Source organism: Haliotis cracherodii, unplaced genomic scaffold (assembly GCF_022045235.1).
Source record: "Haliotis cracherodii isolate W230 unplaced genomic scaffold, xgHalCrac1.p SCAF_17, whole genome shotgun sequence".
Taxonomy (NCBI): Eukaryota; Metazoa; Mollusca; class Gastropoda; order Lepetellida; family Haliotidae; genus Haliotis; species Haliotis cracherodii.
Window position 1 is genome coordinate 3,510,000 of NW_027266272.1, and position 61,886 is coordinate 3,571,885.

The 61,886-nt window shown below is 40.4% G+C and overlaps 2 protein-coding genes across 2 annotated transcripts; both read right to left on the reverse strand.

The window, feature by feature from the left end:
• Nucleotides 1–13,310: 13,310 nt before the first annotated feature.
• On the reverse strand, nucleotides 13,311–25,606 carry LOC139465116 (solute carrier family 28 member 3-like). Its single transcript, XM_071246804.1, has 11 exons — nucleotides 25,389–25,606; nucleotides 23,889–24,053; nucleotides 23,506–23,650; nucleotides 21,698–21,889; nucleotides 20,999–21,160; nucleotides 20,018–20,143; nucleotides 19,386–19,516; nucleotides 17,040–17,208; nucleotides 15,003–15,260; nucleotides 14,051–14,231; nucleotides 13,311–13,342 (listed from the first exon to the last, which is right to left on the reverse strand). The coding sequence occupies exons 1-11, from the start codon at nucleotides 25,604–25,606 to the stop codon at nucleotides 13,311–13,313; spliced, it is 1,779 nt and encodes a 592-aa protein (XP_071102905.1).
• Nucleotides 25,607–30,952: 5,346 nt separating this feature from the next.
• Nucleotides 30,953–43,429, reverse strand: LOC139464241 (solute carrier family 28 member 3-like). The gene is made up of 11 exons (XM_071245764.1): nucleotides 43,179–43,429; nucleotides 41,381–41,548; nucleotides 40,235–40,379; nucleotides 39,456–39,647; nucleotides 38,790–38,951; nucleotides 36,473–36,598; nucleotides 35,402–35,532; nucleotides 33,880–34,048; nucleotides 32,783–33,040; nucleotides 31,641–31,821; nucleotides 30,953–31,158 (listed from the first exon to the last, which is right to left on the reverse strand). Exons 1-11 carry the CDS (start codon nucleotides 43,427–43,429, stop codon nucleotides 31,127–31,129), a joined length of 1,815 nt encoding a protein of 604 aa, XP_071101865.1. The 3' UTR covers nucleotides 30,953–31,126.
• Between the last annotated feature and the right edge of the window lie 18,457 nt (nucleotides 43,430–61,886).

The window sequence follows — 61,886 nt, forward strand, 5'->3', positions numbered from 1 at the left end:
CAATATTTACTCATCGCTCCTGATATCCTCTCGAGGTATAAGTTGGTTGCCCAAATACCCAAAAGAAAGCCTGCCACTGAGGAGTAAACAATGTTCCACGGGGGTCGCTTTCCGATTATAATTCATGTAAACAAGGAATTTGCTGGAATGCCTAAATATTAGGTGATTTGTCAAAACGAGAAGTTGACTATCAAAATGAAGATATACTCCCATAAAAGTAGGCTATGATGTGATATAGATGTTAATACCAAGTATTAGAATAAAGTTAAGTGTTAACGACAAACATCCTATGCAAGGACTTATATGTCTGTGAAACTTAACACCAAAACATATCCGGTAGTTTGCACGTGCCGCAGGCGGTAGCGCCAGACACGTGGATAGGGTGTCATTCCTGGTTTTGACACTTTCGATCGTTAGATACGTTTTGAAGCAACTTGTTGTACGATCAATGGTATCTGACAGACACTCGTGTAGTAATTTCTATATCTTTATGAATGTTGCTCATCCCATTCTGGTGATCTCAGGCAAATTGAATGAAAATGCTGACGATACTATTCTAAAGTCTTCAAGTCCAAATATTCGTAAACCATGGTTTGAAACAGATTGTAAGAATGCTAGAAAGAATACAAATGAGTCAGGAAAATATTATCGTCGACGTCCTACAGTAACATAATCTGATTAGTGTCAAAATAAAACGCCAAGGCCCGGTAGGTACACTGTAACAAACAGAATACCAGTCGTAGAGAAGCTGGGTATCCAAGATCAATTTCCGAACTCGGATTTGAAATGACACAAAAAGTCAAAGGTACGGGTTCAAATCTGCTATTTATGATCTAAAGATAGTGGTCAATTGCTAAGTGACGAAACTGACATTGGAAATAAACTGTGCGAAACCTGGGCTAAGCATTCGTCATTCTCTAATTATGTACCAAACTTCCATAACTACAAACAGCATCAAGGGAAGACAAAAATTGATTATGGTGCAGACTATTTACAATTCAGAGGCTCCATACTGCACTTGGACAAGCCCACGACATATAACATCATTTATCAACTCCTGAAACCCTTGCCTAAATCATGTATGGAAGCATTGCTTCGTATAGTTGATGACATGTGGACATATTCCTTCTGCGTGGCATACTGTCATTGTGGCCCATTCACCAAAGCCTGGCCGGTATCATTCACATCCTTCAAATTGTCGACCTATGTCATTAACTAGCTCTGTCTGAATGCAGATCGCGTAAATCATTGAATCAACTACTTATTTATGTTAAAAGGAGATTAAACAGGGAATGGAATGGAATGTATGGTAAATAATAAGTTCGATTAGCACTTGGAAACTAACAATATAATCACTCTTATTCAGCTAATTTATTGTTACTTCGAAAAAACGTGTGATACCATATGGAAGCACGGTATTTTTAGTTTTTAGAGGCCGTTTGACTCATTTCATATATCAGTCGATAAAAGACAGACAATTTCGGGTTCGTGCGGACTCTTCCCTGTCTGATTATTACAATCAGGATCAGGGTGTCCCACAAGGCAATATTCTGTCTGTCACATTGTTTACTATCAAAATTAACGCATTGTAAAATGTTTTAATGACTCAATCGATTGGTCATTATTTGTAGATGATTTTAGCATTTTGTGTCTTAGCAAACTTATGTGCACAGTTGAAAGACAATAACAGTTAAGCCTAAATATAATTCAGAATTGATCTCTTGAAAATGGTTGTATTCGTTTTCGTCGAAGGTATTTCTTGATGGTACTCTCATTAAAGCTGTATAAAAGTCAAATTATTTTGTTTGGGACCAACATTGTGCCTGAAGAATAAATGCCTGAAGGCTATGGACTTGTTTCAAGAGTCATGTCAAATTCAACGATCATTTATTCGCTCACAGTTAAATAATGGCTCGATTGTTTATGGTGGAGCCTGCATACGTAATTTAGATGAATGAGATACAATACACCACCAACGCCTGACACAATGTCTTGGCGCCTTTAGAACAGTTATTGACAGCCTCTATGTTGGAGCTGATGAACCTTCTCTTCAGCAACGTTGTATAAAATTGTCTCTTCAATACATTGCAATGATAATAAATAAAGCGACAAAATCCTCTCCATATCATATATGAGCATAGAGCAGACTCGATTGTCCAATTCCGACGTTATCATGAGCATGTGTTTATGAATCACTATCAAATGGTAATGACACCAGGTGTTCGCGAAAAGGTGAGCGTATCCTGACCCAACGGTGGCACTCGTCAAGGCAAATTAATTGTTCACCTGAGAAATCACGGAAACAAGTTGGTCAAGTCAAAATAGGTAATTGTATCGGGCATCATTTTGTCACCGATGCATCAGATTTCGAAATTTCCTCCACATGTCTACCATAATACGTTTTGAAAGCTTTACTAATGCCTTGAATCTTTCGGTAGACTTTGATCAAACAACGTTCAGCAAGAGTTGTATAAGGATCTTTGAAATCTTGGTAGAAAAAGCATGCTCGATTGTATCTCAAGAGGCCAATAATGTAAACACCAAAGGCTGGAGCTGCTGGAATATTGGTCGACATGAAGGGAAAGTTAACTATTGGGAAGTTAAAGTTATCCCTCTTGTCAAACAGTCATATGGCGAGTGTTTTGACACTCTTAATCTGTATGCATAGATCTAAATATGAAACAGATGAGACGGTCTCACTGGTCTCCTATATTTCTAGTTCAGGTGGGTAAATCTGTGGAAGGGAATTGGCTATTTGATGGTTATTGAACGATATCTGATCATCGATATACCTGAAACTTAAGTTAAACTTCTTGCCAATCCGAACAGAAATTCGATTGATAAGCAACAGATCCACAAGAAGGGGTGCACAATTGGCGTCCATTTAGGCGACTAACGGGATCGGGTGGTCGGTGTCGCTGACCTTGTGGATCGTATCCCAATTGCGTTGATCGATGCTCGTGATATCAATCACTAGAGTGTCTGGTCCAGACGCGATCATTTAAGCCATCTAGCCCCCACTTTACAATATTTTACCTGGAGACAAAGTCCACATTTGATAGAGTTATTTTTCCCCTATTGCCGAGAGGAACCCTAACAACATCAGATTGGTATTGCTACGTGTCGAATTGTAATTAAAACAATAAGTTAACTTAGAAATCTGTACGCAAACGAATTCAGTTTGAAACCAACAAATAACAAATATGAAATTTTATATAATTAACTAGGTTTACAAACCAATGCAAACTGCTACAAAGTAATACATTACACAAACTGCAATAGCAGTGACAATAGCAATAAAGTCAGCGATTTTAATATATTCACCTAGCAGCAACTGTGGTCAGACTAACAAAATAGGCCTAGGCTTGATATCCAAGGTGAAAACCTGATCTTCACACAACCGCTGGCCTTGATGTAATGTAAGATGATAAGGGCATGCCCTAGGCCACTTCTATAGCCTAAATACCTTCCATACCATGCTGGCTAAGTCTAAAGCTGTTCAAGAAGATTCCTGATTACACTTGACTCCAAAAGATTCAAAATATAGTAATTTCCTCACCACTGCTTACGTAACACAGTACAATTACAGGACAAAACATGGGATTTGCAGTAATTATACGATATTTAAGGATACAAGTATACGTGAGTAAAAAGGTTTTATATGAAATTGATAAACCATTATGACAAATATAATGTTAAACTCACCTCTGCACTCGAGTGGTTACGTGACAACAACAAGCCTGAGTAAGTCCAAAACTAACAATCAGACTGACGTGTTACCACATGTGAGATGTGCTCTATTTCTTGGTCTGTCAACAGTGATAAATCTACCACAACCACAACAATTACAATAGGGCAGCCTACATTTTAAGCCACCTAACCTACATGTAGTCGGTATTGACATAACCCCTGCTTCGTGTCCCCCAGTCACGACTAGTAATACATCGTTGCTGGTACAATCTTCAACGACAGTACAATTACAGAGGCAGTATAGACCGCAAACAAGAAAACATCGGTTTTTTTTTTAAATAGGGGCTTTGGATGAAGTTTTCATTTTCGTCCAAGTGTCGTTATGATTATGCAGGAACGGAGTTCGTCCGTCGGTCCGTTTCTCAAAGGGAACAAATTTTCTCAAAAACTATTTTACTGAAGCAAGTCTAGATTTTGCACAGGTTCTAAATCTCTTTCTCAGCTCCTTTTCAGTTTAAATGTAGTTGATTATTTCCATCTAAATTCTATATTTTCAGAGACTAAACGTTAGACTAAGCATTCAGAAGTGTTCTAACTTCACACATTGGCAATAGACTGAAAGTCAACTTATTCTTTGCGACCAGAATAGTTCAGTCAATCTTCGGTTTGACCTCTAACTAATTGCAACAGTAACAATTTCGGATAAAATTCAGTCAAAAAATATGTAAGTTACACATACATGTACTAGAAGTCTAGAAAAATCTAATGTGGGGAACATCCTGAATTTTCCGATTAAAATGTGCAATGTATGTTGAAAACGTATGGGTCGCCAAACAGGTAAAGGGAGATAAATCCTTACGATGTGAAGCTGACGATATTTGTTTACCTTGTGATTCGGAACTAATGAACAAATGCTGTTTTCAATATGGTGGCAAGTTTTTAATATATCAATTTCAAAGCAAGCAAAAACTAAACATAACATGAAACAAACACGTGTTTGTGAATGTTTCTGTATGTATGATTATGCCACGTGTCACGTGATACGAATCATACGGTAGCTTACTACTGCATACGCTTTTTACAACCTAAATTTGAGTAAATGTATAGCTTAAGAAACTGATATATATACTGAACCAAATTAAAAAACTTCACAATCCTAAAATTTTAACATTTTGACCAATTATCATTGTGGGCCCTTATTGTGTATTTAAACATTAATGGCCACGTATTGTCTTCAGATAACACTCGTTTTTGTGCAGGTAAATCGATCAAAATCATGTGCATAGCACTACAGTGGCAAAAGTGTTTTTTCACGTGTAACTGGTCACGTGGCCATAATACCGCACGTGTTTTCAGCCATACTTGTTAGAAGTCATTAACAAAAAAGAAAAACACAAGAAAACAAAAGTCTTTACGGCCATTTGTCATGTTGCAGACGGGAACATCCGCAGCTGAAGTCGCAAGGACGATGGGTTGTAGTCGACGGACTGTTTATAATTAACAGACGCGTCTACAGCAAACGGGTACCACCGCTGATCGCCCTCGGCCAGGTCGACCATGTGTGACGTCACATAAGGAGGATCGTCAGATTGTCTTAGGTCACCTCCGTAACCGATTTTTGACGGCTACATCAACCAGAAATGAACTGTTTAGGGGTAGACTGTTCGAAACTTTCTGAGAACTGCTCACTTTCAAGCACGACGGCCATACTACGGGCCGATTCTGACTCAATTACACAGACGTCAACGTCAATTGTGGGCACAGCGATGTACTCGATGGAATGCGAATCAAGTCGTCTTCAGTGATGAATCCCGATTTAATCTTCGATTTGCTGATGAACTTTATGCCCAGTGTTGTGTACAGGAAGTTGACAGATTTCGAGGCGGAAGTGTCATGGTGTGGGGTGCTTTCTGTGGCAATGCACGTTCCAGGCTTCTTGTCATCCGTGGCAACCTCAACGCTGCTGCTTACCGCGACCAGGTCCTGGCACCAGAACTTCTGCCTCTTAAGGCAGCACATGGACCCGGTTTGATCTTCCAACACGACAATGCCAGACCCAACACAGTAATTTTGACAAGGAATTACCTTCAGAATGCGGGAGTCAACGTCATGGACTGGCCGCCAAGGTCTCCCGACCACAATCCCATCGAACACGTCTGGGATGCTCTTGGCATAAATCTGCGTACTCTCCACAACCAACCACAGAATTTGCAAGATCTTGGCACCATTTTGCAGTAACAATGGCGTGTCTTCCCAATCATGTGTTCACAAGCATCACAAGGTCCATGCAGAGGCGTTGTGTGGCAGTTGTCAACGTACATGGTGGCCATACACGCTACTGAACTTGTGTGCCATCAGATTCTCGTGCTTGGGATTTATGATTTAAACTGTTGATGTTATTACCGAATACCGTACGTGCTTAGAACAAATTATGGTTACCACCGTTAATTAAAATCCTGGACATTAATGATTAAAAATTACCTTCTCTGATACATTTGTCCGTTTTACATCATATATGGGATTACTTTTAAAAATGTAAAGTTTTTTTAATTTGACAATATATATGTATTATGTTATTGCTTTCCAACCGAGATATTCAATGGAATATCTTATTAATGCATTCGTTAGAATCACTGGGGGTTTGAAAGTGACAATGTATGGATAACTTTACGCCATTAAATATCGTATATAGTGTTTTATCTGGTCGATGTTGGCTGTCGCAGCGGCTAAGATTCGCTGAGCACGAAGCAGTAGTCAACTGACCACTCTCTAGTTTATATCTTTGGTCTAATAAAACAAAAAATGTTGAATTGTTCTTTTTATATCATTATAACTAGCGACCATATATTATGTTTTAAGTGTTGAAATCATTCAGCATGAACAGCTTTGTCAGCAATGTACAATATTTATGGATGTTTTCAGATAATATCATTTTGCGTTTCTTTTTCTTTCTTTTTTTGTCTTTTACTTAAATTATATTTTGAACATATATATGGGTATATACTTTATCCATATTTCAATAACGAACACCTAAAATACAGGGGAACTCCGCTAATCCGGACCCCAGATGACCGGAAACCTCGACCACCGGATATCATTTATGTGAAATGAAATAAATACTACATGCTTCTTTACCCGAAATAATGCTGTAGAAATTCAAAAGTACTGGTATGGTCCTGACAAAGTAACAAGGACAAACGGGGCATGTTCTAGTCATGTTTGTATTCGTATTTATGAAACGAAACAAAATTGAAGAGTAAGTGATTCCGGCAAGCAGTCTTAACAGGAATACAGTGAACTGCGACAGAGGAGGAATAGCCTTCCAAATAACAGTAAAAATCAACCTAAAATACTTGGTATGATAAGGAATGTTGGGGTGAATCGTATTAGGTTGCAAACAGGGAGGCATATGATGCTATATTTGTTAACCCCCAAAGATCAAGACAAACGTGTCAAAAGAGAAATAAGAAGATACAATCGCATTTACAAAATAGATCAGTTACTAAACTAGAATCATTATCTCAGTCTGATCCATGTAAATTTTAGAAAACATTGCAAACACTAAAAAAGACAAAACTGCTAAATCTTGAACAGACACACCAAATGAAACCTTTAATCATTTCAAAACAATATACAACAATACAGATCTTACCCATGTAACCTTAACTAACACCATAAACGCTGATGAAGAAAATATCAGTCCCTTCCTTCATAATCCCATCTCAGCTGAAGAAATTACTGTATATAGCACACAACTACATGACAACAAGAGTACAGGTGACGATGACATCACTAATGAACCCATTAAAGCTTTAGCTTATCCTACAATGGACCACCACGTAAAGCTTTTCAAACCCTTATCCATCCATTACTTGAGAAGGGCGATAAAGCTGACCCCAACAACTATAGAGATATAGCCATAAGCAACTGCTTAGGTAAACCTTTCGTTAAATTCTCAATGAAAGAATAATTAAACACTGTGAAAACAATAAAATACTTGATAATTGCCAATCAGGATTTACAAAGGGATTCAGAACATCTGACAATATCTTTACACACAAAAACATAATTGACAGCTACAAAACCAAGAAAAAGAAACTCCATGCCTGCGCTGTCGTGTATTTGTGACTTGTGTCAAGCCGCTCTATGGGGTGTCTGGGGACACAATTAGCAGGTGGATAAAAACCGGATTGGATCGCTCAAGTATTGATACTACGTTGTATGGGCCCCATTGTATCAGGACCGGAAGTGTCTCTGCAGCCAACGGAGTCCACGTACCTCTTGATTACATTCTTGATAAAGCAGCATGGTCATTTGCCAAGACTGCCGCAAAATATTATCACCATTGACATGATTGAGAAATCCACCTATGCAACACTGTGTTGTCTGTTTGGCAATGAAGGTTATCTTAATTTGTCATTTGATCTTGTACGAGCCCCTTTGCTGCACATTGCTGTACGATTGCGTGAATAATTCAACACACTGAATAACATTGTATGTCTTCTCAGGTACAGTGAATAATGATTTACTCTTATTGTTTGATGATTTGATGATTATGATTATTAAATAGTTCATAATTTCTGTTGTTGAGTTGGGAACGCGAACGCGCTTAACAAGCACGTGTCAAGGGTAAGAGTGGGCAATGTGTGTGCGACGTGTGTTCAAAGTAAACCGGATTTCAGTTTAATTGAACAAATAATTGTGAGTTAGAACCAAACAATGAGATGTGAATCTGAGTCATGAGCGGCCATTGACCTGTGTCCAGTAGACAATAAACAGCTCATTTATGAATAAGAATGGGTCTTCTCCAAAGCAAATAGGAAATAATTCAGGGTTCACTAAATTAGAGGTGTTATTACATAGCCAACATGAGCGTAAACATTGATGTACACCACAATTTCTTTTCTTTCTTTTTTATTACAAGATCCATATTTGAATACGACTCCACACCTGTCGCCTCCGTCTCACTAGTCCCCTGTTGTTACAGAACATAATTGAGTACCAGTAGCCACCCCCACACCCACCAGGCAATCCGGTGATTGATATGAGCGTCGATCTACGCAACTGTGATACGGTGACATGCGTCAACCAAGTCAGATAGCCTGACCACACGATCCCGTTTGTCGCCTCTTACGACAAGCATGGGTTGCTGAAGGCCTATTCTGCCCCGGATCTTCTCGGGTCTATTTGCCATAGTCGCACTTCGAGAGGTAAGTATAACTGTTATCGAACTTCTCTGTTGATAAAAAACACCCATTGTTGGATATGATGTTATACGAATGTTATTCATGAAAACAAAACAAACAAAAAATAAACAAAAAACACAAGTTTGAATTTGTATACGACTTTGTTCTATGACCTCAGAGTGTTAGGGCTGGGGCTGAATGCAAAGGGGACAGTCGGGTACTCCAGTGGTTAAAGCGTTCGCTCGTCACGCCGAAGACCCGGGTTCGAATCCCGACATGGGTACAATGTGTGAAGCCCATTTCTGGTGTCCCCCGCCGTGATATTGCTGAAATATTGCTAAAAGCGGCGTAAAACCAAACTCACTCACTCACTCACTGAATGCAAATGCTTAATCATGGTGCTAGCACGTTTCAGGGCTTTAACGTCCCTCAGGGTGTTCTTTGTAGAGAGTTCCAGCATTACCAAACCACAGGAACTGTTGCATACTCTCACAACTCTGGTCGTGCTTGTTCAGCTTGTCCTCTGTGACAGGCTCCCGACGGCACGCCATTTAATGTATAAGCAGTTTAATGTGACAAACATTCGCATCACCATGGCCACATGGTGGGGTCTTCTAGTCTCCGTCCTCAACGTCAGGTAACGTCTACTGCGTCACAGTCAATTTCGATTGCAATAGTGCCAATATCATTTGTCGTCAGCTCTGTTCACAGATGAGAGCAGATTCACCCTTCAATCCATGATGGCGTAAGCATTTTTACAGTCGGCACCATGAGTGTTAAGGATGCCTTTGTATGATGATAATTTAGGACAGTGTTTTGTCGCTTATACTTGTGTTCACACACAATAATATTTGTGTTGTAACTCAGAAAATCAATACATGTCAATGCTTTCCCCTTCCTTATATTCTTTATTGTGTAGCTGGGGTTAGGTGAGGCGAAGATTGACTACAACAAAATGAAAAATACACTACTGCAGTAATAGCTAGTCTGTCTTACAGCCCCTGATACAAATATATATCAAATACAGCCAATGCAAGTCTATAATGATAGAGAGTCACTGGGCTCCTTCATATTTTTATTAAGATAACTCAACAACTGTTTTTTCTGTACGATATGTTCATTTCAGAGACTAGATGTTAGTCTACAGTAATAGCCAACAGCATGACACAGCATGCAAATACAGGTTGAACATAAAATATAAATATTTCAGCTTATTTACACATAACGAAGCTTACTACTTAATGCTTAATATGACGCAAACATGCATACCATTTGATATGACCACGCGACTTTACATTCTTCTTTGACAGCCCATCTACATTCAAATCTCGGGAGCGCCTCCGTGGTCTAGTGATACAGCGCCCGCCCAGATAGCGTTTGATCCCCGGTCGCGTCATACTAAAAGACGATAAAAGATGGTATTTGTTGTTACCCTGTCTGGAGCTCGGCATTAAAGGGCTAAAACAAGGACTGGTCGGCTCGGAGTCAGTATACTGTGTCTGAGTGGGGTATTCATGTTAAACTGTGACATGGTATCTCAGTGAGCTAGCACTATAAATTAGCATCAGTCCGGACTAGTACAAGCAGCCACAAACAATCATGTGCATGCACGTGGCTATATAAGCGCAATAATCTTGGACGCGATGTTAAACCCCATTTCATCTCACCTCACCTCAAATCTCGGATATGCAGCGTCTTGGATCCCCAAACAATTAGAGTAACCTCCCTTTTTAACAGACACCATCACAGCGCCGTAAAATCATTTAACGGCAAAACACATTCAAACACTGCAGGTTGTAATTGGCCGCTACATTTTGCGATAACTCAGCGATGTAAAGTGCATTTCAACGTCAAAGATATAATATTATTTCAGCTGGGGGAAATATTTGGCGTTAATATCTTTGGCACCTCTATCATCAGTTCCACCCAAATTGGAATACCGAGAAGAAGCCCTGTCAGTTTCGTGGCTATGTGGCCACGCATGACGATACTTGTCATTGGCACGGGAGTGACGTCATACTCGAGGCGACCAATCAAACGCCAATTGGTGGTACAATGAAAGTTAGTGATATATGGGGTGTGTGTTTGCACGTCTGTCTCTATTAAGAACAATAACACATATTATAAATATAAATATGTATTGAGACAAGTAAAATATGTATCAATCTTTATTACAGAAATACTGAAAGGCCATAGGTCTATAGTACAAATATTTGCGGATATTTGGTGGACATATTGATTTCTACTTGTTCAAGTCACTCATCTTATCATTTCTAAAATTAATATGCATGGAATATATACGCAGTCAAAGGCTTCAGTACATAAATAGTTATTTAAGACATTAATTCATTAAACTTAAAGATGTTGCATGCAATTCGTAAATTCTAATAAATGGACAAATGAGAACAAAATGGTACTCATCCTCCATTAACCGTAGATTACACATTCTACATAATCTAATTTCCTTTGGGATTTTGGAATATCTTCCCGTTTCAATATTTAATTCATGTGATGAGCATCTGAATCTAGAAAATGCTATTCTATATATGTATTTTCAAAAGATATTGAGCAGTTAGAAGATGTGTTTTAAACAAACTAAAGTACTGACATTTCAATAGAAAACAACACAAATACGTTTCCAATATGTATCACTGTTATACCATAGGAAGCCTGGCATGCATGGATTGGCACGTTGTTTCAGTGACTTTACACTATAGAATACATTTATAGTTTTGAATACGAGGGGTGGCTGAACATGTCTGAGGCTAACTATGAAGGGTATACAATACATGGACACCTTTAACAGTTTGTGCATAGTCCCGAGTTTCATTTGAACCATAAACTCCAGGAAGAATATTTCTGCAGTGACTCTGTGAAAATGGACACAATTTGCCACCGTGATGTCATCAAGAATCACCGACTGAAAGGACTAAGTCCTACAGCCACCCATGTTGACATGGTGCCAACTTTAGGGGATAGTTCTGTAAAGGAATGGAGAGCGAAGTCCACGAGAAGACATGATCGGAGATGATCGGAGGTGATCGAAGATGATCGAAGATGAGGGAGATGATCGAAGATGAGGAAGATCTTCAACTGTCACATGATGTGGCTACAGCCGATTGAAGAATGCAAAATTTGTTCCAAGGCGATGTCGCCTCCAAGGGAATCCATACTTGTGGACAACATTCTATAAGGTAAGACCATTCATGGAATATTATGCTAATCGTCTCGGGCAACTGCATGACAATATCAAGGCTTAGGGCCCTAGAATACTCTGTCAATGCAGTCCATCTCAGTTAGGCTCAGAACCTTTCAACTACCCCCCGTTGCATTATATAATTAATGTTTATGGCATGCTAACATATATGGACGTTTTGATAGGTTATCTGTTGGGTGCTCGCCGTGATGTTCCAATTAAATATGTTTCCGTAAGTTTTCTAAAACAGTCTTTACCCCATTCACCCATCTAAACTCTTTCCTTAAGGGCACGTATCAGTGGGCAATTAATGAAATGCATCTGGCTTCGGGATAGTCTATTTGTTGTTTGTGGACTCTCACTCTGGCTCTTCGTCACTGTTCTTCGCAATCTTCGTATTTGATTACATCTATTACATATTAGACATGTCAATCAATGAAGGAGCGTACCCAGAATTGTTCTTGTTAAAGTTCACCCTCTTGTCCTCTGATGTACGCGAACAGCTTCATATTATATAATACTATGTTAGAAATGGAATCTTTATCACAGCAGCTTTTCCGAACATTGTAGCTTTATTCTTTGCGGATAATATGACAGGGGTATCTGATACTTTTATACAACTATAGAGGAACATAAACATGCTTGAAACATTTGTCATAACCTCCGAGTGAGAAGAAACATAAATAATCCCTGGTCATTCTCATACATTTCTTAATGTACGCACCAATATAATTCATATAATTCCAAGTTCTTAATATATTTTTACACTGGTGACATGCAATGACATGTCAGCAGCTTTGTTTCATACACCACACCTCCAAATAATGGGGAGGGTATAACCGAGCTTTGGGACATAATTACCCTTTTCGCGAACATCTGGTGTCATCACCTATTTCTGTCATCTATTTATAGAATTGTCACTGGGTGTATGCCGTTTGCGCCCAGTGGAGGTTGTGTGGGTGGATAATCAAGACTGGTTATTCTCTGGCATTGACGTATCATATTTCCTTAACGCCGCAATATTCTAGCTACATGAATGCAGTCTGAAACTAACGGAGTCTGGATCTATCTATGCAGTCGGGTATAATGACATCCATCAACCTCATCAGCGAGTCTGACCACCCGTTTCCGTGAGTCGCTCTTACGACAACATATGTAACCGAGTGTGTGTGAATAGTGAATGAGGAATTCGAAGTGAGCACCAGGAAGCAGGAGGCTGGCGGTCATCTCAACAAAGGTCACTGCAGCATCTGCCCATTGTACAGCAACCCTGTATCCGAAATGATAGTCAGATTTGAAAGAGTGATGGAACGTCTTGTTTAGACATATATGTTTACACAGTACTAAATAAATACTGGAAGAAACACATTTCTATCAGTATCATATTAACAACATAGAAAACAATCTTATTCTTTGGAGGCAACTTTGTGTTTTGACCAAGATATCTCGCACCTGAATTCAAGGCGATGTGAATGGGGTGTAACAGCGCGTTCCATGATTATTGCACTTAAGCAGCCATGTGCATCTACATGTACGTGTGTGTGTTTGTGGCTGCTTGTACTATTCGGGACGAATGGGCCTACAGAGATACCATGCAGCACATGAACAAGATTACTCCATGTTCTCTCCCCTTAATGCAGAGAGCCATTTTGGATTACATAAAGTACCATCTTTTACCCTCTTTTGGTACAGATAGGAACACTCAAGCTGAAATGATATATTCATACCCTCTTTTGGTATAACCCTGCTGGTGATCGAACCTCGGACCTTCCGCTCTCCGGCCAGACTATTCATCCACAACAACATTGAAACGGTCTCCTTGCATTCAAACACAACCTAACAAACCATAGCATTATAATGACACCTTGTCTCTAACTTTTGTAAAATATATGCATCCGATTGAAGAAAATTCTTATGCAAGTTGTATTGATTTATAAAAACGATTCATTAAAGAAGGAGTAACATTTTCCAAACGAACCTGCAATGGAACCGGTCATGAACGTGGCTACGTTTCCCGCAATAAGAGCCCGGATGACGAGTTTGACAATATCCTGTTTCCGTTCAGGTGCCATGGGAACCAGAGTCCCCAGTGTAATACCTATAGAGGTGACAGTGGAGAACCCACAGAGAGCGTAGGTTGCTATAACTTCACTTCTCTCCTGGGTAGAAACAAAACACATGTTCAAAATACTGTATCAAAACTGATAGTTATCAAATAATCACATTATATGCAACCACTGTCGGACTTTTCTTCCATAAACCGTGAGACAGACACTTCCTCCTTTTACAATAATCAAGTATCCTCATACAAGGGGCCCGATTACTACGTTGACACAATGTCCGCATGGATGACTGTAGGAGTAAGTCCTTTCATCCTTTCAGAGATTTTGGATGACATCACGACATTTTGGATGACATGCGAGGTCTTCCTGACCGTGGGAGATCCCGTACAGCATGGGTTTGCCCGCGTTTTCGAACCAGTCTGCTGATTACCGTATAATGATACCATTGACTTCCTAGGCTTCTGTAGGTTATGCCTGTCGAATGCATACCATTAATACGCAATTTTTGCGCCTCTGAAAACCTTCTTCGTGCCATGTTCACAGATAATGCTTCAACAACGCAAGACAATGACGTTAAATACTCACTGGTGTACAGATGCTTCATTTTGGCATGGGTGGCATGCTGCACGGGCATGTAGCACTGCGATATGACGTGACAGTTGCCATTGTACTGTCCCATCATTTCTACGGAACACGAAATTTGCAGTTGTTGCCAATGGGGATATTTCAGTATCAGTTATTTTCCAGGGGTGCCTAACCTTCTTCTTTATGCATAATATATGTTGTTTGTTTCTTTTGTCTTTTGTTCTGAACACACACACACACACACACACACACACACACACACACACGCCATATATCACTTACATCCATGATGCCACCAAGGAGCGTCTGATTGGTCGCCTCGAGTATGACGTCACTACCCTGCCAGTGCCACGTTTCGTTATGCGTGGTCACATAGTCAAGAAGCTGAAAGCGGTTTCTTCTCAGTATCCCCAGCTCGGTGAAACTGATGGTGGAGGTGCCAAAAATCTTAACGCCCAACATTTCCCCCATCTTCCCGCAATCCTGGGTGGCCACGCCCATCATGTACGAGAATGGGTAGAATAGATAGGAACACACAAGCTGAAATGATATCATATTCATACAGCTGAAATGCACTTGACATCGCTGAGTTATATCAAACGATTTGAATTATAAGCGACAGAACTCCTTTCCTTGAAGGGTGGAATCCAAACATGAAAAAACGTGGGTTTCCAATTAGCCTCTGACTGGCTATTTTACTTCTATACTGAGATCATACCTGCCTGCGACAGACAGACAGGGCTGTAACGACTATCAGAGCCAGACAGGGTCAAAGGTGAAGCATGGCATTTACTTCTAAAGTAAACATATGTGATCAATAGTAAATTTCGAAATGTGAACTTGAGACGAAAATCCCATTTAAACTAAAGCATACAGCTTTACTATTTTCGGTAAAAATGAGCCTACAAAAGTTTCTGAAACAGATCATCTTTTTATGAATAATAAAATACATTAGAGATCCTATGCACATATATTACATGAAATACCACCTTTATACCACATCTATATAATGCATCAGAGACTTAATATGAATGTGTGTATATAGTGGATGACCACTCCATACAAATAAAATAATAAAATATTTAATCTTCTATTTCATTAATTAACTGCTGAAAATGTTAGTTATTTTTAATATGGCAATATTCACAATATGAAAATGTGTCTCATGTCCTTATACTGAACATATATTTTCCCTTTTCAAATGAAATACATCAATATAATATCTTGTCTTTGCATGTAATAAGGATCAATAGTTTTTACCTTCCATCACTGAATCCTTTAGCTTGTATTCCATATCAGAAATGAACGTACATTAAACTATATATTCACATGTCACTGTAGAAGTTCACTTTTATCAGATAATTCAGAAACGAGGGAAATGTCGTCCAAGGCCTGTAGTCAATTGAAACCACACTTGATATCAGTAGGTAAAGGAGGGTCTTATCAGTGTCTTACCGTTTAAGAGGTAGGGTCGGAGATACGTGGTACAGCAAGCAGGGTACAGAAAATGGTAATTAGAGTGTGTCGAGAATGAGTAGTGGTGGTACTTGGGGGTTAAAAGAAATATTAACATTAAATTTATTAACAGATAACCCAATGCGAATAACATATACAGTATACTACGGTTATAACGAACTCAAAGAGACCACTAATTGTAGTTCGTGTAACCGTAGTTACAGCATATATATCCTATAATCCTACAACAGCATCCTTACAACTCATGGAGTGTAAACATGTCTACGGCCACCATGACGGAAAGATTGAACCTCTCATCTGTGAGCAGAGCTGACGACAAATGATGTTGATTCAAACGCAGATGACGTCGGCACCCTAGCAAACGAACTTGACTACAACGTGGTAGGCGTTACCCGTCTCCGAGGACGACAACCGCATCTTTTAGTAGTCATGATGATGCGAACGTTTGTCGCATTAAACTGCTTATCCGTTACATGACGTGAAACCTGCTACCGAGGACAAGATGAACAAGCATGACCAGATCTTTGAGCAAAGGCAACAGTTCCCGTGGCTTGGTAATGTTGCCACTGTCGCCGAGTAACACTCTGAGAGACGTTATAGCGTACTACACCATGATAACGCAGGTACCTTCAGTCCCAGCCTTGACACCGAGGTCATTATCAATAGCTTTCTTCCAAAAGGAACAAAAGTCGTGTTCAAATTCAAAATTGTGTTTGTTTTTATAAATACCATTCGCATGACAACACATTCAGCTAAGAACTCGTTTGTTTCAGAGAAGATTAGTATATGTAACTTTCCTCTCTGAATTCGAAGTTCGACTATGGTATACTAGTATATATTCACCCCAAACGAAAGGCCGGCGAATCCCGCCTGGTTCCCAAACCACTCCAGGGTCTTGTCAACAAACTTTATGAGGGCGATGAAGGCGATCATGGTTGCGATGATGTTGGCGATGATTTTAACGGCGGCAACGGCACCGCTTGACAGAGCGGAGAGGATGTTACGATGTTTCCTGGAAGACAACGTTCTCAGTATTCTATTTTAATAAAACAAATGACAAAATCCTTTCCATGATCATAAGCAATATCTGCTAACAGCAGAGTCCATGTATCATAAGCACTTTTATGACACACTATCAAATAGTGATGATGTCAGGAGTGAGTGAGTTGTATTTAACGCCGCTTTTAACAGTATTCCAGTTACATCACGGCGTGTCAGCTTAATGTGGGAGGAAAGCCCGAAGTTATGCAGGTGTCAGACGTTTACAATTTCGGTGAAACCCATGAGCACAGGTATGGTGCTGACAAACCAAGAAACATAATCGGGGCGAACCGGGATTCGAACCCACAATCATGGGTTTCTGGCGTGCCCAAGGGAATCGCGGCGCTTCAGACGACTGGGCCACCCGTGTCCCCGATGATGTCAGGGGAAATACAGAATGTCAACATCAGAAAGTAGGCAGCCTCGATTATCCGCCGCAACATATTCCATTGGGCGTAAAAGGCAACATAGTGATGGAAATTATATGAATGGATCACTGACAATCAGTGATGACACCGGGTGTTCGTGAAAAAGGTCTGTCCCTCCCCACTGGAAGCACCACCAGTCGCCTAAATTGTATAAAATGTTGGGGGCGAATACATAGTTCGGAAGAAATTGTCATTGACGAGTTCGGGGCTCGCCTCACTATCGACTGAACAAGAGTCCTTACTTAGTATCACAATGTAACCTTTCTTGGAAATGTCTACAAGTGTGCGGAAATCGCAAAAGCAATCGGGCATTTCCGAAATTCTTGAGTCACGCTCGTATGTCGTATGCCGTATATCGTATATCGTATGTTGTATGTCGTGTGTCGTGTGTCATCGGTTGTCGCAATGCCGACCTGGCACACAGTAAATCGTGGGCAAGTTAACATATCTTATTTTACAATGGGAGAAAATGTGGAAAGGAAATTGAAAGGATATGACACCAGTGCTCCCATATATAGCATGGATGACACCAGTGCTCCCATATATAGCATGAATGACACCAGTGCTCCCATATATAGCACGGATGACACCGGTGCTCCCATATATAGCATGGATGACACCAGTGCTCCCATATATAGCATGGATGAAACCAGTGCTCCCATATATAGCATGGATGACACCGGTGCTCCCATATATAGCATGAATGACACCAGTGCTTCCATATATAGCAAGGATGACACCACTGCTCCAATATATAGCATGAATGACACCGGTGCTCCCATATACAGCATGAATGACACGAGTGCTCCCATATATAGCATGAATGACACCAGTGCTTCCATATATAGCAAGGATGACACCAGTGCTCCCATATATAGCATGAATGACACCGGTGCTCCCATATATAGCATGAATGACACCGGTGCTCCCATATATAGCATGAATGACACCGGTGCTCCCATATATAGCATGAATGACACCGGTGCTCCCATATATAGCATGAATGACACCAGTGCTCCCATATATAGCATGGATGACACCGGTGCTCCCATATATAGCATGAATGACACCAGTGCTCCAATATATAGCATGTATGACACCAGTGCTCCCATATATAGCATGAATGACACCAGTGCTCCCATATATAGTATGAATGACACGAGTGCTCCCATATACTCATGTGTTTGCTACCAACAACACAATAATGGGTCTCAATGAATGTGAGTATATACCCATATGTCAAGTACCTCTCTGTGTGTTTGTGTAAATCTCACACTTGGATATGATTGTAAACGGGGCCCCAACGCAGAGATGGTTAATGGGGTTGAATGCCCTAGGGAGTGTAAGGCAAATGAAATCAGAAGTGTGTTAAGTACATCAAACATATTAACATCATAGTGAATGGCAAACAAAGGAAACTTCAAGCTATCGTTATCTGCACGAAGGTAAACATTCCCTTGCTATTTGTAGCCCAGTTGATGTCGGCATTAACAAGTTTAACAGCAGGAATTCAACTATCTCAACAGTTCACTACATTCCCAACGAGCACACTCTGTCAACAATCTACTTATAATGTACATTCCTTCCTTCCCCCGATTCACACAGCCACTAAGTCTCATCTATCTTAACCATTCAACCAACTCACCTAAGTCACAACTATCTTAATCACCCAACCAACTCTCTCCCAATTACAAATAGTACATAAAATCCAGTAACTTACTCTAGTCCCATTTCCATCTTTACTCCATCTCTGAAGTACGACTTCTTTGTTTCTGGACACATAAGTTTGGTGATGGCGAGAGCGGCGGGGGCGGACATCACGGCAGCGGATAACAGGTGGTTGGCGGGAACCTGCACGTGCGACATGTGTATGGTAACTTAATAGGTATACTACATGCCCGATCTGGCCTGCACTACCTCAAACTCCAAAGACGTTTTAAAGCAATCATGTAACGTTTTCCTAACGTGGTAACGCTACCCAGCAAATCCAGCCAATAGATCAATATCAGTGTCTGGTAAGATACACACACTACTACAAGCCATTTCCACAATCCTATGACATCCTAAAAGAAGAGTCCAACTATATCATGAGCATGAAAAACTATCCGTTAGTGATGATACCAGGTGTTCGCGTATCCTGACCAACCGGAGGAACCCGTCACAAACACATGCATAGGCAAGTCAGTTGTTCGCCTAAAAAACACACAGGAAACTGATGGGTCAGATTTGAAAACGTCCTCCACGGAAAGGAAACGCCAACTGGGGCATACTATCATTGACAAATTTAGCTGAGTGAAAGTATTTATTGTAAGAAGAACTAGTTTGTTTGTTTATTTGTTGTTTTGTACTCACTCCGAGCTGTATGTACGACCCCATGACGCCGCCACTGACGCTGGCGAAACCACACGTCATGATGGCATGGAGTTCTGATTCCGTCGCACGCTTCAAATACGGTCGGACCAAGAGGGGCACTTCAGTCTATAAGGTATAGTTACACGAGCGTGTGATGTCATACTCAAAGTGAGGTATCTCTTTACAGAATATTGGACAGGCCACTACTTTTTATCCATGATTTCGGTGAAAGAAAGTCCCTTTTACAAGTTTTCATAAAGTAAGTGAGTGAGTGAGTTTGGTTTAACGCCGCTTTTAACAGTATTCCAGTTATATCACGGCGTGACAGCTTAATGTGTGAGGAAAGCCCGAAGTGATGTAGGTGTCAGACGTTTACCACTTCGTTGAAACCCCACGAGCACGGGTATGGTGCTGACAAACCTAGAAACATAATCGATGCGAACCGGGATTTGAACCCACAATCAAAGGTTTCTGGCGTGCCCAAAGGACGCTGCTCTGCACAGCGAATCGCAGCGCCTTAGACGACTGGGCCACCCGTGCCCCCTTTCATAAAAGATGCAAACTTTCAAACAAGACGAGATAATACGTGTGAAATGATACATGCACTTCAGATTCAGTCATATCGGGGGATGAGGTGTGTAAATAAACCCTGTATTGTGGACCTGATAATGTTACCATAAAATAAAAAATATACAATATGAGTGAGTGAGTTGAAAGCTGCTTTGAACAGAACAACGGTTATTTCACAGCTTGTCAGCTTAATGTAATCCAAACGTGATGCTTAGATGTTTACCACATTGATTAAACGTTTGTGTTAAACGACAAATCATAACCAGAGCACATCTGGGATTCGAACCAACTAGCATAGGATCCTTTCACGCATCAGGGAGGTGACTCTTGAAGGCCAATCTGGGTTCATTAAATGCTTGACCATATGTGAACATAAACATAATAAATGTTGCAAATGTTCTTATCCCCTACCAGCCCAACGAAGATGTTAGCCGAGGCTACCACAGACTCGATGGGCCCACAGTCCAGACAGAAGGACAAGAAGGATCCCAGTTTATTCATGATCGCCTGGAGCACACCCATGTGGTACAACACGGATATCGAGGCGTTGAAAAACAACACCCCTGGCATCACCTACAACATGAAGACGATGTCCAGAGTTAAAGAGTAGCAGATAATAAAATGTTAACTCAAGGGGTAAAAACGTTCACTTAAGTATGTGTCTTGTACATGTAGCGTATCATTCACTGGAAACATATTTAATGGTAGTCATGTTAACAAGATATCAAACAAACCTACAGCTTCTCATTGTTTCCTTGCTTGCATATTTCAACTTCAACAGGAAACACTTCTCCAAGCTGTATTGCATCTGACACACATGTAATTGTGAAGCATTAACGTTCGATAACACTTCAACAGAACACAAACAGTCTGACCATCTTTCCAGGCCGTTCTCCAACAGAAGTTTATTGCAAAGCATGTCGACCACCATGTTAAGGGTTTGGTTCTTTGGACCATTGGAAGCAATTAGTAAGCCCCACATTCCTTTAGACACGGGTCGCTTTGGCACTAAATTCTAGATTCTGACACTAAAGTCTAATTCGTTCACTGTTCATCCTGTATGGTATTGAATATAATATATGGAAATAATCATGTGTTTCTTCTACTCACAGCAAAGGCTATCCTGTGATCCCGGTAGGTCTTCCCGAACACAAACTCTGCTCCAGCATTAGCGTGGTTTATGAATTCCTCCACGCGCTGTCCAATCCACTCAAACACCCCATACCCCCAGGGCGTCCGTAGAATAAGCAGGGCGAACACAAACTGAACCGCAATACCCCAGAACACGGGGTGCCAATTCACCTGAAGACGAAAATGTTTCGTACTGAAATGTTAAGAGTCGTGTCGGTAAGATATTACCCCATTTATACACTGCAAGAATGTGTTAAGGTATTAAACTGGTGCTTAGGACTTTTGTTAAAGTCCCAAAAGGAACAGAGAGTCTATTCAGTATTTAAGGCCTCGTGGCCAAGAGTACAATTTCTTTCACAAAACATGAGTACGATAGTGGCATGTGGATGTTTTACGTAATTTCTAAATATAAAAGTATATATCTATAATTAAAACTATATCTTCTTCTAAATCATCTTGTACTTGTAAATCATCAGCATTTTATAACAAGCATGTGGAAGTCGATTTTAATTCATGCGTATCAATCTACACCAATATCTTATACATCGGGTGAAATAAATAACACTTAGATGATAACGGTTAACTTCACCAAGAACCGCATTAGATGATGCTTTATTACTGATTGACAAATATCTCTTTAAAAAGACCTTTGGGCATTTTCTATACTTTCTCTAAATGTATCATCAATGAACAGCATATACGACTATTTAAGGGAATAATAAAAATAATGGCAATATTTACACACTGTCATATGTGTTCATAGTAACTTGAATGCTCTTTTATTTCATGACCAGTTTAATAAATGCACATTTGGCGGCCAAATGGCACGTACATTTCAAACGTTGGTCATACGGGCTACGAATGACACGTAATCAGTGATTTCGAGGTTTTGGAATTTCATAGACAACAACAGACCGTGAATACAGTCAGATATGTCATCATTGAGCATAAAGCCAATTCAAGAGCTACTATTGATATGCAATTAAGTGATTGAGCAGCACTATTACTGCTATGACCAAATACTTTTAAGAATGTAGTCATCAAGCATGAGGCAGTTCCAGGGACAGAAGGAGATGTCCTCACTTCAGATCGCTAGAGCCGTGGAACGTGTTTGTTTGAAAACATGCTCAGAGCTACATGTACGACTATTGTACCACAGCACAGACAGACCTACATTGTGCTAACTCAGTGATGGCATCAGCTGGCATCACCTCCAAGCTATAAGACAGATCGCTGTGAGTGATTTGGATTTGACACCTGCTGTTGTACCCTTCCACATAGGATTGATCCAACCGGGTAACGTCCTCTCTCACACAGATGATGCTTCAAATTTCTGAGGAACGGTAACATCTGGGTACTGCCTTGTCCAATTACGATTCCTTAACTTAACCCCACTGACTGGCGACCTAATCATTGAAGCTCTACAACAGGAGTACCTCTAGAGCCCAAAGGCAACAATAAGGGCCCTGATCAATGCATTTCACATGGTGTCAGGCAGTTGACAGGATCCTAGAGTGTCACACGTGTTCAAAACATTCAACCCTCGTATGACATCCTTAATGATACAGATAGAACATAAGCGGTTAGAGATACACTTCAAAACAATTGTATACAATTCAATTCCTATGTATGTCCATACATATATTACGATCGTTCATGTTAACGCTTAACAAAATAATTGCTTTGTTTATATCATTATCACTCAGTGTTATAAGAAAACATGGCTGGTACCTCACATGTATCACACGAGGTGTTCTGGTCCTATCCACGTTCCTACATGTACTTACCCTGGCCGGACTGGTGGAGAAGACAAACCCAAGAACCACGAACACGCCTACCCCCAGAAGTGCCTGGATATTCTGGGGGTTGTACCTGACCACGTCCAGTCCTATGTACACTGCCACCCCGGCACTCACCAGCAGGTACAGACCCCTGTGAAGACATAGACAGAGGTTTGCTCTGACCAGCGCACTGTTACTTCATGGCAACAGAGAGGGGAGGACGTCCTTCTGTGACTTGACATAATTAGGAATGGTGTTTTTTTACAGATCTGAGAAGGGGATTTTACAGTGGCCAGGGTCTGTCTGTCACACTGACCAGGATATATGGAGTAATTCCATGCATCAATGAATATTTGAGATTCATTCTGATACCCTGCTGATATTTATACCTTCTGATCCATCGTCGCACTTTCAGTGCCTTACTTCCTTCCCAAACTGACGTACATCTTCCAAGGCAGGTGAAAATGCACAGACCTTTGGTTATTTTGTTCACCAGGTACAGAACTCCAAATAGTGTTCCAACCATCAGACGAATGGACCCTTCGTCTCCGAATCTGTGTTTTGTCAACAATCAAAGAAAGTATGTTACGGAAATGTCATTTGGTTAGTTGGAGGGTTTGTTGTTTAACGCCGTACTCAGCAATATTCCAGCTATATGACGGCGGTCAGACAATCCAGTGATTAATATCATGAGCATCGATCAGCACAATTGGGATCGATGTCAAGTGGGTGATTTGTTGGACGTTTTGTTGTGCCAGCAACAACAAAGTAACGCTTTGTGTAACATGATCTATTGCTATATCTCGTTTACAAAAACAGACTCGATCCAGGATATGTTTCGACTTCTAACAAGGGACAAGAGTTCTGTAACAGATTAACCATTTCATTCCATCATCTGGGAACAACAGTTTCATATTCTAGGGAGCATGGACCTTGGACAAAAATTGCTGAAAAAATCTTATACAAAATCCTCTTGCATCAGGTGTTTCTCCAAACATATATTATTCACTGGATGACATGAAACCAATTTCTGTTCTGTTCCTTTTAAAACAAGGATATTTAATGTAAAATGAAGTGAAAAAATGTTTGTATTTTCTTCATAAAAGCAAAGATTATTGTGAATTGCGAAAACTAACATTTCACTGCCATAAATGGAATATTATCACATGTAAAGAACACTTTTTGAAGGTACGATAACGTGTTTGTACGAGTCTCGGGTTATACGACGGGGTTCAATTCAGAGTCGTGAGTGTGTCCACCTTACGCATTGTTACAGGCCTGACACGTGACACTGAACGTTAACGGAAGCCCAGCCAGTGGCATTTCATTCCATGTCTGACGACGAATATGCTGCTAGTTCCTGCAAGGCATTTTGGGCATTTGGTTGGTTGGTTGGTTGTTTAACGCCGCACTCAGCAATATTCAAGCTATATGACGGCTTGGGAATTTTAAGTGAGTGAGCATGGTTTAATGCCGCTTTAAAAAGTAATCCACTTAAATCACAGCCTATCAGTTTTATGTTCAAAGTGATGCAGGTCTCAGACATTTACCACTTTGGCCACACCCACGAGCACGGGTATGGTGCGGATAAACCACCACGGGTATGGTGCGGATAAACCATGAAACATCGACGTAAACCAGGATTCGAACCCGAAATCATAGGCTTCTGGAGTGCCCAAGGCACTTGTTCATAAATAATTTCCCTGGGACAAATCCAAACATTAACGTAAAGGTTTGTAAGTGAAACCAAATCCACATCTCAATAATCTTTGTCTTTGATTACACAAATCACTGGTTGCACTTGTAAAGACTTGATTATTATGGGCCACTTGACTTGAATCTTGCTAAGTGTGGCTTTACACGAGAAACAAAGAAACCAAACAACTTACTTGTAGTACATACAATACCCGAAGTAGGCGAGGTAAAGCAGCAACAGCAGTCCCTTGACAACAGCAACCATTTTACCCTTGTGTCTGTTCGTGAATCTACTGACTGAACTCTGAAGCCGCATGATCGCAGAGCTCCAGCAGTTGTCGTCGAAGTCTAGTTCGTCTCCTGTGTCTATATTAATCCCAACATCCTTCACTGGATCTACTGAGTCCATCATGTTGCAACGTGTGTACCTATGTGAAAATGTGTGTCACTGAGTTTGGTTTGACGCCGCTTTAAACTGTATTTCAGTTGCAAAACATACACCTGACAAAACCCTTTCTAAAATCATGATTATAAGAAACATCTGGTAAAAGTATATTTCGATTATATTTTTAGCTATTTCGACTCTATCATAAGCAGAAGAATCACTATGAGATAGTGACGATGTCAGGTGTTCAGGAAATTGCGTATCCTCCTGTCACCAGTCACAAACAAAGGGACAGGAATATATGGAAGGTAAATAGGGAATTGCTTGAGCATCAGTTTGGTCGCTGCGTCAAATTTTGACATGTTCTCCACATGTCTACCACTTTGCTGCTGCCTTGAAAGATGGAACTGTGGCCAAGTTGATTTTATTGCTATTTTGTAAATATTTAAGTCAAGTCTTTTAATTGTCTTGTTTCTGTTTCAGCCAGCATCTGCTTCACGTTAGATTACTTGAGCAGTATAAAAAATCAATTAGAGTAGTTCGAGCACTTATATAACTACTAACATAACGATAGCCACTTTCACCTATAGTCACCAACAGCAACAGCGTCCTGCTTTGTCTTCCTTTTCCAGCTTCTTATAACGTAAGTAAACTTTTCTTTCTTTCTAGCCGAGTTTGCTAAATCAGTTGGTCAGATACATTTGAAAGAATTAGTTGTTCCAACCGTTGTATTTGAACCAACGGATGGTTTATTTTGTTTTTTTCTGGGATCCAAGTGTAGTGCTCAGGATCTCTAATAGGTTAGTTTGAGTTTGTTTCATATACATGTAAATATGTCTGTGTATTTAGTTTTATGAATTAGATGCATTAAGGTAATGATTCATTGCTTGGTAAATATGATTGGTAACTATATATATATTAGACTGAAAATAGTTTAAAATATAAACTAGTATTCTATAAGTAGTATCACGTATCTTGATATCTCCAGATATTCTACCAACTGTGCAGCTGGTATTCCTTCTCTCTTAATTCGTTAAACCCTTTTGTTGAATCTAAACTAAATCTATTATCAAATTTAACTATTTATCATTGCTTAAATATCATTTAACTACATATGTGTATGCAGGTGTATGTAGATTATGATGGAATGGATACGTAAGAAAAGGTCATTTTACTTGTTTTTGATTTAAGTCGCCTTTTTCTCTTTCTTATGCGGCCTTATTGTTTCAATTTTCTATAATATACCAATCGATCTTATGATGTCCGTGATTTGACCATCATACACATTGTGTATATTATGTTTATATCATGGCAATTTGTAGGGGCGGTACTTATGTAAACGTCTCAAGTATTTTAAGTTGTAATTTGGCCTAAAACCACTCATGTAACTGTAACTACTTCTCTGCATGTTTGATAAATTAATGTATAATTTCCAGTATTAAAAATATTTAAAGTATGCATAACCGTGTCTCAAAAGATAGTTTATGCATCGGTGTATTGACTCCATGTGATATGTTTGTTGTATTTCATCTATTATATATTTTCATTGTATTTTTATGCATATTTGCAGAGTTAGATCCAACTAGCGTATGTACATGAAAGAAAGTCCAGCTGTCAACTCACACCCTAGTAGCTTGTTCTGTGTTTTGCTGCCCTAACCGCAACCTTGCCCGTTACTACATATTTCTGATCAAATCATTTTTCAGAGCAAGAGTCGTATAACGCTCCTAATATCTTCGTAGAAAGAGCAAGGTTAAGTGTACCGAAAAAGTTGTGAAATGTAGACACCAACTGCCTGAATATTGCTCGACACAAAGGGAAAGTTGAAGTCATCCCTCTTGTCATACAGTCCTGTGGAGAGTATTCTGTCACACTGAAAATTTATGCGTATATATGAAGAGGCGGTTTCACTGCTCTCCTTTATTTCGATGTGAGATGGGTACATGAGTGGAGGGAATAGGCTATTTAACCATTATTGAACGCCATGAGATCAGCCATGTACCTGAAGCTTCTTTGCCAAATTGTCTTCTTTTGATCTTGCCTAAACGTCTAAAGTTCACATGGATATTATCAACGATGAAGCCCAGCATGACACATATTTGTTTCTCAGTAAACTTCAGATGACATCACCAGACTCTGCAGATAGAGACGTCAGTATATGGTCACTACGTTAAGTAACAAATGCTCCATGGATCAAGGAATGAAGGTTTTCCTAAGTTCGTCATATGGGTGAGGTGAGGTGAAATTGGGTTTAACGTCGCGTCCAAGATTATTGCACTTATATAGCGACGTGCATGCACGTGTGTGTGTGTGGCTGCTTGTACTAGTCCGGACTGATGCCGATTTATAGTGCTAGCTCAATGAGATACCATGCCGCAGTTTAACATGAATACCCCACTCAGACACAGTATACTGACTCCGAGCCGACCAGTCCTTGTTTTAGCCCCTTAATGTCGAGCGCCAGACAGGGTAACAACAAGTACCATCTTTTAACGTCTTTTGGTATGACGCGGCCGGGGATCAAACCCCGGACCTTCCGCTCTCCGGGCGGACGCTCTACCACAAGACCACGGAGGCGGCCTCGTCATATGGGATAGAGGTGTACAATGTTGAAAAATCAAATGTTTTGACCGAATAGTATCATCGCTGGCCATTCAGCAAGACAGACGGCAAGGTTGACAGCATCGGACATTTCGAGGGTGAAGTCAACTGGGCTAAATAAGACGATTAAACAAGCCGTAGGTAGACTGTTCGTGAAACATTTCCAGGAGTAGATGTGTACTGGCAAGTGTGAGTGAGTGAGTGAGTGAGTATGGTTTTACGCCGCTTTTAGCAATATTCCAGCAATATCACGGCGGGGTACACCAGAAATGGGCTTCACACATTGTACCCATGTCGGGAATCGAACCCGGGTCTTCGGCGTGACGAGCGAACGCTTTAACCACTTGGCTACCCGACCGCCCCTGGCAAGTGTGAAACTTCATCAGACCTGACTGTGTTGACATGTTCAGCAGATGCACTCGGTGACCTCTAATGACAAGTTAGAAGCTAAAGTTGAACTCGCTTTCACTTGCGTTTCGACAGCAAGCCTACTACGCACTTAATGAGTAAAATTAAGGACAGATTTAATTTGTTGAATTAGCGTTTTCTCAGTTACGATAAGGCGTTACTTTATCAAAATAATAAAGCGGGCTTCAATTTGACAACAACATCTCATTTTGTCATTTACATGTTCTGGAGAAGAACTTACCGTGAAACAATATGTCTTGCAACAGACATGACATCACTGACACTTGCTGTTGTTTGGTCAACAAACGCTGTAACCTTGACCTTTATTTCAGATGATATATCGTCGGTTCACTCCTCTATAACTTACACCTTTGATAATACATAGAATGGTATACTCAATTCGATTTGTTATCATGTTTATCTCGCTTGTGAAATAATTTTCATATAACGGTTATGTTGTTTGAGGCCTTGTCACTTTTCATGTAGAACAAACTATATCACTCTGGACAAACAATTGATATTAAATAGATGCTCGTGTAATCAAAACGAAGACATAAAGGCCAATTATACGGAAAGGGTAATTAAGAAGTTGACATCGCTCATGACTCGATATCTGACACACAACAGACCCGTGAAAATCCGGGGAAGAATAGGTCTTCAGTAACCCATGCTTGCCGTTAAAGGCGACTATGCTTGTCGTAAGCGGCGACTAACGGGATCGGGTGGTGAGGCTGGCTGAGTTGGTTGATGCATGTCATCGATCCCAATTGCGTGGATCGATGCATATGATACTAATCACTGGATTGTCTGGTCCAGACTCGATTATTTACAGACCCCCGTCATATAGCTGGAATATTGCTGAGTGCGGCGTTAAACAAACCACACCTACGACACACAACAACACGAACAAGGACGTTGATGTGTTGACAGATTTAGTGTTTAACTATAACCATATGTTCATAGAAGCCTCGGGCACTGGGCTCCGGCTGTTGTACCCTGGACAACTGAACTCAAAGCGTGGACGTACTTGTACGTTAGACCCACGCCGGTGTGTAAAAACCAATAAGTCATTCCAAAAGTTTGAGTATGAGATGAGTGACATTGTACGTATTTGTAATTTGAGAAGAACCTTTAATAAAGAACACAACCTGGACGAAATAAATATTGCTTTAGGAATCAGGGTATACCCAAATGCGTTAAAAGGACATGATTCTGCATCTATGAAAGTGGACAGGTAGCCAGATAGTTGTAACCTTTGGGTAAAGTAAAGTGAGGTTCAAAATTTGTAATATGGATAATCGCATCATCTTCAACAGTTCAGAGTCCAAATATTATTTTCCCAACGCGCCCTATCGCTTTCGTGTGAAGTTGTCACATATTTGGCACTGGAAAGGCAATGGTTAGTAGCTCTAGTTGATATGAATGATATAAATGACGTGAACGTCCATCTATTGTGCAATCTGTGCGATAGTTCCCACGTGGGAGATCGTTGCTGAGACTGAGTTACGAGATGGAGCCAACTACTGAATTCAACCCATTGTGGTACATACTCGTGATTGTGAAAGACACAGACCGCAATATGTATCAAGTGTACCACGAGGATGTGTCCCGAAGTCAGTGGCGTCGACATCAGTACCAGTGTTCAGAATCAGTCTCCATGTTAAACTGATATCTGGAGCTGGTAGAAAAGAAAAACTTCCACACTTGCTGAAGAACTATTCTAACGCGGAATCATAACCGGAAAGTAGACCTGCGTCAAAAGGTTCAATGAAAAGTAAAATGTTAAACTCACCTGTGAACTTTAGGTACGGTATGTTACAACAACAAGCATGAGTAAGGCCAAAACGAACAATCACAATGACTTGTAACAGTCAGTGTTCTAGGAACTCCGGGTGTTTTGGGGTCTGTTATCTTAGCTGTCTTAAACACAATAATCTCAATAGGTCAATCAACATTTTCACCCAACTGACCTAGTTTTCAAGTCGGCAAATACAGTGTTGACATAACGTCTCCTAACTGAGCAGAATGTAGTCTTGTCGGAGTCTTCTGTTTCTTAGCGAGAAAAAAATTAAATTGAGGTCAGCCAAGATATAGGTTGTATCATCTCTAAACCAGTCTATGCGTAGTATAGTATGAAAGATTGATACACAACTCGAAAAATAAAGTTTATTTTTTAACTGAACCTTTACGGTATAGATAGAGGAGCAGAGATTCCTAGTCGTTTCTTTAATTCCTGATGTACTTTAAGAGTTAACATATTGTGACTGAGTGTATTAGAACGTTTCACACAAACGAGTTGTTGTTTTCTAAATAGTGTTTTTTATGCAGAGATTTCTATTGGATATGGAAAGGGTTTTGTCGCTTTATTTCACTATTGACATGCAATGACGTAACAGCATCTTTACTGCATATACCATACCCCTAAAGAATGACAAAGCAGACTTCCAAGCATGACATAACCACGTGAGTGAGTATAGTGCATCAGGTTGAGTGACGAGTAACAGGATTCATCCGATTGGTTGGTCATGGTAACAAAGGTCACTGGAAACTCCGGCCGTTGAAGAGCAACCCTGAAAAATGACAACACAACCTGAAAATGTCGACACTGAAACAATCCTATTTACTGCATGCAAACCCGTGAAGATCTGGGTAAGATTAGGTCTCCAGCAACCTTGCCGTAAGAGACGACTATGCTTGTCGTAAAAGGCGACTAACGGGATCGGGTGGTCAGGCTGACTTGGTTGATGCATATCATCATATCCCAATTGCGTGGATCGATGCTCATGAATTCAAACACTGGACTGTCTGGTCCAGACTCGATTATTTACAGACCGCCGTCGTATACCTGGAATATTGCTGAGTGCGGTGTTAAAAAAACCAACACACAAACAAAGTCTGTATGCAATTCAACTTCATGATGACCAAACGTATGCATCCACTGCATTCAAACAAAAGGTTACACAATAATACTTTTTGGTATCTTTCATAATTTAAATCTTACTTCATAGAAAATTCCTAAAAGAGATTCCTGACATAATAAGTCAATACAAACCTGCAATGGCACCAGTCAGGAACGAGGCTACGTTTCCCGCTACAAGAGCCCGGATGACGAGTCTGACAATATCCTGTTTCCGTTCGGGTGCCATGGGAACCAGTGACCCGAGTGTGACACCTATAGCGGTGACGGTGGAGAAACCACAGAGAGCGTAGGTAGCTATAACTTCGGTCCGTTCCTGATAAGAATAAAAAATAAATGTTTTGGTGCTTGGACCGGTACTACTTCTAGTGTTCATATTCTTGGACTGGTACTATGACTAATATTTGCGCATTTAATGATACAAGACGGGATTGATACTGACCTTATACACTTTTCGTGAGTATTTATAACATTAAACAAAGAAAGTTCATCCTTCACTCCAAAAGATGAGGCACAGGCGCGGATTGGTACGTTAGCGATTATGCAATGTGCTGGAAAGAGGTGTGACTCTTAGCATGACATAATATGCTGGTCGTGGGTTTGAATTCCAATTTATTACCTACTAGGGCAAACATATCGGTGTTCATAAAAATCATATGTGCTCAAGGGTCAAATCACGTCACGAGACAACAGGGTATTGTTTCCGTCATCCGGACGGCATTGTTGACGTCATTCGAATTTTATTGTGATGTGAGGTTGGAATGACGTCACACTAGAAAGAACGTCCGTCATTCGACGGCCTTTTAGGTAAACACTAAAATTCGTCTCTGTATGGAGACATCTTCATCGGTAATAAATAGAACATTATTTTCGTGTTCATGGCATACTATGTTTAAGACACAAGTGCCTAAATTCCGGCTTTCGCTAGGTAAATATCGGATTTTAGAGACTCGTGTCATAAACATAGTATAGCATGAACACTCATATACTATCCTCTATATCTTCCCTATTATGATACTTGATCTATCAGATCGCCCCCATCGTCTAGCACCTGTCCGGAATGCGGAAGGTCTGTGGTTCGATCCCAGGGACGCGTCATACCTAAAGACGCGAAGAGATGGAACTTGTTGTTACCATGCCTGGTGCTCCACATTAAGGCCACAATAAAGGCCACAAGAATGAGCTCCCACATCGTAACTACGTGGATACCGAATCCTGTGACGATTATGAAAGAAGAGATATTATCAGTTAATTCATATTAATACCAGATCGCTTACGTCCATAATGCCACCAAGGAGCGTCTGATTGGTCCCCTCGAGTATGACGTCACTACCCTGCCAGTGCCACGTTTGATTATTCTTGGTCACATAGTCAAGAAGCTGATAGCGGTTTTCCCTCAGCCTGCCGAGTTCGGTGTAGCTAATTATGGGGGTGCCAAAGATCTTAACGCCCAACATTTCCCCCATCTTCCCGCAATCCTGGGTGGCCACGCCCATCGCGTAAGATATCGGGTAGAATAGATAGGAACACACCAGCTGAAATAAAATTAGATTTAAAAAGCGCTCGAGTATACTCTTCAAAGAGCATTATATGATTCGTGTTCAAAGTTTAATAAGGATTACAACATTTAAGGCCGTCGTAAAGCTTTCGAAAGTGGGTTCTAGATAATCTTACGATAAATACTTTCATTTCGATAATCTTTTCTAAATTTTTAATGATAACATGTCCATTTAACGTTTCTTTTCCGTGGAGGAGATTTCTAATTTTAACGCATCAGTGACGCATCAGTGACCAAATTAATGACCGATGCAATTCCCTATTTAACATGTACCATGTGTTCCCCTGTTTTTTTGCAGGTGGACAATTGACTTCCCTTTCATGTGTTTGTGACGGATGCCACCGGTGAGACAGGATATGCTCATCTTTTCGCAAACACCTGGTATCATCACTATGTGATAGTGATTCATAAACGCGTGATATGGTCAAAAGCATACAGTTGACCCTCAGCAGAGGTTTTTTATGATGATGGAAATGGCTTTGTCACTTTTTTTTACATCTATGGTGCTTGATACCACACAATATGGACACTGTAGATGTATTATTCGCCTTCATGTCACCTCTGTATCCCAACCTTGCGTATCATAATTTCCTCATCTTGGTTGTCTGTCTTTGATTAAGTATCAAAGTAACAAAGTGATTGGTGTTCCCCACCGTGATATTGCTGGAATATTGCTGAAAGCGGCGTAAAACCTCACTCACTGACTAATATCCAAAAGGGCAGCCTCTACCTGGACACTGTTGTTTCAACAGTTCAGTCGGTTTAACTGGTATAACTGTCCCCTCCGACGTTCGACTATGGTAAGTACGTATTCACCCCAAACGAAATGCCAGGGACGCCAGCTTGGTCCCCGAACCACTCCAGTGTATGGTCAACAAGCTTGGCCAGGGAAACGAAGGCGATTTGGTTGGCGATAGTGTTGGAGGCGATTTTGATGGCCGCAACGGCTCCGCTTGAAACTGCCGAGAGAATGTTGCGATGCTTCCTGGAAGACAACGTTCAACTGTAACGTTCGGAGGTAGCACATGTAGAACTGAAGGTAGCATTCATCGGATAAAGTAAAGAGTTGTACTAACAGACCAGCAGTTTGTGTTTTGGTCTAAATGCTCTCATTCTAACTAACCCGCTCACATACGTGTACCTAGGTCCTAACGTTCTCAGCCAAGTCAGTCCAGTCCCAACCAACTCACCCAAATCACAAACGCGATCATATTACCAACTCAATACAATAGCAGTATCAAATACATGATGACGGTGGTGAGATCAAAAGGTTCTGTGATATAAACGTATTCACCTAACCGCAACAGTGGTCAAGCTGGTGATAAGTGACTTCACACAAAGGCTGGTCTTGGTTTTTATGTCAGATGAAATGTCAGGTGTAATGTCAGATGAAATGTCAGATGAGATAGGCACGCGACCCCTCCATTTATATAGCCCAACACACTTCCAGCACTTTTCACACAGTGCTAGATCAGTCCAATGTCACTAGAACATCACTGAATATTCAAAATGACATCCATCCATGCTATTCGGGAAGTTTACAGACAATTCGAGCATCTAACTATAATAACTTCTTCACCACTGCTCACATTACATAGTACGACTATATTGAGAAATTTGTCGACACAAGTATATTCCTACGTCCGTACCTTACTTTCATTCTGATCAGTGGACCACAAGCACAACTGGTGACAACGACTTTGAACTGCTCAGAACACGAGGTAGAGCCTCAGATTGTCTCGGACCAGAGTCTTGGATCAGATTCCATCTGCTGTCCTTTAGCTTAGTCAGAACATCACCATATCACATATCATGTCATCGATGTGGAAAGTTATTTGATAAATACATGCAATTGCCCATGGTACATTTACTGAATGTGACCACACCTGCGAACGCAAAGACGTCTTTTGGTCTTCAAAATCAAATATTAGCAGTCTCGATTTCCGTATTTGTCTGCATAACAAATCTGACCTTGACCTCAATAGTAGCTGCTAGTTAGGACAGCACACCGCTATGCAGAGAGGATAATACCCTATTTTCCCCAACAACCATTCCGTTTGTGTGCGCAAGTAGTAGATGTTCCTGTACTGTGGGAACTCCTGAGGACACAACAAGCGACAATAACGGTACTTGGTGTATTATATTTGTTGATTTTTTTGTGTGTGTTTTTTTTTCTTTCTTTCTTCTTTTTTGGCTTTTCTGTCAAGGGTTGTAAATCTTGAATCATTGCAGGAAACAAAGCTATACATAGTTATAGATTCAAGTCACAATTCGCTCACTCATTACCTCAGTCCCATCTAACTCACCAAACTCTCTCCAGTCCAACTCAATAACTTACTCTAGTCCCAGTTCCATCTTTACTCCATCTCTGAAGTACGACTTCTTTGTTTCTGGACACATGAGTTTGGTGACGGCGAGAGCGGCAGGGGCGGACATCACGGCAGCGGACAACAGATGATTGGCGGGAACCTGCACGTGCGACACGTGTACCCCAACTGAATAGTCATATTTCATGCACAACCCTGACTTGTGTATTATTTCGTTCTGATTCAAGCTCTCAAACAATGTTTTTCCTACAAATACAGACCCGACCCTTGCAAGTTGTATTCGTATCATGTTTCATGCTGTTTCGTGGCATATATACTCGCCAAAAGAAACGCGAACTATCGAAACATATAGAGAAGTATGTACGTTAAGCATGTTAAGAAGACATGTTTCCAATGTATACATATTAGAGACAAAACTAACAATCAGAGTGTCTTTATTCTTATCACGATATGCTGCACGTGATTTCCAAACTATACACGCTAATCCGCCACGAGATAAAGGGTGCATTTCGAGTCACATGTGATGCGTTCATGAGCATTTGTGAATCGAACCAATCTAATATCTCTTGAGTATGAGAAATTCTTCATATATTAACCAACACCTATGGTATTCGCGTTTTTGTTGGCGGTAAGAATATTTCTTTCGTTTAGTGATAGCTCTCTCAAAACGTTAAAAGTGCTTGTCTCCCTATCAAATTTGGCATCAGGTTTTTATCACGTGATGCCATCAAAGGTGGAACCTGAGAAAGTGACAGATGGTGATGAAGGTCAGAAGGTGATTGGCAATTATGAACGTGTTTTCAAATCTCGAATGATAATGAATATTGAGGCCCGAGCACATGTATCTCCCCAAACCTGGTTTGATGGCCCGGGGAAGCATCAAATAAAAAGCTCAAGATTTCAAAATGAAGGGACACCTGACATATAGAGTATAAAGGTAGGTTAGAGAGGTTTCAAAAGTAGAAATGTTGGATAGTACGAATATAACAAGCATGCACCCGTACATAACATGTCATACTAAAAATGACATGTACTTCGTTACCTGGGGAGAAAGTGTAATTGTAAGATAAACATGTACTCACTCCGAACTGTATGTAGGTGCCCATGACGGCGCCGCTGACGCTGGCGAAGCCACACGTCATGATGGCGTGAAGTTCTGAGGGTGTCACGTGCTTCAAATATGGCCGAACCAAGAGGGGTGCTTCCGTCTGTAACACATATTAAATAAATGCATTCTATACTGTAAGATTCAAAGATGTCATACAATTGTCTTGTTCTCGTGATATCTCGTTTTAGTTCTAATTTGAGGCCTCTGTCGAGCATTGACTTGCCAAATTAGTTACCCTATTGCTGGAGTGACACAAACTTCAATCTTCATGAAACTATTATAGGGAAGTATATATTGTTGTAGGGGGTGACGATAGTCAGTGGCAGCAAGTTACTGAAGCGCACGTAAAACGCTAGTGTTTCTAGATTATTTTAGTGGCATCTCTAAAGCAAATAATAAGTTAGAGTTATCTCCCTACCTCACTTCCGGGACTTTTTATCTATTTGCCCAGAGCGGACGGGATAAATATCTGAAAACAATGACTACTTACCAGTTCTCAACACCATTCCAGCTTCAAGAACTGAGGACATGCCACATTCAAGACTTTCGACAGTGACAGTTATTAATCATTGGAAAATTATTTGTATTATCATGAATTCCTTCAATGGAAGAGAAAATTTTCTCAAAATAAGACCTCACACAAGAGGTCCAATCGAAATCGCGTAAAAAAATACATGGATTTCAACGTGCAGATTTCGGTCGACTGCATGATTGGCAAAGCATGTGTACCGCCAACTGGGCGTCGACAGGTATTTTACAAATGTTTTTCGTGTTTTTAATCAAGGTGCTCAAGGAATTTGATGCACTTTGCGTAAGACCCCTTTTATTACAATACAGATCTTGATTATCGATCAGATCGTTTTGACTTGGCGCCGCCATTTTGTTTGAAGCAAATACAAGTGATATGAGTAATGGAATCTGATTGGTCAATAGGAGGGGCATAGATGGGCATAGATTTGTAGTCAGTTAACTCCCTTACCTCGGGAAGATGACATTTCCTGTAATTTGAGCCGTGTTCCAAAATGATCTTGTGATGTTGACCTTATATGAAGTCGCCCAATATCATATGATCGAAATCGAGACATAACGGGAAAGTTCACTATTGGAAGTCATCTCTCTTGTCAGCCTATGTATAGACCTAAAATGACACAGATGAAGTGGTTGGTTGGTTTGTTGTTGAACGACCGCACTCAGCAATATTCCAGCTATATGACGGCGGTCTGTAAATAATCGAGTCTGGACCAGACAATTCAGTGATTGATATCATGAGCATCGATCCACGATATTGGGATCGATGACATGCATCAACCAAGTCAGCGAGCCTGACCACCCGATCCCGTTAGTCGCCTTTTACGACAAGCGTAGTCACCTTTTACGGCAAGCATGGGTTGCTGAAGACCTATTCTACCCCGGATCTTCACGGGTCCAGATGAGATGGACTCATATCTAGTTAAGGTGGAAAAATCAGTGGAAGGAAATTGGAATCGACCAATATTGAACCAGATCAGGCCATCAATATACCTGAAGGTCTTGGCAATGTTATCGTGTTTTGATTTTGCCAATCTAAACAAAAAGTCTTACTCGGAAGCGTACCAAAACAGATCAGCAAGGAGGGGAGCAGAGTAAGTGTCCATGGGGATGCCAACTACCTACCTTAATGTCCTATTTCAAAATTTCACACAGATGTTGTCAAATGACATTTGTTTTGATTTTAAACAAATTGTCCTGAACCTTTCAAGTTAGAGATGTAAGTATATATTTATTGTCTCCATATTTAGTGACAAACGCCCCATAGGTCACGAAATGAAGTTTGTCGTGTAGAATAGGCGTAAACAAAGCTGAATTACCCATTTTTTACAAAACTGAAGGTGGCAACTAGAAGCAAATCCTTTGAGCGTCTGACAATAAGTCTGGCTATTTCAGCATTTTTAGGGAGAAATGTTTCCATAGCCAAATAGGCATATATAGACTACTTAATACCGTTATCTAAAAGGTTAAAATTAGAGACATTCCAATAGAAGTCACATGTTAATATTCCCCTGGGGTATACAGGAGGTCTGTACCATGGAGAACACGCATGGTGGTGCTCAGTGTTAAGTACACACAGCGTGCAGCACCACCCCGACCACCTTCCAGAGGGCTGAGGAACATATATAGAATGTGTGAGGTGACAACTGGGACACCAATTACCCCTTGACATATTAAATGTCAATATGTACGTTTGTTTCAGGTGAGCCATAGAGAAATACGTTCAAAATCCACAATTCTCAATCTCAATTCTGAGCACCTACCAGCCCTATGAAGATGTTCGCCGAGGCTACCACAGACTCGATTGGCCCACAGTCCAGGCAGAAGGACAGGAAGGACCCGAGTCTCTTCATAATCACCTGGATGACTCCAATGTGGTACAGCATAAAGATGACGCAGTTGAAGAACAGCATCACTGGCATCACCTTCAAGAGATATGCAATTTGATAGTGCTAGCCCACTGACATACCATGCCACGATTAACACGGACAACAACTGATACTGTATATTGACTCCAAGACGACCAGTCCTAAAGCTGTGCCAAGCAGGGTAACAAGTACCATCTTCTAGCATCTTTTGGTATGAAGCGTCCAGGGGATCGAAACACCAACATTCCGTTCTCCGGGCAGATGCTCTATCAACAAGACCACGGAGAAAATCCCTACAACAGGAAAATGCTGGAACTGAAGAACAGCATCCCTGACATCACCTGCACCAGGAAGGTACCGGAGCCAAATATCAAAATCACTGGCATCTGTCTGTCTGTCTGTCTGTCTGTCTGTGTCTGTGTCTGTCTGTGTCTGTCTCTGTGTGTGTGTGTGTTCTTTAGCGCCAGTTCACCAGGTCTCCCAATCCATTCGGACGTCTCTGACGACCCAATTCTAACCCAGGGAGTGAATGGATGTCATACTCTTGTTTCTTCTACTCACAGCAAAGGCTATCCTGTGATCCCGGTAATTCTTCCCGAATACAAACTGTGCTCCAGCATTACCGTACTTGAGGAAATCTTCGACCCGATGTCCACTCCAGTCAAACATCGTGTACCCCCAGGATGTCCGCAGAATGATGACGGCAAACACAAACTGAACCACGATACCCCAGAACACTGGGTGCCAGTTCACCTGGTGACGAAAGTGTATGGTACGAAATGTTTGAATTGGGTATGTAAACATATACGAAATAATTATACGATCATATAATCTAAACAATACAAGTGCGTATTGTGGAATGTCAGAGCGAACCGCACGAGGAGGGACAAACACTAATTCATAAATAGTTTCATTCGTGACTATTGAGTTCCCAGTAAATCCACGTGATTCCTACTGTTGTCTCCACTCCTTCACTTCATCAATAAATGCTTTATTTATGTCGTTACCAGAGGCAATGCAGAGAGAAAACAAGGCCTATTGCTTTAAAGGTTGGTACCCACGGGCCCCACACACCCTGTTGTGGGTTTGTCCACGTTCCTATATGTACACGGAATCCCAATTTATGCCCTTAGTTATATTTAACTTCTTTTACTTCACAAAAGCATGCAGAATAGTTGCTTCATTCATATCATTACCGCTCAGTGCAATAAGAAAACACGGTTGGTACCCCACACTCCTCACACACGTGCACGTGACATGTAACACACACACACACGCACACACGCACACACGCACACACACACTGTTCTGGTTGTAGCCACGTTCCTACATGTACTTACCCTGGATGGACTGGTTGAGAAGACAAACCCAAGAACCACAAAAACGCCTACACCCAGAAGTGACTGGATATTCTGGGGGTTGTACCTGATCACTTCCAGTCCTATGTACACAGCCACCCCGGCACTCACCAGCAGGTACAGGCTCCTGTGAAGACATAGACAGAGGGTTGCTCTGACCAGCGCACTGTTACTTCATGGCAACAGAGAGGAGAGGACGCTTCTGTGAATGCACACAGTGACTAAGAATGAGTGAGTGAGTGAGTATGGTTTTACGCCGCTTTTAGCAATATTCCAGCAATATCACGGCGCGGGACACCGGAAATGGGCTTCACACAACAGAGACTAGGACCAATGCACTGAAACCTAATGGTAAATGGGAGAGTTACTAGTGGAGGGTTACGCTCTGATCAAGAGACAAATACTCCTTGGAATAGTGTGAGAGAAGGATGACCAACTAAATGAAGTTCGTGGTAACAGGACCGCCTCCGTGGTCTAGTGGATAGGGCGTTTGTCCTGAGAACGAAATGTCGCTGGTTCGATCGCCTGTATCGTCATGCAAATTGTTAAAAGATGGAACTTGTTGCCACTAGTCTGCCTGGCGCTAGATAATTATATAATTATACAAGTTGGGCATTCATGGTAAAACTTTCGCATGGTTTAGTGGTCTAGCACTATAAAACCAGCATTAGCCCGGATTTATAAAAGCAGCCACACACAAGAGAGCATGTACGTCGCTATATAAGTGCGATAATCTTAAACCCGCGACATTAAAGCCCATTTCACCTCACATACCGCTTCCTGGTAACTGTGGTTTCTGAGGGTGAGGGTGTTATATTCTGGTTTAACACAGAAGTATTCCTAGGTATAATGAGAGATAGTATGGTCTTTTATGTTCTGATAAACATAATTGACGCTCTTGGGAATTGAGATAGCTTGGATGTAAGCTTACATGCAAAGGAAATTAGGTTTGATTGAGGGAGATTGTCAATCTGACCTACTCACAGATGCACTGGGGAATACAGAGCGTTAGACAGTTAACAGTGCTGGCTGTCATTCTGACCAGCATATATGGAGCAATATCAAGCATCAAGGAATATTTCAGATGGCACCATTCTGATATCCTACTGATATTTGGACAAATTGTACCTTTTGATCCACCGTTGCACTGCCCGTGTCTTCTTCTTCCCTCCCAAAACTGAGGAACATCTTCCAAGGCAGTTGAAGTTGCACAGACCTTTGGTTGTTTTTTTCAACACGTACAGAACTCCAATAAGTGTTCCAACCAGCAGACGTATAGACCCTTCGTCTCCAAATCTGAGGGTTTTTTTCAATAATCGAAGCAATTATCCTTCGGAAATATCATATTGGTTTGTTTATTTGTTGTTTAATGCCGCACTCCAGCTATATGAGGGCGGTCTGAAAATAGTCGAGTCTGAACTAGACACTCCAGTGATTGACATCATGAGCATTGATCCACTCAATTGGGATACGATGACATGCATCACCCAAGTCTGCGAGCCTGACCACCCGATTCCGTTAGTTGCCTCTTACGACAAGCATAGTCGCCTTTTACGGCAAGCATAGGTTGCTGAAGACCTATTCTACCCCGGATCTTTACGGGTCATGCAGGTTTGTAATGGGTGTATTGTTGTATTAGCAACAACAAGGTAGATCCAAGAACAAGGATTCTGTATCACAAAGGCCAATGTGAGTGAGCAGCAATATGATAAAGTTGACGGGCGGGGTCTTGACTCACTGAGGGAAAACCTACAAAGGTTCATGCCACCAGAATATTACAGGATCAGTACCAAAATGTGATAGACTTCTACCGTGGGGATTCCGGGTTACAATAAGTCCCCAGCTATCTGGGACAAGGGAGTAAACTAGTTTCCACACTTGCCGAACTAGGCTGGAATTATATAGTTATATTTTGGCTGGACTGACATGTCTATGCAAAGTCCAATGAATATCGGGTCACGAAATCGATTTCGGTCGATTGCAGGATTTGCAAAACATGTGTAACGCCAATTTAGTATCAACGTACAATTCCAAATCTTTTCATCTTTTTAATCAACGTGATTTGATGCACTTTTTATAACAATAAAGATCCCAGATCATCTTCAAAGAGCGCCGCCATTTTTTTTAAGCAAATGCAAGTGATGTGAGAGGTGGAATCTGATTGGTCAGTTGGCGGGACATGGAAGGGACATAACTCGTATTAGCCACTGTCGGCGCTATGGCCAAGCCAAGGAATTACAGCCTAGTTCGGCAAGGGTCGAAACTTGACCTTTCCCTTGCTTCGGGAAGATGGTCCCCTGCAACCTGTCACAAGAAACTACTAAATGGATGGGTGGTCAGTCTGGGTCACTTGGTCGATATCATCCCCCGACGGCGTGTCCTTAACATACCAATCAATGGTGGGTGTTTCTGGTCCATACTCCATTATTTACAGCCGCTGTTATAAGACTAGAATATTGCTATATGCAAAACAAAAGCCATTTAAATGTAGTATATAAAAAAAACCTGGATTCCTATCATGGCTTGCCATCTGTTATCTTCATTTCGGCGTGAAATGTTGAAATCTCCTCATAACGATAAAAAGTAGTGTTTTTTTGCTGAACTCCGCTGTTCCGAAGATTGCCAAGAATGGCAGTGACATGGGGTTGGATATCTGACCTTTTGTGGAGAACATGTGAAACAATTTCTCCCGAGTATTCGTTATTTCTTACAATAAAAATACAATAGCAGCTGCATTTCGTTAGATACGCTCCTTCCAATATTTTTCATATTTTACCTGGTTCGAATCCAAACATTAGGATTAAAAAGATTCACGTCACAATAACCTTTTGAGCAAACAAATCATTGGTTTGACTCGATTATATTAGGGGTGAAATATTCGAATTCGAATTAAACAAGAAAGAAAGAAAGAAACCAAACAACTTACTTGTAGTACATACAATACCCGAAGTAGGCGAGGTAAAGCAGCAACAGCAGTCCCTTGACACCAGCAACCACGTAACCCCTGTTTTTGTCCATGAATCTGCTGACTGTATTCTCGACACGCCTGATCGCAGAGCTCCAGCAGTTGTCATCAAAGTCCAGGTCGTCATCAGCGGTCATTTCAATGTCAACATCGTTCAGTGTTACATGTGTGATGTCATTTCCTGGATCATTTGCACTCTGTAAGTCCGTCATGGTGTAGGGTGTGTACCTGTGGAAGTGAGTTAAATTTGTATTGTATTTCGGTTTCATGAGCTTGTTGGAGGACGTCAGGTAGTCATGCAGGTCTTAGACGTTTAATACCTTGGTGAAGCTACGTGAGTTGGGTGAGTGAGTGAACATAGCCCCAACATTTGGCAACTATTCGCGGCGGGAGTTGGGATCAATGGTCCAGGGTGCCGTTGCACAAAGCGGTCTTAGTGCTGAGGAGTTCGTAAATCCCATAGCTTAACATACGCTTATGGCAGTCCTAGCGCTAAGGTTATTTTACACAGCGGCGCCCTGGTGTTCCAGTAAGTAGTGGGGCTTAATGTGGGAGAAAAGCCAAAATCGACAAAGGTCATGGGTCGAGATCATACACACGGGCCGTAGATACAGGGAATACCCAAAGGTCGCACATACAGGTCACTCACGGTACATACGTACAGGTCGTAGACGCATGTCTTTCTCACAGGTCTTACAGGTTGTAGACACAAGTCGTAGACACAGATCGTAGACACAGGTCGTAGAAACATGTCTTTCTGACAGGTCTTACAAACCGTAGACATAGATCGTAGACACAAGTCGTAGACACAGGTCGTACTCATTGTCGAAGACACAGGTCGTAGGCACATGTCGTACTTATTGTCGTAGACACAGGTCGTTGGCACATGTGGTACTCACTGTCGCAGACACATGTTGTAGACACAGGTCGTAGACGTAGGTCGTACTCATTGTCGTAGACACAAGTCGTAGACACAGGTCGTACTCATTGTCGAAGACACAGGTCGTAGGCACATGTCGTACTTATTGTCGTAGACACAGGTGGTAGGCCCAGGTTGTACTCATTGTCGTAGACATTGTCGTAGGTCGTAGACACAGGTCGTAGACACAGGTCGTAATCCTTGTCGTAGACACAGGTCGTAGACACAGGTCGTACTCATTGTCGTAGACACAGGTCGTAGACACAGGTCGTACTCATTGGTCGTACACACATGTCGTAGATACAGGTCGTAGACACAGATCGTACTCATTAGTAGTAGACACGGGCCGTACACACATGCCGTAGGCATAGATCGTAGACACAGTTCGTACACATTGGTCGTACACACATGTCGTAGACACAGATCGTAAACGCAGGTCGAACGCATTGTCGTAGACACAGGTCGTACGCATTAGTCGTAGACACAGGCCGTACACACAGATCGTACTCAAACGTCGTGACCTTTTTCAAGTCAGGGAAAGGTAGTTAAAGGTGTAATGTAAAATCAATTATTGAATATTTCCCTCACATATAAGATAGCTGGGTGTACCACATTTGCCTACATGACCTCGAGGGATGTGTGCTGACGTGCTGAAATTTGCCGTTACATACACAAGAGCCTTTCCGCGGACAGTCAGCGTCACACATACCATCTGCATCTGTCAACCGCTTTATCATAATAAATAACGCAATGACAACGTCTATAACCTTAGTTAAAATCATTACACCGCGTACAGGCATAGAAAAGGTCAAAGAATAAGAAATACATATACGTTGAAAAATAGATATTTGGAACTTGATACAATCAAGTGAATGATAAATTAAATCATCCCAAATTAATGAATAAATACACAACGAAATATTACACTTCAATTGAGTGAGTGCGTGAGTGAGTATGGTGAGTATTGCGTTTGGCAATATTTCAGCAATATCACGGCGGGGGACACCAGAAATGGGCTTCACACATTGTACCCATGTCGGGAATCGAACCAGGGTCTTCGGCGTGACGAGCTAACGCTTTAACCACTAGGCTACCCGACCGCTCCTTTTAAGCAGTGGAAGGAATCATTGAACTGAATCATTCATCATGCCGTAAAATCATTCTCACTCACTTACTCACTAACTCTACTGCTATAAATGTTGTTTTTTCATACATTCTTCATGTTGCACAACACACTCTTCTTTTGAAACGTTTAAATTATGTTTCAATGTATTTTATATATGTAGAGTTTATTCCTTAATTTGCACTGGATTGCTAAATTCCATATGTTTAGCTATAGTTGATCCACTAAGGAGTGATTTCGCAATAGTGAGACAGCGAGTGAGGTGATTTGGACGGCTCTTTTAGCAATATTCAAACTATATCCAGGAACTACCATACATTCCAGTTATGGTTATGATAGAATTACCCGGCTGGGTCCACAAACCACAACTAAAGTAATTTAATAGTTTGTAATTACATATACATGCAAAATATTATGCAAGATGAATGTGCCATAGTCACATGGTACAAAGTAATAATTTCCAAATACTATTATAGACATGTTTTGACTGTTTATCATTACGTATATACTTATTTATCATATAATGGGTAGGTTTCTCGGCAGGATAAACCCAACGGATAAAAACGATATCCGTTGGGGTCATATGCGGATAGAGATGCAAATATCAAAGGTCAAGTAGGGACTACTTTCACTGTTTATAAACAAACATGGCGTCGCCCTCGTCATTCGGCGATCGAGTCAGAATTAACCATCGGGAATCTGGATAAACTACAGGGATAATTGCTATCATTATCAAAAGAACAGTCTAATATACTGAAAATCAGTGTCTAACAGTGACGTAGCTAAGGCATTTAATAAGTTTGGGCAACTTTAGAGATATAAATTTCGAAACAATTTTGCGAGGGCACGAGGCCTAGCCAAGCGGGACCAGTAGCCATATATCTGTGCTTGTAGACCTCTGCGGCTTGAAACCTTCTCCACAAATTAAAATAGTTGGATTTGGCCGAAATATGTTTGAATTAGGAATAAACACTTTGTATTTAGCTCGCCAAGGCTCGCTAAATACAATGTTTATTCCTAATGCAGGATATTAACCATCCCCAAACACACTCGCGTGATAACTTTTATGTACGGGTATTATCAAATACATATATATTTTCATTCATTGTTCATCAGTTTCTTATACACGTGGACAGGAATGCATTGCAATGAACCAGTCCAAGATGGCCGGTTGAAGTAAAGAAAAGCCCTCGCTCACAAAGCTGCAAGGGTTTGGGTCGATTAACTGTTTTCAAGATACGTACAGCTATACTTTCCTGCTGTGCTGTCCTGCGTAATGAAGATAATGAAATATATTGTTATTGTCCATGTATTCTTACAATATATATTTACACTAGGTGGGGTTAATCACAAACTTATTTATTTATCATTTATTTATTACGCACAGCAACTCTAATAACTGATCCTTAATTTGATGCCGACTCGAGGGTGATCACTTTTGAATAAAAGACCCTGCTAATTTTATAAAACTATTTACAGACCCATCCCATATAGGAGGGGGCATGTATTAATTTAAGCACATTCTAATGTACAATGAATCATAATTTTGCTCAGAACATTGTGGAAAACGTCACCCCTTTTGGAGAACGCTATTATAAGAACTTGTGTCAACTTGGTATAGTCATTCATAATACTTTAAGGGATCAGGCTTGTAGTACATACACTGCATCTTGAATCTTGAACCGTGTACCGTATCCAAACATGAGTTGTCTCTTACAAAGAGCTGAGGATCCATTGTGATCCAGAATTATGATTAATGGTCAAAAGAGGCTTAAACATGTACCGCTCCTCTACTGTAACACAATTTAACACATTACAGGTAAATCATACATAATCATAGCAGATGCTTTCATGGCTTTTTTTAATATAGTATTACTTGAATTACTTTATTTCTAAATCTTGCGTTCTAAAATAGGTGCAAATGTAAGCGGGTTATTATAAAGAGACTTAACATACTCATCAAAAGATTTAATGTTAAAACAAAGTGTTACAGATTCTGATTTCATCGCTCTTCATTGGCATGATATGAATAATGGAATGGGTAATGAGTTCAAATATATGCCGATGTGAGAGTCTAAATGTTCTGATTAACATAAATGCTCTCAATCAATACATTTTACCAAATGTTTGACATATATTACGGGAAGGAATTGGAACATATTCGTACACGTCAATGTTTTTTTATGGACAAAATGTCTTTTACGCTCGGCAATAGTGAGGACTAGCGTCACTGTGTTTGTGCTGTAATGTTTCCGTGGTTTGTTAAGGTGAAAACAAAAAAAACATATTGCCTTTTCCAGCGGGAATCTGCCTCCTTGTCAGTTCTCCATGCGATACTGACACCGTTGTCTGTCTCCTAGTCTGTCTTACAGTCCCCGAACCGCATTAATTTAAGTTTACTTACTGCCAGCATTAAATTGTTCTTAAATTGTTGTGTGATCTATCTATCTTTGTTATAGATGGCTGCTGTGTTTACGGGCTGCCTGGGTGAGTCGACAATGTCACTGAAGGGGTAAACTTGAAATTACATAAATCAGTTATGATAACATTGTTGACGAACTGCAATGTAGGTGAAAGTAGACGACGCACTGGTGCATAAAATTGTGCATAAAGTTGTGCATAAAGTTCTTTTGATAACACCGTTGGCGAACTGTACTGTTGGCGAAAGTGTATGGTATATTTCATCTTGAAGACAGATAATTACAATTACAAAGAATAACAATGACAATGTTGAGTGTAAGACACTAAGTGACACAATTAATAAAAGTACATTCTAATCGATATCAGCAACATCTCATATTTCTTATGATTTACTTTCATTACTGTTGTAACCAAATAATACGCAACCGAGTTTCCGATAGAGCTAACTGTGCAGGGCGGAGGGATATTGTGATGTCAATAATCTTATTTATGTCTTAATTCGAATGACTGACTTGTCAGCAAATCTCGCTGCTCTGCGCGGGGTAGATACCAGAGAGAAGCATGCTGCCGCAGCCAGAAATACGACACCTACTACTACCTCCTGAAGGAAGCCTTGGGCATCACGTGCGTCAGGGAACCGGCGCAATGTGATTGGTCGTTAACATTTGTACAAGGCGGAGCACACTTTTTTCGTCCATTTTAAGCTTTACAACTCGACGTTTTCCCCTAAGACTTTCTGGACACTCACCAATAAATCCATTTTAATGATTTTTAGTCGTTTTGCCTTCCAATGGCCAATATGAAGAAAAAACGACGTTTTCGTGTTTGCAGTGATTGCTGACTGCGCTATAACACAACCTCCATCTACTTATTAAAACGGCTAAGGCATGTAGCTCAACTTATATTCAGTGACGCGACACTACTGTGTGTTTGGATGGGATTCCATATGCATGTACTGGAGTTTGGTAACTAGATCCCCTTGGCAAATACAAGTATTGTATGTGGTGGTGGGATTGGGTGGGAGAGTGTTATTGTTTATTCAGTCAACAGTGATAGTAGGCCATTATACTCAGTGATACTGATCCTGAGTGTAATATATATGACAAAAGTAAAATATATAAGTACAATTGCGACGTCATATATTGTACTTGTGTCATATAATTTAGATATGATGACTTTAGTTGCCGTATACGCTGTCATATTGGGTTAGCAAATAAAATATTGGGCGTGGCGTCACCATTTACGAGGCGTCACGAGGCGAATGTGTTATGCCGAAAAGTTTACACTATCTGGTATCCATATCGCACGGCATGTCAAAATGAAAACTTGACACTCTTCACACCTAAGAGACGAATAAAATCACAAACATGTTCTCCAAATAAGATTAATGTCCTTGCACATCACAATTAATGACATAAAAACACAAAACTGTGTCGAATAACGAATTTCTGAACCAGAATTTCCATGTGATGTGGGTGTTGGAAAATCCAAGATGGCTGTTACTGACGTCTTATTCATCTAGGATTTGTACTTGACGGTGTACGGGTTCATATGGGATCAGTAGTTCTTCACTCTGATTGGTCGATCTCACTTTGAGGCAAAATACATGTATATATATGTATATTAAGCTGACACATTATGATATAGCTGGAATACTGCTCAAAGAGGCATTAAAACCAACTCACTCACTCACCCTAGAGCATGATGGATATGTTCGTCATGTATATTCAATAACATTGTTTTCTTCTGTATTTATCAGCACGGGATGTTCACATGTTACTGCGTCTGCAAAAAACCGCCTCCGTGGTCTAGTGGATAAAGCGTCTGTCCGGATACCGTCTCTGTGGTCTAGTGGATAAAGCGTCTGCCCGGATACCGTCTCCGTGGTCTAGTGGATAAAGCATCTGCCCGGATACCGTCTCCGTTGTCTAGTGGATTGAGAGTGCCCAGAGAACGGAAGTTCGGCGGTTGGTACTTGTTGTTACCCTGCCTGCCGTTTGGCAGAAAGGAGGTGAAACAACGACTGGTCGGCTCGGAGTCCGTATGCTGTGTCTAAGTGAGATATGCACGGTAAACTGATATTTTACTGGTATCTCAGTGGGCTAGCAGTATAAAACTGACATTAGTCTGGACTAGTACAAGTACCCACACATACACGACAGTAATCGTGAACGCGGCGTGAACCCCATTTACCCCCGCCCCTACCCCCATCCCACTTTATAACCTACCTGGCCGTGTTCCTCAACTTCCACTGTGAAGAAGGCCTGAATATGCCTGTGACAGGGCTTCACTAAGTAATGGAAACTCATCGCTTTGGGAACACGTGAGCCACAGAGCTATACATGAAGCTAGACATGGATTGTTATTTACGCAGGAACTTATCCCCCGCGTGATCACGCACTTAAATAACACAGGATAAAAGTGGATATAGGTATCACAACGTGAAGTAGGTATTGCTAAAATGAAAATTACGTCTTAATTTAAACACAGGGGTATGTTTTTGATTTTGTTCGTTTTCAGCTACGTTAAAGAAACGGAATGAAGGCAGAAGCCGTCATTCGTGCATAAAAAAATATTTATGTAATATCGTAGATCTACAGGTTTACATTAAATTGAACATATAATGTCTCCTTGATTGACAAAATCTGTTAAAAAGAACATCTAAAACAACACTGTATCTCATTACTTAAAAATACAATCATAATCTGAATAATATGATTGTTATTTATTTTTACAGCCATAGATATGTTTTGTTGAAAGTTTTTTAGCCGTAGGCAAACCTTGTTGGAAGAACAATATGTTGCAAAGATAAGAGACGTGGGATTGTTTCAATTTCCTACAATGGATTCTAATCTACATAACATTGCAAAACGAAATGCCAATGTGATACAAAGATAGCGACGTGGTATTGTTTTCATTTCCTACAATTGAGTCTAATCTACATTACATTGCAAAACGAAGGCTTTTTGTATATAGTGTATATAGTTTTTCCACAATGTATACCTTAAATTGTTTGTTCAAAATGTCTGACAATATTACGTATGCACAGAACGTGAAATTCAAGGACTCTTTATCATTTTCCACTGATGTCAGTCCGTTTCTGAATAAGAAACATTTAGAACGGGCTGACAAAATTGCTGTATCTTTGTTTGTTACTCATAAATTTCTGAAACAGCTCCATACTGCAAAATGTCGCTATGGTAATCTATCATACATAGCCATTGTAAATACTCAACTAAAGCACATGCAGTTATGTCAGACAGACAGGATGGAAACACACATTGGACGTGTTTGTGGCTCAGTGTCTTCCAAATGGAAAAGTAAATATAAATTTATATAAAAGGGAACTTTTTATGGGTGAAAAACACTGTTTTTCTTTATTTTAGAGTGAGCTACTGTGTGTTCAAGGGGATGGTAACGCTACAGTTACTGAGTTTTTAGGCGATAGAGTAGTGCAGGAATCACACTGCCAAGACGTTTGGCACACGCTATCTGGTCAAGGTCCTACACCTCTACACGCAGCTAAGTCTGATAAAACTCTGTCGTTTCTTCAGGAATTCGGTTTAACACCTACAACAACCAGCGGTTCACAAAACAGTTAAGTCAGTTTACCGGTGTCAACTCCAAATCATTATTCCAACTTGCCAGAATCTGAAAAGCTAAGGTGCGCTCCCTTGTCAATGTTTTGGATCGTTTTGGCGTAAGCGACTCAGCATATCACGAAATTTCCCAAATTCACAGAGAATTACCCAGAACTCACACAGTGGTAGGGGCACGTAATGAGATGTCGTCTTCTGTAGTCATTCAACGTGTGCCAGGTAATGTGCCGGAAGCAATGCTTAGCTTTAAGGATGAGCTTAAGAAGAAGGTAGCGCAGCATATCAAAGATAATCCAGATGTAGATAAGGTGTGTGTTAATATTGGCGGGGATGACACCAAAGTTAGTAGGATTTCTAATTTTATCATCTTTACATTCCACATTGTCGAGCCTGGCAAGACACTATCATCTTTAAATTTAAAAAACCCTCGCCATTGTACAATGTAAAGAAGATTACCATAGTTTAAATCCTGTCTTTATCCTATGTTTAATGACATCAATGATATTGTAACTGTGGGTCATATCCAAGTGGGTTGCAGAGAGACTGGAATTGACATTCTTTTCTCGTCTGACATGAAAATGATTTCAACAATGTTAGGCCTAGGTGGGGCTACTGGAAATTATGCTTGTCCCTGGTGCAAAGTGCATAAGAATGATAGACACGACGTGACTAAGGCCTGGGATTACTATGACACAGGGGAACTCAGACGTACAGTAGAGGACATGACACAATGTGCAGACAAATGTTCCCATGGTGCTCTCCATGCCCCGCTTATAAAACTTGAGGTTCAAAACTACATTGGGGATGAGTTGCATCTACTACTTAGGATAACAGATGTGCTAGAAAGGAATTTGATAGTGGAGGCATGCGACATGGATAAGTGTCTAGTTGAAAAGAAAGAGAAGGCAAGACATGTTGACGAGATAGTACAGTGTATCAGGTCCTGTGGTGTTTCATTTTCTGTTTGGGAAGAGAGAGAGAGCAAAACACTAAATTGGACAAATCTCTCGGGTCAGGAAAAGAAAAAGCTTTTGAATTATCTACCTTCAAAGCTTAAAGGCAAATTAAATCCTGACACCGAGAGCATCATCATCAACCTTTGGCAAAACTTTTCAGAAATCTATTCCAAAATATGTACTCCAGGTACCTCAGCAATGGAGGTTTTTGAATTGTCGAAAAGCTGGGTTCAGTTATTCGTTTCAATTGGCTGTAAAATGAATTTGTACCAAAAGATGCGAATAACGCCATATATTCACTGTTTGGTTTACCATGTCCCTGGTTTTGTTGACCGATATGGATCAATTCGTGACTACAGTTATCAGGCCCTTGAAAAAACTAATGATGAAATAAAAAGAAATACCTCAGCAAAAATCAAATAAATGGGATGCAACTGTTGAGGCACTGAAAGTCAGGAAACGAATGGAGAACCACAGCGATCTAAATCGAGTAAAACGCCAATACACCAAAAGGAAGCTTGTGTATTGGGAACATACGATAAATGAAGCGAGACAGGGTAAAAGGTCAAACATCACTAAAGAAATAATACATCTCAACCAACCCAAGATGTCAATTTGAGTGAACTTTCGGTTTCGGGGCTCCGTGACTTTTTGCAAACTCATAATATGACAACGAAGTCCACTTCAAGGCCTAAACTTATGGAGGAGGCCAGCAAACTGAACTGATGTTTGCAGGCCGGTTTATGTGTTTAGGACATGTGACATCCTTTTGTTAAAGATTAGCATAATGCATTATATTATTCATGTCTTCATGTAAATAAATAGTTTTCCTCAATTCAAAACTTTGTTTATTTAGTTTGTTAGCTGATGTTTCGACTCGGTGCTTGTATAATTATTTTATGCATAAGTATATCATCTCTTGTGGCACTTTTTAACAACAGGTAATATCGCAAAAATACACTTCAAATTATTACATTCCAATTACATCAATATAAAACGGGGATAATAAAATATTACATACCAAATTATACATTCATGAACTTAATACAAAACAATGTTCTTTTAGTTTTTCAAACAAACAGAAATGTAAAATATTTACACGCAATGTATCTACACGTGGGTTCGAACCTAGAACGTACAACACGAGAGTCGTGCTATAAATAAACACTAATTAACCCTTGCTAATTAACCTCAATTAGTACTGCAGGAGTTATCGCTGATGACGTCAAGATGCTATTTTACAACGCTTTATTGGGTTTATATCGTTGTGGAAGAGTTAGGTCCCATGTATTCTTGGGTATGCACCTCAGGCAGGACTAAACGACATCTATAAACACTGTTTCTTCTAAACGGACAAAACAAAATACTTTCTCCCAAATTAATTTTCTTTCCCATGCCGACCCTAAACTTCGCTATCCTGAGTTGCGTCCCTTGGGCACATCAGAAATCTATAATTGTGGGTTCGAATATCGGTTCGAACGGATTATGTTTCTAGGTTTGTCAGCACCATACCCGTGCTCGTATGTTTCACCAAAGTGATAAACGTCTGAGACCTGCATCACTTCGGGCTTTCCTCCCACATGAAGCTGACACGATGTGATAAGTTTATAATATTGTTCAAAACGGCTTTAAAACCGACTCACTTAAAACCAAAATCACAGTGGTTTTTGTTGTCGAATTTAAACTTTTCAACCCAAACAAATAAAAGACTCTCTCTACTAAAATGGGCACAAACAATATTTTGATCTAATTTGAAGTTAACACGATATACGGCTTTTCCATCAGAAGAGAGACCGTGAAGATCCGTGTTAGATCTAGAGTAAGTTTTCAGGAACCCATGGTTGCTGGATTGTCTGGGCCCGACTCGATTATTTACGCAAACACTTTATTATTTCATTATGTTGTTGTTTATTTGTAACTCCATGAAATGAAAATAATGATCAACGCCTTTGTCTTTCACAATGCAACTTTCTATCGTAATGATGATGTTTTACCATGTCCCAATGATTTTATTTTGTGTGGTAGAAATCGATCTAGGAGATATGTGAAAGCAAACAGAGGGTCGGGCGGAGTGGGTATTTTCGTCAAAAAGGAGCTCCTGAAATTATTTGACGTTACTGTTCTCGATAAGTCGGTAGAGGATATTTTGTGGCTTAAATTCTCATCACGGTCCAGTGAGAGCACATTCTGTATTCCAGTCATATCGCGGCGTGTCAGCTAAAAGTGGGAGGAAAGCCCGAAGTGATGCAGGTCTCAGACGTTAACCACTTTGGTGAAACCCACGAGCACGGATATGGTGCTGACAAACCTAGAAACATAATCGGGGCGAACCGGGATTCGAACCCACAATCATAGGTTTATGGCGTGCCAAGGGACGCAACTCTGCACAGCGAATTGCGGCGTCTTAGATGACTGGGCCACCCGCGCCCCCTGGTGGACATATGAGGTGAAGGTTTTCATTTATATTGGCATTGTTGAACTTTTGGCAACGTGTCCTTCTTTAGATTTCACAAAAGTAGTTAGCATTTCTAATTTGTGTGCAAAGAAAACCAGATCAGCTAGGAGAGCAGCACATTAAGTACCCATGAGCATGCATACTACTTGTATTAATGTTCTATCCCAAATCTGATATTAATATTGTCAGTCATGAAATCCAGCAACTCACCACTTTAGGAATCTGATTATTTCTGGGTTGAGTTACTTTCAGTTTTTAACAAATAGACCCCATCTATTAATAAATAAAATGAAAATGAAGCTCCTTTATGTGAAACAAAAGCCGAATTAATTAGAAAATATATTATTTTTTCAATTTATCATGAGTGGTAGTTGTATATAGGGTGGAAAGGTCAAGAGGTTTTAAACTTGAAAAGCATATTTTCCTGGTCTGAGATTCTGTAACGTCAAGATCTTTTGACATTTAAGAGATACACATGTGGTTGACCATTTTTGTATCACATATTCTCTGACGGTATTGTAATAGGCCTTGCTTGATTGTTATCGGAAGTACCAATAATATTTACATGCATTCTACCGCTGATTATATATACAGTAAACGAACTGACGGATATAACGTACTGTTTTTTGGTCCGAGGTAAATGCCGGGTATTTGCTGTGTATATCCTGAATATAACTTCATAACGAACTACGGTTATAACGAACTAAAATAAGTGGCCCCTTCCAGTTCGTTATAACCATAGTTTACTGTACGCATGAACTTGTATTGCTGGAATAGTGTTGTAATTTGCAAAACAATTAAACACACTTACCTTGACTTAAATAGAGGGGGCCTGTCCCTCTGAAACATATCGGTAGCAGGGTAGATTCGGAACCTTCACACACAGAAGAGAGTAATAATCTATTAGATTACATATTTTGTGGTCTTGTCTCCGGTTCTGGTCTAAATCTGCGTGCACAGTATATATGCAAACCGCCAATAGGCTTTCTACATATGTATGTTATTGTACGTGGTCATGAATAGCAGCTGTTGTACGGGGCGCGATTAATTTCACATATGTAAACATCATCACCATGTATGGTGATTATGCAGGCGTATGGAACGATATCATGTATAGACGTTATGCGGACATCGTGCATGTACTGGTAGGTCAGATTCGGAATAGTCAAAACGCGAAACATGTGACCATGATGTAAACATGATATAGACTATTATGCAGTCAAACATCACTGTGTCGAGTTAAAAGGACCTACATAAATACTTCAAGTTATCCGAGCCTCGACACAAAAGACAAAAGATGAATAAAAATGGAATACGCATGGACCGACTTTTACTTCGAGGCCACCATAAGTTCGACACATCGAAGTTCGACACAACGGTGTTTTACTGTAACTCAGACAGTCACAAAATGTTCAGGACCAGTGGTGGTATTTAGAGATTCTCGATATACATGTCGAAGCATTATAATGATCAGTGTTAGCATATTTTAAAGTTAGTAGTCTCTATTAAAGAAGATATATTTTAATTTAAAAAGACAGTTTTTCATTGAATTGATATTTGACTGAGATTTTAGTGAGATTCAACATCACGTTCACTCTGTTGACACACGGTAAGCATATGGACATGTCTTGTGGCCTGTCTTTCGTAGTAAGAATGCGTCATGTAATTGATAGAAAAAAGGTGGCACCAGAATTGGAATAAACCCATTCTGTCTCAGCCAGCCGTCATCTAAAGTCAGGCTTCCCAACATGAAAGGTTTGCAGTTGTTGCCACTGATAAGGCCTCAAATAACATAACCATCATATGTTTGTTTGTTGTTTAACTCCGCACTTAGCAATATTCAAGCTATATGACGATGGTCTGTAAATAATCGAGCTTGGACGACATAGTCCAGTGATTGCTATCTTGAACATCGATCCACGCAGTTGGGATAAGATGACATGCATCAACCAAGTCAGCGAGTCTGACCACCTGATCCCGTTAGTCGCCTCTTACGACAAGCATAGTCGCCATTTACAACAAGCATGGGTTACTGAAGACCTATTCTACCCCGGGCCTTCACGGGTCACCATGATACGTATGGGAGCAACCATTTCATTCTGAGCTTGGGGCATCTTGGCTTATAATCAGCTTCTTCTTGTTGAATGTTTCATAGCTCAATTGCATAGGTGGGTCTGAGGGGTGTGTTTCCAGGGTTTCCATATGAAATAATGCCACACATAAGACCGGGATGTAACCCGAGGAAGACATCTACCAAAACCACGCAACTCTAAAACCTGTCCTTTTTTCTGTTGTTCTTTATTCCAAAGTTCCATAAAAATCCATACAAAGAGAGAGATATTGCTAGGTCCAGTAAATGTATCACCAATACGCTGTCTCATAGATTAAGCATACTTATTTATACAATCAAGGAAGGACTTTCAATGACTTTCATTTTATGAGATAAACCTAGAGCGCTTGGTTCCGAATGTAAATAAGAGGTAGCTTCTCCACAGGGGAGTACATAACATTTCAAAACACAGTAGGTTTATCTCCATTCTCCCATGACGGTTCCATGGCTTTGAAAACGGCGCTCTCTTGCAACGCGTATCAACACAGGGTACAAAGGTTCGCAATCTTAGAGCATTCCGAAAAGTGATCACAGGGAGTTATATATGTGACAAATATTACTTCAGTTCAACATTAAAACTCCCATAGTCTTGAGTAGTTCGAAATAAGTGTTCAAAACACATAGTTTTTCAAAAAGAAGTTGACAAATAACCCTCCAAATTTAGTCCAAAGATAGATGTTATAATTTCATCGCTGTACAATGGGCATTTTTTAGAAGTCAGCGAAAGACAAGTCATTTCTTAGAAATCGAATAATCTATTTCCATTGTAACCCCACACGAAGCAAGATGACAACCCCGATCTCTGATGTGGTTTCACATTAACCTGTATGAATATGCTGGTACAATGTGATTACCAATGGAACTGAGTATGACTGAACAGTCTCTTTTTTTGTCAGCAGACGAGCCTACTATGCTGACGCGAGGTATCTGCATGATTTGACCTGTTCAAGATTTCATGGATTCAATGCCAGCTTGTGAAAGCCGTGAGACAGTTGTGGCGCAGAAATAGTGGTTCGTGTATAATCTTCATAATTGTGCGTGTTCTGTAATGAATTTCATCAAGTTTGATAAGCTACGGAAGCCTTTTAGGGCCATTTTTTTTTCGATACTATCTTGAAATTTCAAGACACTAAGTTGAAGTTTCAAGATACTATCTTGAAATTTCAAGATACAGAAGTTGAAATTTCAAGATATTAAGGTGAAATTTCAAGATACTAAGTTGAAATTTCAAGATAGTATCAACTTCTGTATCTTGAAATTTCAAGATAGAATCTTGAAATTTCAACTTAGTATCGAAATTTCTTTTTAAACACAAATGGCCCTAAAAGGCTTCCGTAATAAGCTGTGACTTCAGTGATGTCGGGACATTGTTTTCGTGGCCTTTCCAAGGGACCAATTTTCTAATGGATTTTGTCATGAATAAAGTTTCTTCAAACACATTTTATAACGTTATATTTTACTTTCATTGTTGGCTGTTTCAATGACTATCGGAATTTCCTATTCCGAGTCTGTTCGCTTTGAGCATATCCCTAACAGTTTCCTTAACTTTTTTTGCAAAAGAATGCCTTCGTAAAGCCTTGTAATCTCATCACTGAAGGATTACGGCCAACATACGTCGCCAAACACGTCCGATGTCAAACTACCGTATTTCCTCTATTAGACGATAGGCCGTCTATTAGTTTCGCGAGAGCCATTGACCTGGCTTGTATTAGAGGCCAAGCGTGTAATATGGGAAATATCGTTACGTTTTACAGTTCCTATTGGTGATCGATCGGCAGCATTTTTTTATGAATCGATATGTAGGCTATCGATGTATTCATGCGCACGTTTTTTGTGTGAAAAGGCTTACTATATTTTAAAGGGGTTTCCGTAGCAAAAAGGGAAATCCATTTTTTAACCAATCAGAATCAAGCAGTCTTCAACTGTATATGTGACTTAGTAAGATTTTCTATTCTTTAATAAAGGCCTGTTGACAGCTGCTGAAGACAATTTGCAAATATAATTATTAAAAACTGATTTAAACAGTACAGGTGAAAAATAACATATATGACTTCCAGTGACGTTGTATTTATTTACACAATACTACAAAAAGTAAATGACAGGTTAATAAAATAAACAATTCTTGTTTTACACTATCGAACTTAACTAACCCCATTCTGCATTGCGTACATGCAATAACGTTCATAATTTTTTTCAGTCAAAAAACATTAACTTCGTTAAAAAGCCATAATTATCTAACATTCTCATGCATAATCATCAAAGGATATCTATATTGCTTTGGGACGAAACGTGAACACGATGAAAACAACACACACATTTATAATTATTATGTCGAAACATTGACCTTGATAAAAGGAAAAACATGTATATGTTTATAAACATAAATTTACTCTCTGGCGACAGCGTCCAAATGCTAAACGAATGATGGAATCGGGGTACTTGCTGAAGCCAGCAACACGTCTTCCATGTTCTAAGGAGATGTGTTCGACCCGAGTCAGCTGAACTCTTGTCAGAAACTTAAACACAAAAAAAACAGTACTTTCCTCAAACATGACCGTCATAAAGCTAGAATATTGCAGAGTGCGGCGTTAATAAATTAGAGTTACCAGCCCTTGAATTGGTTCAAAATAAGTGACGTAAAATCACTTAGTACATATCCCCAAACCTAACGAAACATAAATATCTTGGTTCAAAGGATGTTTAAAAAGATATAACCGTGACTGAACTAAGGTGGACACTTTAAGTATCTTCACCACATATTACAATTTCTCACCAGAGGACCTTGGTCTTATGTGTAAGTGTGAGTGAGTGAGTGAATTGGGTTTAACGCCGCTATTAACAGTATTCCAGTTATATTCCAGTTTAATGTGGGAGGAAAGCCCACTTCAGTGAAACCCACGAGCACACGTATGGTGCTGACAAACCTAGAAACATAATCGGGATTCGAAACCACGATCATAGGTTTCTGGCATGCCCAAGGGACGCAACTCTGCACAGCGAATCACGGCGCCTTAGACGACTGGGTCACATGTGCCCCCTTGTCTTATGTGTACAATATACAAATAAGTCATAGTCATAATATGTCGGCCATATTGCTTGTGTGACTTTATCAATGGAAGGCACAGAGTCGTTTTTTATTCATACATTGTGTGCTGTTGTGATCCTCAGAATCTTCAGGTTAGTCAGAGAAATTCTAAAATGGCGTCACTGTTCGACGAAATTGAATCTGTGCCTATGGCAGGTAGTCTTTCACCATCCACTGTCATCACAGACACGCCCCTGAAAATAAACGACTCTTTGTTTAAATGTAAAAAAAATGGACACATTGACATCCACTTGACGGATTCTGCGTAATTGTTTGTTTGTTTCAAAATTGTTTAACGCCGCACTCAGCAATACTCCAGCTATGAACGGCGGTCTGTAAATGATCGAGTCTGGACCGGACAATCCAGTGATTGACATCATGTGCATCGATCTACACATGTGGGATACGACGACATGCATCAACCAAGTCAGCGAGACTGACCGCCCGATCCCGTTAGAAGCCTCTTACGACAAGCATAGTTGCCATTTACGGCAAGCATGGGTTGCTGTAGACCTATTCTACCCCGGATCTTCACGGATATTCTGCTTGGTACAGCAGGTCCCAAGAAATATACACTTGATAATTAAATTTTCGTTGTGTTCATTGTAATTCCTGCATTCTGATTAGGCTGAAGTGGTCACGTGTTATTGCATTCATTTCCCAATGAATCTAAAATAATAAGCCATGCCCACCGAAGCGGACTACTTTTATTTCTACGGATTGTCTGGGAATCCCAATATTACAATCAAGTGAATTCAATTTCTAGATACATGTATCGTCATGCACAAATCATTTAGCAAAATTCGTGCATTTTCTTTGTCCAAACTATCCTAACACGCACATTTCCAACTGTGACTTCCCTTTCTCGTGGAACTAATGTTTGAATCTGGCGGTAACTGACCATTTCATTTGAAAAAGCCGCCTTCTCCCGAATATATAAAAAATTTTATTTGTTCCGCTTCGTTACAGTTTGACTGTTGCAGCGCTCCTCGCCTCTTGCCTTAATTGACAGATCCTATGAAGTTTGTTTTGATCCTTCTCTCGGTTGATTGGCTACTGCTTTGTGGGCGTGTCAAGTTTTGTGCAAAAATTCACCTGATTCATGTTTCGCCGCGGTATGTATTCATACGCCTGGAATGTTTATTAATCTCGACACTTTTGTCTTCTATGATTTATATAACCTACTTTGGTTAAACTATTGTACATAACACATGTTTTCGTAGTCGAATTTAATTATAAGGATTGACTGACTTGAGAGTGTGTATTTTGTTCGGTTCATTGAGGTATGAATCGAAAAACCGATGTGCAAACTTTTGTAAGAATCCGCTACGCGAATGGATATAGTTTGCAAATCGGTTTTTCGATTCATACCTCAATGAACCGAACAAAATACTCAGTCAATCCTTAATTGAAAGAGGCGACAAAGTGGATTGGGTGGACAGAACCGGTGACAATGTTGATTGGTTGTCATCGTACGCCGATTCTATTATTTACAGGATACCGTTCAGCTGGAATATATCTTAGAGTGGCGTTGAACAGTAGACAAACAAAAGCAATACCAGGTTGTTAATTTGGATTGCGATAGCAGAGCAACGGAAACTCGACAAGGCGTTATGTCACTCAGTGAGTTTCCATGGACCGGAAGGAGACATGGGTAGCCCTGTCATCTAAAGCGACGCAATCCTCCGTGCAGGGTAGTGTCCCTTAGGCACGCCAGAAACCCATGATTTGGGTTTGAATCCCGTTTCGCCGCGAACATGTTTCTACTGTTACCCGTGCTCGTGGGTTTCACCAAAGTGGTAAACGTCTGAAACCTGTATCATTTCGGGCTTTCCAACATTAAGCCGACATACTGTGATATAACTGGAATACTGTACAAAAAGCGGAAACCAAACTCACTCACTTTTTAAACCGAGCCTATCTAATATCGACGAATATTATACGGCTGAAATATATTTTTGTTAGACATGTCCCAGTGACCGGGGTAATAATAGCGCTTTG

What these genes read in the sequence shown, in the direction of transcription:
- LOC139465116 (XM_071246804.1), bottom strand. Translation starts at nt 25,606, where the DNA reads ATGATGGACTCAGTAGATCCAGTGAAGGATGTTGGGATTAATATAGAC. An exon ending in CTAACATCTTCGTTGGGCTG is followed by an intron (nt 20,144 to 20,998) that starts GTAGGGGATAAG and finishes TATACCTTATAG; the next exon opens with ACTGAAGTGCCCCTCTTGGT. An exon ending in TCGCCGGCCTTTCGTTTGGG is followed by an intron (nt 15,261 to 17,039) that starts GTGAATATATAC and finishes ATATCATTTCAG; the next exon opens with CTTGTGTGTTCCTATCTATT.
- LOC139464241 (XM_071245764.1), bottom strand. Translation starts at nt 43,429, where the DNA reads ATGACGGACTTACAGAGTGCAAATGATCCAGGAAATGACATCACACAT. An exon ending in GGGTATTGTATGTACTACAA is followed by an intron (nt 41,549 to 43,178) that starts GTAAGTTGTTTG and finishes AAAAACCCTCAG; the next exon opens with ATTTGGAGACGAAGGGTCTA. An exon ending in TCCTTGGTGGCATTATGGAC is followed by an intron (nt 31,822 to 32,782) that starts GTAAGCGATCTG and finishes TATTCTTATCAG; the next exon opens with GAACGGACCGAAGTTATAGC.